At 43.2% G+C, this 71,470-nt stretch overlaps 4 protein-coding genes across 12 annotated transcripts in view; 3 read left to right on the forward strand and 1 right to left on the reverse strand.

Annotated features, from left to right (window-relative positions):
* Positions 1-12,996: 12,996 nt before the first annotated feature.
* Positions 12,997-20,969, forward strand: LOC133906922 (uncharacterized). 4 transcript variants are annotated; one of them, XR_009907874.1, is made up of 5 exons: positions 12,997-13,350; positions 13,443-13,802; positions 13,907-14,604; positions 14,693-14,750; positions 20,646-20,969. XR_009907874.1 is itself a non-coding variant. In XM_062348883.1 (4 exons), the coding sequence occupies exons 2-4, from the start codon at positions 14,272-14,274 to the stop codon at positions 20,717-20,719; spliced, it is 465 nt and encodes a 154-aa protein (XP_062204867.1). In that variant the 5' UTR covers positions 13,446-13,802; positions 13,907-14,271; the 3' UTR covers positions 20,720-20,969. The 4 variants fall into 4 exon arrangements, 2 of the variants coding, with proteins under 2 accessions (XP_062204867.1, XP_062204866.1); XR_009907875.1 differs by lacking the exon at positions 20,646-20,969 and adding an exon at positions 17,780-18,014; XM_062348883.1 differs by lacking the exon at positions 12,997-13,350 and having other exon boundaries at positions 13,446-13,802.
* An 816-nt stretch (positions 20,970-21,785) lies between these two features.
* Positions 21,786-26,463, reverse strand: LOC133907780 (putative FBD-associated F-box protein At5g56690). Of its 3 annotated transcripts, XM_062349875.1 has the most exons (6): positions 25,902-26,463; positions 25,729-25,797; positions 23,884-24,358; positions 22,931-23,794; positions 22,710-22,853; positions 21,786-22,363 (listed from the first exon to the last, which is right to left on the reverse strand). In XM_062349875.1, exons 2-6 carry the CDS (start codon positions 25,734-25,736, stop codon positions 22,046-22,048), a joined length of 1,809 nt encoding a protein of 602 aa, XP_062205859.1. In that variant the 5' UTR covers positions 25,737-25,797; positions 25,902-26,463; the 3' UTR covers positions 21,786-22,045. The 3 variants fall into 3 exon arrangements, with proteins under 3 accessions (XP_062205859.1, XP_062205861.1, XP_062205860.1); XM_062349877.1 differs by lacking the exon at positions 25,729-25,797 and having other exon boundaries at positions 26,315-26,463; XM_062349876.1 differs by lacking the exon at positions 25,729-25,797.
* Positions 26,464-52,624: 26,161 nt separating this feature from the next.
* On the forward strand, positions 52,625-58,094 carry LOC133907942 (U1 small nuclear ribonucleoprotein 70 kDa-like). 4 transcript variants are annotated; one of them, XM_062350073.1, is made up of 11 exons: positions 52,625-52,783; positions 52,873-52,987; positions 53,098-53,177; positions 53,921-53,996; positions 54,091-54,155; positions 54,262-54,324; positions 56,222-56,303; positions 56,392-56,554; positions 56,875-56,940; positions 57,032-57,709; positions 57,819-58,094. In XM_062350073.1, exons 1-10 carry the CDS (start codon positions 52,688-52,690, stop codon positions 57,699-57,701), a joined length of 1,476 nt encoding a protein of 491 aa, XP_062206057.1. In that variant the 5' UTR covers positions 52,625-52,687; the 3' UTR covers positions 57,702-57,709; positions 57,819-58,094. The 4 variants fall into 4 exon arrangements, with proteins under 4 accessions (XP_062206057.1, XP_062206056.1, XP_062206055.1 ...); XM_062350072.1 differs by having other exon boundaries at positions 56,875-56,939; positions 57,025-57,718; XM_062350071.1 differs by having other exon boundaries at positions 56,875-56,939; positions 57,025-57,709.
* A 10,418-nt stretch (positions 58,095-68,512) lies between these two features.
* LOC133907611 (brassinosteroid LRR receptor kinase BRL2-like) overlaps positions 68,513-71,470 on the forward strand; it is a 3,792-nt gene continuing 834 nt past the window's right edge. The window contains exon 1 of the mRNA XM_062349683.1: positions 68,513-71,470. This exon is cut by the window's right edge and continues 834 nt beyond it. Within this exon, the coding sequence (XP_062205667.1) occupies positions 68,805-71,470 (2,666 nt within the window). The 5' untranslated portion in view covers positions 68,513-68,804.

Genomic DNA, 71,470 nt, shown 5'->3' on the forward strand with positions numbered 1-71,470 from the left:
TACCTAAGACATCCCATAAATAGTAAAATTTATCTCCAAGAATGAGAAGTACGACTCTAGAGGATGAACGACACCTCCATATATATACGGAGCCAGGGAGCCGTATGGAGGATAAGTCGAACAAGAGTGTAGCAAACATGACCTTGAGGAAATTGTAGCGACCAATTTATAGCATGTATGTAATTTTAGTGATTAATGATAACATAGTCAATGAGACTAACATGTTTGTCAAATATATGCTTTAGTAGGTCTCATGCATGCAATACATGAAGAAATCACCATAGCTGAGACAAAGATTGATTATTGGGCAAAATCCCAAGAAAAATGTACACACCAGATGATCCGATGCTCAGAAAGAATAACACACTAGATGGTCCGGTGCTTAGTGAACTATACACTCCGGAGCATTTGACTCAGAAGGGAAGATTTAGTTCTATACACCAGATGTTCCGGTGTTGGAGTAATATGCTCACCAGAGCATTTTCTAGGAGATGTGCAAATCTTCAGAGGGAAGGTTTAAAAGCCAATGGTCTAGTACTCAGAAGGAGTACACACCGGAGGCTTCATCAGAGCATACTATAGAGATTTTTCAATGGGAAATGAGTTGTACTCACCAGATGGTCCGGTGATCAGAACGTCAACAAGTCGGAGAATTGCACAGTGAGAAGTGGCTCAGTTAAGTATACACACTGGATAGTCCGATGATAGAGTTCAAATTAACGCTGGAATATCTGATGTTCACAAATGGGTTTGAGTGGGGTTCCAACATCTTGTTTCTAATGTTGTACACACCGGATGACCCGATGTTGGTACTACTGTTGACACCAGATCATCCGATGTTCATAATCTTTTGTGATTGTTGGAGCAACAACTAGTGTGTGGGTTTGAGGCTATAAATATTCCCTGATGAGCCCATGGCTCCTTCAGACCCGTTGTCCGATACAAACACACGCACATTCCGCAGGCACACCTAGAACGCAGATCACGCACCCGTCGTCCGATACACCATGGAATCATTGTCAGGGATTAACCGTCGACAAGATGAAATAGCTTTTTTAACACATGACTCTGACTCTGATAGCGATGATGGTTTTGACAACCTTTCCCTTAGTCGCCTTTGTGGTGAAGTAATGGAGGAGGTTATGGATGATGATGATAGTCACCTTAGTGGTGACTTTAAAGTCAAACTAAGGAAAAAGACTTCTTCATCACATAAGAAGAAGAAAAAGAAACAAATAGGAGTATCAGTTAAGAAAAAATCAAATTGTTACAAATGAAGGGCATCTTTTGGAATAGTAGAGGTTGTCGAGACTTGGCTAAATTTAATTTCTTATATGATACTTCTGTTGAACATCGCTTAGATTTTATTGCTATCCTAGAGACGGTTAGAGATAATTTCTCTAATGTTGATCTTAGGCGCTTTTGTGGTGGAAAGAATTTCCTATGGAGTTGGTCACGTCCACATGGCAGATCGGGGGGAATTTTGGTGGGAGATAATTTGGACTCTTTTGATGTTGGAACTATAAAATAGGGAGATTATTATGTTAAGATCAATCTAAAAAATAGGCTAGATGGTTTCCAATGGATTTTGATCGCGGTGTATGGTGCTGCACAACAAGAGCATAAAGAAATTTTTTTAACAAAACTGGTACATGCTCGTCAACCTGTCCCGGTCGGAGTCTTTGAAGAAAGACTCTCACGACCATCCACCGTGGTCTCAGGCCAAGGTGAAGGGAATGCTCCACTCGAAAACAGAGCACCCGAGGCAACACCTTTAGAGGCAACGCCTCCCTCGGTGCCATCGGTCTCGGGCTGCCATCATGTGGTCGCCCTGCTCAATTCGGGTACGACCTGGATGGGTCAGATCTCGGACTACCTTCAGAATCAAGCAGCCCCTAACGATGATGCACAACAGAAAAGGTCTCACAGCAAGCTCGCAGATACTCCCTGGTAGAGGGACACCTCTACTGCCGAGGGAGCAACGGCCTTTTACTAAAATACATCACTCAGGAAGGGAGGAGCACAATGCTCTCTGATATCCACAAAGGCATATGTGGTACCCACGCTTCGTACCGCACCTTGGTCGGAAAAGCGTTCCGGCAAGGATTTTATTGGCCCACTGCCCTCTAGGATGCCTGCGAGCTGGTGAAACGGTGTGAGTCGTGTCAGCAGAGCCTCAGACGCTACCACGACCAGAAGGTACGAGAACGAACACTGGTTGCAAGTGACCTCGTTCTTAGGCAAATTCAGAATAAGGTATGTCAGAACAAGCTCTCCTCCAAGTGGGAAGGGCCCTACAAGGTGGTCGATGTCACCTGACCTAGTGCTGTCAAGTTGGCCATGGAGGACGACTGAGAATTACACAACTCCTGAAATATCTCCCTGTTGTGCAAGTTCTATGTGTAGGGTCGCTCGAAAACGGACATATTTCTCTATTTTTACAGGACCTTCCGGACGAGCATAGAATATGACCTATAAGTTCTAAAATTTAAAAAATCAGACTCCTTGTTTCGCAGGACTCCCAACCAGCAACGAGCTCCCGACAGGTTAATTCTCCGACCACAACATAGAGGGGTGATTGCGTCTTTCACTAAAGATAATTTTTTTTTGGTACTTACATATAGGGGTGATACTTACAAAAGGTAACTTAAAAGAGATGAAATTGGCAAGGCAATGAAAGCTGGTGTCTTTGTAATTGCAATGAGACTATTCAACATCTCTTTTTTTATTGAACCTTTGCTAAATTCGTTTGGACGAATGTCCAAATTTCTTTTGGTTTACGACCGCCAACAAATGTTGCTAATATGTTCATGTCATGGCTAAGTGGAAGTTGGAAGAATCTCAAGAAACAAATTATAGTTGGAGCAGCATCTGCCATCTGTTGGCAATTTGGTTTCACTGGAATGATATTGTTTTTGATAAAAGCACCCAAAAAAAAAAAATTCTATGCAGGTTATATATAGAAACACGTACTGTATTCGCTTTGATCACTACTCTAAAGCGAGGACAGAGAATCGATAAGGGCGGGATGTCATCGTTTGGAGACCACCTCGATAGATATTTTTGCCAAATTTAGGTGGAGGTTTAGCAATAAAATAAGTGTTTAATGTTGAGCATATCTGTTTGGTTAAATCTTCTTTCAAGTTGTGTCATGTGTTGGCTTTTAGGTAGGCGGAATTTACTTGAAAGGCATAACTTTTGTAATAAGGTTGGTCATATACATCCTTGTATGTCGAGACCGGGATATTTTTATTAGCTTAATAAAATAAACTCTTTTTTTAAAAAAATGAATTTTTTGTTATGCAATTTGTGATGATTAATTGATTAGAGACAATTTCTAGCAAATTTATACCAATTTTATTTAGCGGTAAAAGAAACCTTGGCTAGTATATGTATTTGATACAAACTCCAATCCAAATACAAACCCTACCACGGATTCGGGAGCTCAAGGAGTCCGAGACGGTACCATCCCTCTCTCCCTCATCGCCGCCATGCCATGCTCATCCTCCTCCCCTCCTCTCTCTCCTCGACCAAGGCCTAAGCACCATCCTCAGCTCCGGATATATTACTCCTAGAGGGAGCCCTCCTGTAGGACGGTGGCCACTCCAGCTGCGGCGGCGGCGCAGTCGCTCTTGCCGTCCAGAGGCTGCGGCGGCGGGGACACAAAGGCGAGTTAGAATCGATGAGACGATGAGAGAGGAGGATGACATTTCGTGGACCGGTGGAAGCACTCGTCCAGCTACGTACCCTCCTGTTCGCCAACGCCGCAACCCTCCTGTCCGTCGCTAGCCGCTAGGCATGCATGTCGCAAGGGAGCCCGTGGTCTCCCACCACCACCAGTTTTCATTTCCACAAGCAGAAAACAACCGAGATGTCACGATCCCCACCGGCCTGTACGTCTCACGCCGTGCCTTGCTGCTACCTGTGTACGGCCGCCCAATCAAACCCGTAGATCAGCCAGGAAATTAAAGGCCACGCCAGGGCTTGTCTGCTCTTCAGTCTTCACCAACTCGCCGCCTTGGAGCAGTTCGGTGCTCCTCCTCCATTGCTATGGCGGCGGGCTGAGCTCATGCTGAGGATGACCAAGGTGCTGCTCTAGCTGCAGGCGGCGGTGGACAGGAGGCACGGCATCGGCCCCGGCCGCCGCCACCCGCTCCACATGTCCGCCGCGGTCTCTGGCAGCAGATTCGTCGCCTGCCTCCTGGCCTTTGCCGCGTATGCAGTACGCCGCCGCCGCCGCCGCCGCCGCCGCCTTGTCACGGTAGTCATCCGACCAACCACACCCCGCCCACTCTGCTGCTCCACCAGCTAGTAGTCACTCGCTCTAGCCGACCCATATGCCTCCTAGCCGAATGGGCCGAGTCGGACCATATAATGGACTGAGGGGCAAAACGGCCATCTCACATGAACTGAAAGGGAAAAGAAATGAAAGCAATTAAAAATACGATAATGGCAAGAAAATCAATATTTTAGCCATTATTATTATTAGAGATAGATAGTCGAAGCCAACGATTAAAGTAGGAAATAGTCTAGTGACAAGTAAGCAAAATCATCGACGGTTCGAAAGTTGGAGAAGAATATTTCGTCAAGGTGCTTAAGTAAAGGTGGAGGAAGTTACTGGTTTCAGTGCTTTGTATTGATGATTAGATTATATTGGACACACGGTTTTGCAGGATTACCGCAGGCATGCATAGTCACCACAGGCAGGGCTGCATGCAACATGGAAATCGCGCGAAAAAGGACTAGAACATTGAATTGTCGGATGCAACTGCACGAGCACATAGTTGAAACTCCAAACAATTACCAATTTCATTATATATTATTATATGGTGGCATGGACAGCATCGTTACAAGGGTATGCTAACTCCTGGTCTAAATAATAGTATTAACTCCGAGTCGCTCAAAACCAGTATGATACTGCACGAGCCTCATTACATGTACAAGCAATAAAATTGTGGCTTTGCCAAGAAAAAGTTAATCCTATGGGCACATGTTCTTCAATTTGGCAACCAAGTATCTGGTAGCTCCGAGTGTCCTCACTGGCGAAGAGGAGGGTGAGTCGGCAGAGAAGCAGTGGAGGCTATGGTCGTGGTTAGGCTATGAGTTAAACTACTTGTACAACTAGAAACAAGAGATGTTAGGGTCAATCCTCGAAATCCAATACTCCACCACCACCACCGCTACAAGGTTGAGGTTGAGCCTTTGCCCCTCGACACCACAAGAACAAAGGTGGGTCCTACAGTGATTCAAGAGTGAATAACCAAAATGAAAAAAAAAAAATTGGTAAACAAACTACACATTCATCTAAGGTAGGTAGAACAGAAGAACCTAACGGAGATATTTGACATTTTGCCACTCATAAGAGTGGGCTTTAACATTTTGTCACTTTTGGAGCTGCAGCACTTCAAAATGTCACCACCAATGTTTGCCACTTTGTTAATTTGTCAATTTGGACATTTCTACTACTGGCCTTACACTTCAGATGAACTCTCATCCCCTTCATCTCCATCTCCGGACATTTCTCCGCCTGTGCCACCCAAAGCCACCTATATCGGTTTTTTAAAAATAGCTCTATGGCTTTATTTTTTTAAAAATAATTAAAAAGTTTTTAAAATAAAAGAGAGTATATGACCGGTACTAATTTTTGGCTATTCCACTGATAATAGGATGGTTTTTATCGAAATTCCTATAGCATTCTCGTGGTCAAATAAAGTTCAATTTAGTATCACTGTCGGTTTTTATTATAAACCAATAATGATAAGCAATCATCAATGTCGGTTTTTATTAAGAACCGGTAGTGATGCTACTTTTTTTACAAACCGGTAATGATGGGTCAGCATATAAGGCCTATTATGTAGTAGTGAAAGGTTTCTCACCCGTATCTCAACTAGAAATGGTGTGAACGGCACAAAGTACTAGTAAAGTCATTGGTAGACTCGGGTCTTGATACTTTGCTGTACTATGCCATTGTCCCTTTCAACTTGACCGTTGTTATGTGGATAAGCTACATAAGCAAAGTATATCTTAGTCCCTAACTCCTCACAGTAATCCTGGAATTCCTACATGGTGAACTAGGTATCGTTGTCTGTGATAATTCAATTGGGAACCCTAAATCGAGTCACTATATTTTTCATGATAAACTTCTTGGCAGCTCTTGTATTGATCATGTCTAATGGTTCGGCTCCGATCTATTTTGTGAATGTATCAACTGTGACCAACAGATGTGTGAAACCTCCAGGTGCTTTCGAAAAAGGCCCCAGAAGGTCCAGACCTCACGTAGTAAAAGACTAAGATAAAGGCATAGTTTGTAGTGCTTGAGCTGGTCGATGAATTTGTACGTACTTCTTGACCAATTCGCTCGCATCATGGAGGGTTGTGGGCAGGTAAAACCCTTTGTTGAAGGCTTTTTTGACTAGAGTTTGGAAGGAAGCATGAGCACCGCAGATTCCTCCATGAATTTCATCGAGTAAATTTTTACCGTGCTCTTGAGTGATATACTTCATCAAGACTTAGCACTCCATCGATACAGGGTGCCTTCCACTAGGGTGTACATTCTAGCTTTGTAGACAATTCTTTGTGAGTCGGCACCATCCTTAGGAATAACTTGATCATGAAGATAAGCTCGAATGAGATCTATCCATGAATCTTCGTATTCTAGTGACGCTATCCCATGTAACAAGTCAGGCAATTCCTCATGCACCTTCCCATATGAGTCATCAGCACCCTCATCTTTTGTGGTTGTTTGGGTCACATATGGATTTGAGAATTTTTTTTAAGAAAGCCCCAGAAGGTAGAGGAGATCAGAGTGAAGCTAATCATGCCAACATATCAGCATGATTATTTTCCATTCTCGGGACAAATTGTACTTCCACTCCGATAAAGAGTTGCTCCAACTTTCTTAGGTCTGTGAGGTATACGACCATGGTCAGATCCAAGACCTTGTATTCCTTATTGACCTGATTTGCGACAAGCTATAAATTGACTTTCAGTAGCAGTTATCAGATACCGAGCCAAGTTTCTATTCGAAGAACAACAAACAATCCTTGTATTATGCTACATTGTTTGTTGCAGCGAAATCTAATTGAAGGGCATACCGTAAAGTATCCTTTTGTTGGTGAAATTAGAAGAATTCCAGCCCATGAGCCTTGAAGTGTAAGCGAACTGTCGAAATACATGGTCCAGATTTCCTAGACCTCTGACTCCTACTTACTTTTTGGCTCTAGGGTTACCCACTCGACCAAAATGTCAACTAGAGCCTAGGATTTTACGGTTGTCTAGGGAACAAAGCAGATTTCAAACTCCCCAAGATCTAATGCCCACTTAGCAATTCTCATGACTGAATCACAATTACAAAAAACATCTCCCAATGGTAAAGTAGAAGGAACAATAATTTTATGTACTTGAAAGTAACAACGGAGTTTACGAGAGGTCATAAGGATGGTATAGAGTAATTTTTGTACATGTGGATAGCGTACCTTTGCTCCCATGTAGTACTTCGCTTGTATAGTACATCAGCCTATGTCCCTTCTCCCATTTGTCATCCTCTCTCTCCACCACAAGTACGGTGCTGACAGCCTGTGGTGTAGCCGTGACATATAATAGCAAGTCTTCTCCTATTTCTGGTGCGGTCAAAACAGGATTCACGAAGAGGTAACTTTTCATAATTTGGAAAGTTGATTCTACTTTCTACGTCCACTTGAAACCTATCATTTTTCTTTAAAAGATTAAAGAAGGGTGATCCTTTTTCACCTAACCAGGAAATAAAGCGGCTTAGAGATGCCACGTATCTAGTAAGATTTTGGACCTCTTTTACAGAACTTGAAGATCGCATGTCCTCAATGGCTTTTATTTTCTCAGGGTTCAATTCAATACCGCGACTGGATACTAAGAACCCGAGTAATTTGACTAAGACCACTTCGAATAGACACTTCTTAGGGTTAAGCATCATGAAATTCCTTATGAGGATGTCGATGATTTCTCGTGGATCATCGAGTGGATTTTCGTTCTTTTTACTCTTTACCACTATGTCATCAACACAAGCCTCTAGGTTTCCAATGATTTGTGAATCGAAAGTAACCTGAATAGTCCATTGGAAAGTAGCACCAACACTTTTCAAACGAAAAGGTATTTTTATATATCAATATACACCGGGTGGAGTAATGAAGGTATCTTTCTCTTCATCATCCTTACACATACTAATCTGGTGATTACCAAAATATGCATCTAGAAAGCAAAGCAACTCGCACCCTAAAGTCAAGTCAACCAACTAGTCAATTCGGGGTAGTGGAAAAATATCCTTGGGACAAGTTTCATTTAGGTCAATGAAGTTCATGCGCACCCTCACTTTCTATTGCCATTTTTGCCCATCACTGGGTTTGCTAACCACTCAGTATGGAAACTTCATGTATTATGTCTGCCATTAGGAATTTGCTTATCTCTTCCCCCAATAGCTTATTTACAATCTACCGCAAAGCGGCATAATTTCTATTTGATGGACTAGGCCCCAGGTTGAACTTCTAGCATATAACATCCCAATTTTTGGCATTTATAAATTTCTACAACAATTATTTTGCTAATAATTAATTTCTAAAGACAACAAATAAGTTTCATAAGCTAAATATATTTTTATTGTATTCTATAGTGTATGCCAGATTTTTCTTAGATTTTTCTAGTTGCATTTGCTAGTTAATTTGGTTTTAGTTTGCTTCCTTTCTTTTCTGGAAATCCTAAATACCTTAAACCTGAGAAAACCCCTTTGGGCCAAGACCCGTGCTCTCCTTGGATCAGACCATTCTCTTTCTCACTCTCTCTCCTTTTTCTCTCCCTGGCCCCCTCTTCTCTTCCTTCGGCTTGGGCCGAGCCCATCTCACCCCTAACATTCTCTCTCTTCTCTCTCCTACCAAAGCCCACTGCAATGCGCTCGCTCATCGCTCCTCTCACTTGGGTCAAGCCCAACTAGCCGCCCGTGAGACTCCTCTCTACCGCTGATGCACCAAGCCCACTCGTCATCTCCATCCTCCAATCACTTCCAAATCCCATTCGCCCTAGACTCATCTCCGACGAGCAATCTTAAACCCCAGCACCTTCTAGAAGATATCCGGACAAATGTGAGTGCTCCATCGAGGATTTTGCCATCTCTTCTTATCCTTCCCAACAGAATCAAACTCTATCTCCATGCCAAAGGCGTTTAAACGATGATCCAACTCGGATTCAAGCTTATCTTGCTACCGCTGCCATGACACATCAACACCGCGGCAAAGGCTCCCCCGACTATAAAAGGCACCCCTCGCCCCCAGAGCTCCACCCAGCCTTCCAAAGCCTCTCGAGCTCTCCTTGCAAGCAATGTTCTACTTGAGAGCCATTCTTCTCTAACTCCGGCGAGGGAGCACTGCCATACTCTAAACTTGTCGCCGAAGCCTCTCCACCACTGCTGAGAAGCTCCTTGGCACCGCAAGCTCGTGAGGAAGCCTCCTTGTCGACCACCCGCTGCCAGAACCCCCTCGTCGACCACCAGCTGCCAAAACCCCTCGTCGACGAACATTGAGCACTGTTGCCGTCCCTTCTAGTGAACCACTGTAGATCTTCTAGTGTGAACACCGGGTCATCATATATACAAAAAATTCTGAGCTTCTCCATTTCACTCTAAATTTTGATCTAGCTTTGATCCTCGCTTTCTTTGGGCTTACTCTGTGTTAACTAGTGCTAGACTTGATCAGTTTGAATCACAACTAAATCTCTAGCTCCAATTAGATCAAATTATTATCCTTAACCTCCTTAATAGTACGACCAAAGAAAAAAAAAAGGCCATACGACTTTAAGTGTCTTTCAACTACAAACAACACTTAAAATTTCGTGCATATTATTTGAACCATCACATGAAAACTATGGCGAGAATACCCAAGAATTATCGCCATAACCTAACTTTCAATAGTTCCTACAAAACATATGTTAATCATGATGATCACGCTGTCAATAATCAAAAAACTCGAATTAGAAGTTAGATACTTACGGTCGCACTTCTCTCGTTTGTTGGACTCGAGTCATGCCGGTTTGTTGGCTCTATCGGAACAAGTCATGGGAGGGGGGAGTTTTACATTCAAGCATATAAACAATTAGAAGCATCCCCACATAAAAAAAGGTTAGAAGCATTACTAAAAAAGAGTAGAAGCACAAACGAAGGAGGAGGAAATTCAAATAAAAACGTTTTCCCTAGGCGAAAAAGCTGGAGTATGTCAAATTCTGCTCCACCTATATAACGAGAGGGATATTTATTTATTTGCCACTCAATCCGACTGCCGTGCTCACTCTACCATTATTTAGATATGTAATTAGTTTTTAGCCATCGGTTCCACCAATTCATTTTTTCCATGCCATTTTTGACTCTTTTAATGCCTCCAATTTTCTTTCAGTTTTTTTTAATTCCATATACAGCTCTTTGGGCACCAGGGATGGACTAAATTGGCCCTACCGAGCCAAAGTGTCCCACAACACATGGTCTGGTCAAGCCAGGCTGCAGCGCTCGGTCATCTTCTTCCTTAGCGTTGTGTGTCGTTCGCCGTCTCTGGTGTTGTGCTGTCGCGACCGCCGACCAGCTTCCTCTTCCGCCACCTTGTTGCGGCGTAATATTAGGAATGTCGCATGCCACATCGAGCGCTCGCAACAGAGGGTTGTAATTTTTTGTCATGCTAATGAATGTGAAATGTTTATGCTATCATTTCAGATGCAACATGTAATGAATTTTAGTTCCGGGCATGACATATATACTGAAATGTGCATGTTGAAATGAGTATCCATGACATATATGCTTTTGCACACATATATTCCTGCAGAAAGGGAACATGTCACAAATGAACATGAGATATATGCAGAACAATCCGGTCTTACTTAGCTAATATCCAGGTTAACTTACATAATAGTAGCACCCAGAACCAGTACAGTTTTCTAGAATTTGAGCAATTCAAATGATATAACAGTAGCACCCAGGTTCAGAGTCTTCTGGGATTTGAGCATTAAAAAAAAAACATCACAGTAGCACCTAGGTTGACAGCTTCTGGGATAATATTATTGCATCATTTTTTCCCTTTCCTAGGGGTTAACTTCTTTGTTGTTGTAGTCTTTGATGGTAATCTGGATGGTCTTGAAGGGTTGCCATCTCCTGATTTGTTCCCATGACCCACATAGCCTTTCAGCAACCATCTATCTACCAGACCAGACTGTTGCATATGATACAACAAATGTGTACTTCTCCTCCAGTCTTTCCTTTAGATCCTTAGCTCCAAGATTTGGATACATCTTTAATATAGGCCCAACCTTCTCTGCAACCCATGCCTTAGATGCCACCTTGGTGTGGATTCTGCCAGTTGATACACACCTGTGACCATTCTTGTTAAGTGCAACCTGCAAGTACCATCATTTAAACATTAGTAAACTACACACTAGAAAAAATATAATCATGATAAGTTAGCAGTTAGTATCCTCACTGATTTGCCATCATGCATCAATCTTGCACAATGGCCCAAGAACAACCCTCAGCTGTACAATATCCCCTAAATCTATCCGTATCAGATTTTTCAGTACCCAACTCAAATTCCCCCTTTATAACATGCTGCCTCACAGCCATCCTAAATTCTTCCATGCTAGGATATATGATACCTTCATGCATTGGTGGGTCTTCCCTATCATAATAAACTAATGGCTCACCAGGAATCAAATCATCAACTGGTATTGCTGCACCTTCAAGGTCACCACCAATAGCACCAGGAATAGGAACAGAAGCTGAAGGAGGAGCTTTCTCAGCTGTAATCCTTTCTTTCTCGGCTCTTTCATCCTCAGTTCTTAGACCAAGCAACACATACAACTCATCTTCCTCCACCACTGGTAGTGCACTGCCTAACTCCTCTTCTGGGATTGGAGCAAGCTGCAGACTGTCCCAATCAACTAGTGGTGCAGCATCAGGTACTCCATGAGTTGAAACATCATAAGAAGCACTGGCTTGATGACTGCTTGATGTTGCTGCTGGTGGTGCTTGAGTAATCACATCTATCACAATATTATCCCTAACCAACTCACTAATCTCAGTAGTAACAAATGACTTGCTCATCTTCCTCCTAGCTTTCTCCTCCACAGTCACATACAAAGGAAGCATTCTTTCACTCAACCTTTCACTCATTGCAATCATTAGATCCATATTGTTCTGGATATCCATCACCTTAGCTTTCCCCTTCTCAATTGTACACAATATAGGTTCTTGGCAACTACCCCAATTTACCCTTTTAGCCAAGTCTCTGATCAACATCCCCCAACTATACATGTAGTAATCTACCACCCAGTCCTCATCAGTCCTTGGCATCTTAACACATGTGTCATCATCTAGTTTAGCAGTGAACTTAGCTATTCGAACGCAAACTCTAAACGTTTCATCGGGATCAATCCTAACAAAGTAGACAATACAAAACAAAACGGGAAACAAAACATCGTTGTGTTACGAGGTTTTGGCACAGGGTACACTAGGCTATTCGTGCCCCCTAACCCAATCGTCACAAAACCCAGTCTATATCTAAGAGAAAAGCGGATCAACAAGAGCTGCTTACCCATCAGGGACCTTGCTTCTATCCATGGAGCCCGCACGGGGGCTCACGCGCAGGCCGCGTCCTCACTCCACCTCGTCCCTGGTCGCCAAATCTGGAGGAGAATGCACCGTCGCCGCCCTTCTTTTCTCGTCTGTGGCTAAACGCTGGGAGCGAAGGCAACATATCCCGTTTGGATGCGACCTGGTCTTTCACGGGAGTCCTGTGAGGGTATTTTGGTCATAGCGCATGGCTTGGAAAATGGAGGCATTAAAAAAGTCGAAAATGGCGTGGAAAAACGAATTGGTGGAACCGGTGGTGAAAAACTAATTGCATATTTAAATAATGGTAGAGTGAGCACGGCAGTCGGATTGAGTGACAAATAAATAAATATCCCATAACGAGAAGGAAAAAAAAAGAGAAAATTAGAAAATAGGGAAACGAAAAAGAAAAGGCGGACTCGCCGACCACTCCGCCACCAACGCCGCGGCGGCGGCGGCGGCCGATCATTCTCGCCTACCGACGGTCACCCCTTCGCCGCCGCCGCCCTCCTCTCCGCTCCCCTCGCATCGACGCTGCTCCTCTAGCGAGTTCCTCTCGTCAGCCCGAGAGCGCGCGCCGAAGGTTTCGCTTCGCCACCGTGGATATGGCGCCCATCGCCCCGTCTTCTCCCGTCCCCGGCAAAGGCGACAATGGCTGCTCGTCGAAGCCGACGCTGGCGAGGCCGTCGCGCCGCGGACCGCCGACCGACAGCGCTGGCACGCGCGTGGACTCGTCTGCACAGGCAGGACCTCTTGCCTGGCTGGCACCCCCACAACCTGTTCAGCAAAATGCCGCACCCAAGTTTTCCAATTCTAAACTTGATTGCATCTGCAGGCGCTGCCTCCTCCATCCTCTCTGCTGTGTCTTCTTCCCGGTCTCTCAGTCATGAGGATGCGGCCTCTGCTCCCACCCGGTGCTGCGCCCTTTGCTACGAATGACATCCAGCCAGGTGCTGCCAATGCTCGGTGCCCTACTGATCCCTCTGCTGCCAATGACTGCCAACCAGGTGCTGCCAATCCTTGGCGCCCTGCTGTTCTCGTGGAGCTTTTCGCCCTTGTGTCCTTCAGAGGGAGGGCTCCACAGGTCTGTGAGGAGAGGAACCCAGCTCCACCTCTGCCAACCCCTTCCACGGCATTGAACGGCCTGCGGCAGCAATTTCTTCTTGCGATCCCTCTTATGGCTGCAATGCACAAGGTACGGAACTTGGTGGTGTGTGTACTTGGCCTTGCCACTACCCTGGCTGCGAAATTATAAAATCGAATGTCTGGAGTCTTAACCTTTCTTTTGTTTATTTGCAGATTTGTCATGTTTGGAGCCTTTTGGGATGTTGGGCGGCATTTTCTTATGTCAAAACTGCCAGCGATCGTGGTGCCAGCATATTTAGGATTTTAAGTAATAGAATTGCAGTGGGAGGCGTCACCGCGAGGCTATGCAGCTATATTGTTTGCTGGTTTGGATTTGAGGGGTGTCCATTCTCTGTTTTGCTGACTTCGTTGATCTTGTTAGCATTTTCTTTAGGCATACATGTTCAGCTCTAACAAGTGCGACAGATATTCTTAACAAAGCCAATGAGTTTCTACCGATCAATGCTACTCAGCCTCATATCCCACAGGAGAGTGCCCCTTCTACTAATGAAAGCAACGAGGCCACATCTCAAGAGACAATGGGCATTATTGTAGACAATACGGAAAGCCATGATGGTCAGCCTGCTCTCGAGCAGAAAACAGTCAGATCCATTAGTGAAGGCAATGAGGTCATATCGCGATGGAAAGAAGAGAATTCTCAATTTTCCGTGGATGTGCCTCCAGACATGTCTCCACAAACAGCCAAAACTCTCAAGCAGAACTTCAAAAAGGAGGGTGCTAGTCATCTGATTCAAGGAACTACCATCAACTCAATACTGGAGAAAGCTTTAGTTTCTGCAAAATCTGAGTTCGATATAGTTGTCAAAGAAGTTGAAGATCTTCAGCACTTTTACATCCTTCATCCTCATCAGGTTTGCAAATTTACTGAATGTGTGCTTCTAAAGTTAAGCTATTGGTTGATTTGGTATTTTTGTCGATAATTTTATTGGATATGAACAGATGGCAACACGGATCAGTAGATCGCCGCTGGGACTCTTTCAGTGTACTGACCACACAGGTGCAATGCATGCCCATTCTTCATTGCACTTACTGTAAAAGACACCAATTGCTGCTATGTTTTTTTTTTTCTTTTGAGATGCAATTGCTACTTATGTTTTTTCTTTTGAGATGCAATTGCTACTTATGTTTTTTTTTTCTTTTGAGATGCAATTGCTACCTATGTTTAGGAGCAGTTTTAAAGATTTTTTTTGTTTGTTATGTTGCTTTAGTTGATAAAATACTTGTTTCTGGCTTGCCTAACTCCATGAGGGTCATGGGTGTGGGCCTTGCTGTGGGTTACTGTACCATGTTTGATGTGACACATTGACTCATCTTTGTAGCACTAGCACACACCAGCAGCAGCAGCACTCACTTTTGCAGGACTTGTTAGCTTTAATTTGTAAGAGATAAGTTGGTTGTCTGGTTAAGTTTTTGTTGTATCTTTAGATTGATTTGCTAGTATCATCCTCAGCAATGGAGGAGGTGGCAGGGTCGTTCTTGTTAGGTGAACTCAGTAGTGGGATAGCACCATGTTTGAAGTGTATTCAGCTTTGTACATACGCATCGGTGTGTGAATGTAACGTCTCAATTTCTTAATCACGCATTTAAGTAAAATTATGCTCTTTAAGCATTATACTTCAAATTTGTGTAATGGTAATACAGAGTGCTAATGCACTTCATTAATAATTATTAGGATAAGAGAGAAAGTTGGGGGAGAAAATAATGAAAAATGCATTGGAAATATCCATTCTCTCTAATATGTGGTCCTACTCCTCACCCACTCCCTCTCTCAAGTAGGCAGTAGTCCACCTGCTCTCTCTCTCCTCTACTCACTCCCCACGTTCCCCCCTCCCGCTGCAGCAGCAGCTCCTCCTCCCTCCCCCTCTCACTCAAGCTCAAGGACTCTTTCTTTTCCTCCAAAATTCAAGCTCAAGTGAAGGATTCAATGTATGTATGTGGTACCGTTGCATTCTCTAGCTCATAATCTACTCATCCATCCAATCTATTTTCGTTTTCGCGGAGGAATCGAGTAGTTCTTGAAGTTCTTGAGTTTTTTGGAGCAAAAATGTAGTTTTGGTTGAATCTGAGATCTAGAGTCGTGTTGGTAGTTGATGAATAAGTTTTAGTACTTTTAGACTATCCCTAACATGTTCCCTTTAGGCTTGGAAAAGATCGCAACTCAAATCAACCAAAAATTCACTCGAGAACAGTTTTTCTGTATAGCTTGGATACTCCGGACTCACCTGGATACTCCGGGTTCAACAGATTTTGTCCGATGAATTGTGTTCAAAATTGATTAGGGTTTATGGTGCAATTTTGGTTTAGGATCTTTTGGATAGGGCATGTACATGTTTATATAGCACATATTTGTAAAATGTGTTAAAACACCCAAGTGAAAAAATCGTGAAGAAACCAAGTCTGTATAGCCCGGATTATCCGGACAAGCCCGGAGACTCCGGGTAGTTATGTGATCGCGTAGCCGAGAGCTCCGCTCGGAACCTCACTCGGAGTGTCCGGTATATCCCGGAGGATAGCTCGGATACTCCGGATTCACCCGGATACTCCGGGCCAGTCAAACAAATAAAAAGCAATAACAGAGCACCTCTCCCGGAGGATCACCCGGATGGTCCGAGCTCAGATACTACGAACCAGTCTGGATACTTCGGATGGCTGTTATTTTTTGTTTTTCATTTAGATCGTTTAGTATTGCGTTGAGTCTTATATCTTCTACTTCTAGCATGTTGTTAAGCATTGTGGTATGTATTGTTGCACTTTATCCATACTCATGGTATTGCATGCGTTATTCTTTTTAGAGGACATCGAGCCGGTGATCCAGGATAGTGAGGGAAACTTTGGGCAGCCACCCAAACAACAAGGCAAGCATCTATCATATTGAACCCTGTCAGTTAAAATGAATGAAGTCTAAATATTGATAAATTATGCTTATGAATAGGTTTGTATGTATATGGAGTCTATATCGAGAACAAATGGGTAGAACCTACGCCAATTGCATTCTTCTACCTCGATGACTTGTTCATCCACGTTCTTTGTAGCTTTGAGATGATGTTATGTCTAAGTACAAGATCGACTTATATGCTTAGTCATGCTTAGGTCTTTCGGTAGAAGTCGAACAACGGCGTTTTTCGTTGTTCACGAGCATAGGATTTACTTTTGTCACACAAATACATGGTTGAGGTTTTTATGGTTGGTTGAGTGGTGAGTATGAGACGAGATGTGGGTGGTGTTAGGGGTGTCATCTGCTCTCAAGGAAAGTCCGGGGGTAGTTCGGAAAGAGAACTCGGACACCGTAGGCCGTTTGCATCGTTTAAAGCCGATCGTCGGGGTAGTTGGCTTAAGCACTTACTTTACTCACTACATGCCGATCTAATAGTAAGGCGAGCTGAATACCTTCGCAGCTATGGCTTTGTGGGGCATGAACATCGACGGTGTAAGCGGACGGGCTTGTAAGTGGTACTAGTTTGCTCCGGGAGTAGTTCTAATACCGCCGCGCCGAGCGATGCATACCGCACACGGTTGGGACTGGTTGGGAAAGGTTGACACGGGTACCCCTTGTGTGCACTTTAGCGGGTGGCATAAGCCGTATGGTCCCCGATCGTGTGGGTCCAAGAGTATCCCCTGCAGGGTGTATAAACAATTCGAACTGCCGCGCTCTCGATCATGAGCATGCTATTGTTTCAGTTGCACTCGATCGTAGAGTTCTCGCTTGTGGATGATGGTTCGGATATGTGGTTTGTGGTTTGGATATGTGGGATGTGGTCGAGATGACACTTGTTATACATTGATACTATTGTGGTTACAGTTTCATATGATCAGTTGGTAGTTGCAGGGTAATTTCATATATGTTGGTTAAGTTAGTTACTCACACATATGTCTAGGTTGTTTACCGCTTTAATTAACTTAATTGCATGTTTATATTCTTGCTAACAGCTCAATACATAATCTTTGGAGTGGGGATATTATATACCCATATTGTGTAAATCTTGCGAGTACCTTCGTACTCAAGGTACTGCTCTTAAGTTGATGCAGGTACTCCGGCTGCTGAGGAAGGGGCGGTGTTCGGTTACTTTGTGCCTGCCGATTAGGGTGGCGGGCAGGAGTAGTGCATCCTACTCTGAAGCTCGAGCTTTTGGAGTGGAGCCTAAGGGCATGTGGCTCAATTCTCTTTTGTTGTTTAGTTTATTCTTTCCGCTGTGTAGATCTTTGAATAGTTAGGAGTTGAGAGGTTTTTGTCTTCTTCTAGCTCGCTTTTGTTATAAATTGATGGAATCAGTTGCATGTTTAATTTTTTTAATATAAATATTTATTACTTGCTTTTTATTAAGTTATGTTGTAATGTACTATGTTGGAGGTATGTGTTCCGATCTTTAGTCACAAAACACGTGCCGGGACTATTAGAATAGGATTCTGGTTAATCATCGAGGTTGAATTATAAATAATGATTATCCTGATGATTAATTAGAATATTTTTTGGATGATTTCTCAAAGTGAACAAGTCTCAAAGAGGGGCACCGGTTGGAGTTATGGTGGGCTGCTCTCCAGCCCATGTACTCACGTATTTTCAGTACAACTATGTCGATTCCATGTCTCAATGCAATATAAATCCACATTTGCCCCTAAAATGTCACCTGTCATAAAAGCAAGGTCGTAGTAGGGTATCCTCCAGGTTGACCACTTTTACAATGTTCTTATAATGTTAATGTGCGCTGAAAACATGGGTTGTTTTCTTCTTCAATTGGAAATTTTGATGTTTTTATTTTTTATGCTTATATGAAAACACTTGAGTAGACTGCCAGTGGAAGTTTAACCAGACAGGTCGAATGTTCACAAATTCGTCTCTACAACACCTGTTGTATAAGATACAATTTGCTGCCTATGTTTTGGGGCACTGGTAAACATTTTTGTCTCTTATGTTGGTTTAGTTGATGTGCTTCTTTAGAAGGGCCAAACCTTGTTTCTAGCTCCATTAGGACGATGGTTGTGGGCCCCACTGTGGGTTACTTTACCGTGTCTTCTTTAGCACACTGTCTTTTGTAGCACACACCAACAAAGTTACCGCTGATTTATATAAGACTAGGTATCTTTAGTTTGTTAGAGGTAAGTTGGTTTATTAGATATATCCGCTACATGCCTCATTGACGTATGCATCCACATTTGCACCTAAACTGTCACATATGAGATGGTAGGAGTGTATCCACCAGGCGCCACTTTGGCCTGATGAAAATATCATGGAAATCCTCCTCTCCTCTACAGCAGCTGCTTCTAGGATGTAAATATCATTCAATAAATTTCAACCATAGATGTTTAATCGGATGATTAGATTCTTTTGAATCAGTTATTGCTAACTCTAGAAAGCCCTTTTCTCAAAAAAAAAAAAAAAAACTCTAGAAAGCTCTCTGTTCTTGTCATAGTAGAGGATGTGCATGCCACATAGACCTTTAGTCATGAATGAATAGGCCATCCAAAAAGTTGGTCCCACAACACATTGAGGTGTGTACCTCTGAATGTAAACATGCTGCGTGTTTATCTGTTTTACTTTCACATGTGTTAGAGGTCATAAGATTCAAAAGCAACATACATATTATACTAATGTTAGACCCCCCCCAAGTTATTCGAGCCCACCTGTCATCCAAAATTAAGTTGAATTATTTAGTAATAAACGAAAATAACGCTTATGGGTTCCTCTTCAAATGTGGCATGTGGGGACTGTTAATTTCACTATTGTTGCAGATTTACAAAACAAGTTTATGTGTATACATCTTACAGGTATATGAAAGTCGTATGGTATGTAAGTTCTGAAGTTGTACTGCTCTTAGTATTTTTGGTGTTTCCCATTTATTCCTGCATCTATTTTCCATTGGCTTGAAAAAAAATCCATCCACTGTAATGTCTTTTATTGGTTTGTTAAGTTGAAGTCGATGTATCCTTTTAGCTTTACTTTACATGCATGTGTCCAGTTACTTATCAGACTCACGTATACTTGGTTCTTGGGATTGTTGCATATTACTAGAGTAATCTTTATACTTTTTAATGCACTGTGCTCTTTTTGGCATAGAACTATTTTGTGATAACATATGGTTCCTAATTTACTAGACCCATGTGGCATTGAATGATATATAGGCTTCCTTTGGATAGGTTTTTTTCTGACTTTTTCCAGAAAAAAAAAGCCAGATGCTATTCAAAGGGTTGACTTTTGGTTTCGGTTTCTGTTGACTTTTGATTGGTTGAGGAAGCGATTGTGGCTGAAATGAGCTGAGTTTAAGAAGCAGGCAGAGATGAGTTTTTTTGTCTTTTGGTGTACTGAGAAGTTAAATATTTATTGTAAAAATCAACGACCAAAATTCAACAGCCACAGCCGCTTTCTCAGGCAGAGTTTTTTTTTTTCCTTTGTAGAAGCTCTAAAGTCACAGCCTACCCAAACAGAGTCATACACTAGCTAGATGGTATTAGAAGAGGTAAAAGAGTGCCAGTATCTGTTGGTAGGCAATAATTCTATCCTACCGAGTGAACCCTCTATTCCTTTTTAACTTGCAAGACTTTTGTTGAACATAGGTTCACAGCGGACTTATTTTACTAAAACTAAATAGATGCATGTCAAATATAAGTTATCTTACTATTGAACCAATCACGCACTAAAGTGGGGATACTTACCAGTAATGATCCTTACAATACATAGTCATAAAAATATCCGATGTACTATTACGTTCACAAGGTTCATGGCATCATGAGGGCTGAAAACATGGGGTATTCTCTTCTCCAAGTTGCAAATTTCTTATACTCTTATATCCTTCTCAGTATTGTTAATTCCAGATATTCTGTTTACAGTGTCCCTTCTTTTTTTGTTAAGAAAGTTGTGAATGGCATAAATAATTTTCCCTTCTGGTGTGTGGTGCAGAAATGGTAAAGACCAATGATGAGATACTTGGAAGACGAAGAAGATTGGTGCAGAAAGAGGAAGTAGAACTGTGAACTATTCAGTGCTGACAATATATCCTCGTCAAACTAACAAACTAACTGTCTAGTGGAAGAAGAAGATTGCTGCAGAAATGAGAATATCATGCTCCTGGCAAACTGTGTATACATCTTGCTCAGTAACATCACATACCATGCTGCTGCTGACAGTATATTGCTATGAATTGTGAGATACTCCTCACTGAAAACTAGTTAGAGCATCAACGTATCTTGCAGCTGACATTTTGTCCGCGTCATAGCAAGCTAACTACTTGTAGATTTGTACATTTACACTAGCCGTTCATCTGCATGACTTGATTTCTGAACTCTGTGCGTACTTTTTATTTTTTACATAAGATTCTTTTAGGAAGAACAATTCGTGCATCTTGTTTGGCGCAAATACGGCGTGGCGTGTGACCGGTCGCCCTCCTCATATCCGGTCGATGGCCCCTTCCACTGCTGCCTCCGCCCGTGCCTGCAACGCCACCTATGGTGCCTTCGCCACTCGACTCCCATCACTGCCTCCTGCCCTCCATTCATCCATTGTGGTCTGCCGCCCTCTCCACGGCATTCCAAACCAGCAACCGACATCACCCCTGCTGGCCGTCTCACCATCTAATTGACTATCATAATTATAATAAATCATATTTGTTAGCCTTTGATCCTCATATCATTCACTCAGTTTTTTAGGTAACTTTATCACATTTGCGACTAAAAATTTATTAGCCACACTTTTTAAGGCAAACTAAATTTAGCTACTCATAGACGGGGCAAATTTAAATATGAACCAAACATGATATCTATTTAAGAATAAGATAGTATTTCATCTACTCTGAACCGATAACCGGTCAGGAGGCGCACGTTAGTTACTGCTGTGCACGACCGATGGGTTTGGCCTCCGCGGTGGCGAGGTTGCGCTAGCGGTAAGCCTTTGTCAAGGGTTTCTGCATGTTCTGCCTTCGTTGCTACAGTGGCAGGCTGCATCAGTAGCTCAGAAGCTGTGGCTGCTCAGGCCGGAGAGGCCACAACATGAACATCAGCTAGTCTCTAAAGTTACTAGAAATACATTGGATTCAGACGAAAGGAGAACCAAAAACTGCTGCCATCATCATAATTCATAACCAGATAAGCATAGGAGCATTCATATTTACAAGGGAAATTTGGTTGCTGGACACTATTATATCGTGGTTTTTGCTGCACGACATTGTCAAAAGTTTCTTACAAAGAAAACTTCAACGATGTGCTGCAAAAAGATCACGACCTCCTACAGCGAATTTGCCCTATTTACAATCATCCCTAAGAGCTATCAGAAACAGTTACTGCACATGTTGCACAATGCCACTTCTAAAATAGCAGTCTCAAAGAACATTTCGGTGAAACGTTCCCTTCAATATATTCTCGAACAATTCTGTAAGCTGCATCCATAAAGCCTGCTTCTCTCTCGATAACTATCAATGGATCTCCCCCCGTCTGTCTATCCAATGGGTCTATGGTTAAAACCTCCAACGCAGGGGTATTCTCCACAATGTGTACAAGAAATTCAATTTGGCCACTGGATGCTTTAAATCCTGTAATACACACGTCCTTGAGATGGTTGTACGTATGCCGGAATCTCCTGATAGATGCTCCTTTCATATAGTAAAAACCAAAAAGACTACTAAACTGCAAGTAACAGAAAAGTTATGATCACCAAAATTGTTATGCAAGGCTTATTAAATCAAATGAAACATTGCAAGCTGACTAACCAAGCTTTTAGTGATATATTAAATTCAAAATAAAAGCATTGCACATATTATTAGGTAGACAGCCAAGAAACCACAATGTGCTCTCACATTTCCTTTGAGCTTCAGGAAAGTAGCATTGCATCGATATGGAATGCATGAAATGACTACTGGAGTACGAAAGAGAGATCTCGTGGGTTTCATCTATAGCTTTCCCCAACTTGCTTAGGACAAAGGCTTTATTGTTGTTGTTGTTGTAAGAAAGACAGATCGGTAAGAGTCCGTACATGAACTTCTAACTTCTCAATGAAAGGAGCAGCTGCCAGAAAAGGGACCAAAGATGGGTTGTCAACGTCCATATCGTAGGACAACAGCAATTGTAAACACTTTAAATGAGAAAACTTGCACGGATTTTCCATCAGACAAGGAACCTGAAACATGACCAAACGTCATGAAGAGAAAACTGGGACAATAAATGGAAACTCAAAAGAGCCCTTAAAGAGCAAACCTCAGGTGGATTGACATAAATGTCAAAGCTCAGATTTTGCACATTTGTGAGCACATTAGCAAGTGCAGCGATAGCGTCCCCAATTGTTACTCCAGCAAAAACTATATTTGCATTTTTCAGCTCAGATACCACACTGAAGTTAATAGGCACCGCTGATCCTTTGTAAACGAATGTTCTGAGTTTCACGGCATGAAATTCCATCTTTGTTAGCCCACAGTACGCAACATTCAAGTATAGCAGGCAGGGAAGTGGACAAAGAACCTTTAGTTCACCATCCATGTTGCAATGAACAATACTCAACCACTCAAGAGCGCAGCAGTTAGACAACATATCCTGAAGATCTTTTGCAGTGACCTTGACTTTGTGCAGATCAAGCTTTCTAAGTTTCGGGAAGCCAATGAACTGTGTAGGTAGTTTGACAGATACAAAGCGAAGCTGAACATACTGTAGATGAGATATACTTCTGCTGTTAAAAAGTTGGAAAGGGAAGATGTACTGAGGATCATCGAAAGCTTTAAGACCTCTTGGTGTTAGATCAAAAGCTAGAAACTTTGTATGCGATGATGCAGCAAATCTAACCCAAGTATTGAGATGATCAACCAACAGGTTGTCAAACCCAAATTTGATCACTAGCTCTTCAACAACCCTGCCATGGCACTGCTGCAGGACTTCATTAACAGTGTTAATGAATTGTAGAGTATAGTGCTCCCTTTGTTTACCATTCATGCCCTTGCCAAACATAATAGTGCCATCAAAACTCAGTTTGGGGCAAACTGTCCACAAACATCTCCATTTACTCGATAGAACACTAGTCCTTACGACCTCCTTCAGAGGCAATTTTGACAAAATAATGCATTGCACATCCTGCAGCAAAGGAACACCAAAAAGGCACATACGTTCGATGGTTTCGTTTTGGCCTTAAAAGTAATCTGGAAAATGAAACTTCAACGTACCTCCGGGAGGTTTACAAACTGATCAATTGATATTCCCTTTTTATAGATTGGTTTGCGATAAATGTATCTTGATATGGCTCCCCAAAGCAAAACAGTCCACAGTTGAAATTGATCATTTGCTGTACCTTTTCCATAAATTAGTTTATGGATGTCGTGTGATACAGCTTTGAACATTTGAATGCTCCGCTGCAGAAACTGAGCATCTGCTATAGTCTTCACGTAGAACAGTTTGTTACTGATGTACTCTGACACAGTTCTGCAGAATAGAATGTTCCACTTTCTGAATTGATCATTCACTGTCCCCTTCTCATAGATTAGCTTACGACAAATGTATTCTGATATAGCTCTGCAAATCAGAATGCTCCACAGTTCGAATTGATAATGTTGTATTCTGCCTTGGTATTTATGTTCCGGATGGCATTGTTGCGATGCAGTTCTTCCTCCAATGAGATTCAGAACGTTGCCCATCCCAATGCTGCAATAAAGAAGGAAAAATATGTCCATTTAATCTAGCACCATGATTTATTTCCTAAAAAATGAAGTAATAATCAAGAGAAATGAAGAATAAGATATAGATGTGATTAAGAAGATTAGGTAAGAACTCAATTATTTTTGATTTGCATGTTCTCTTTCTAAGCAGGTCCCAATATTATTGCACCCAAACTGTTGAAGTATTAGCATATTGCCCACATTTCCTCATCAACTTAAACATTTGCATGGACTGGTTGGTTCGTGGTACACAATATAGACTGCGGTAAGACCTAAGGGTAAGGTTATGATTTCAGACCGCACTCTGTTTTTTTTCAGGTTTACTGCACACCTAGTGGGCAATTTTTTTAAACTCTAAAATCAACTCCCAATGTAGCATTCTCATTATGCTACATCACCTCTGAAACTGTTCATATACATTTTACTCAATTATAATGCAAATTTCAGAAACCATCCATTATTGGTCCTCTATTTGGAGTGACCACCATCTCAACACCAGTGAGCTGTAATTTGGTTAAGATGGGGTATTATCAAAATTTATGAACAGAACCTGTGGTTAAGTGCCACTAGCCAAAGTACTTTGGGTTTTTCTGTAACTATGACCATAAATATGTGGTTTATGAATTTTAGTCCTTACATATTAACTCTCAGACATTTGAGGTGCTCTGTTTTGACACCTTATAGTTTAAAGATGGATGATTGTGAAACCATATGTGTTCATGAGAAGATATGGTTTCATGGAAAAGCACATTCGTATAACACTCTTTGGGAAATATAAACAATCTAGGGGTCCTTCCAGTAGTGTTTATAGTACAATTAAACATCAACCTTACTTAGAACAAGAGTTCATATTATACGGTCATTTTCTGGAAAAGAACTGGAGCATGCCATTCTGTACGGAATGACCGATTTAGCATAGAAGAAGAACCTAATCAAGGTTCAGTTTAACATATGTTAGCTGGGAGAAGAACTAAGAAGAAGAATCTAATCGAGGTTTAGTTTAACATATGCCATATGCTAGCTGGGGGAAGAACTAAAACTGTAAAAAGGGCACAGCTTTCCTAGCGCTAGCTATTCTTCAGAATCAAGAAAAGGATCGCGGGTGCCCAGTCTGTAGGAACCCCTACAATAATTCCCTGATGAACCAGGAATGAATGTTGATTCCTTTATTGGGCACTACCCTCAAAACAATAATCAGAGAGTCAATTTATCAAGTAGTTGCGTGCCTGCCGATTAAAGATGTTCTCACAAACACATTGCTGTTCAGTGTAAGAAGGGAATGATGAGCACATAAAAAACAACACAATAGCAGCGCATGTTAGGTGAGGGGAGAAGTAAAAACTGCAGCTTTCTCACTGCCACATAGGGTGGTACCCCCACGGCGGCTATTCTCCGGAATCAAGAAAAACGCTTCACGAATTACACCTGTGAATCGGCAGCACAGACCAACATAATCCGAAATAAGCAAGCATAGTTTGGTCACGAGCTGGATCGGGCAGGGGAAGTGAGAGAAGGAGTAATCAGATTACCAAGAGCGCAGCGAATCTCAGTCCGGCGGCTCCGAGTGTCCGGCGGGCGAGGACGGCGGCGAATAAGCGAGGGGAGGACAGGGGCGCGGTCAGGCTCCGAGTCAGATACTCAGATTACGTGTACCACGAGAAAGGAGAGAGCTTGGGTTGGCCTCGGACTCCAAAATCCAAATGCAAAGGGGACTCAGGCTGAGCCCTCGCCCCTGCCCCCCTAGAACTAACCGGAAAGAACACGGGTGGCTTCTGGAGTGATTCCGAAACGAAGTGCCAATACCACAATTTTTGGAAAATCAGCAGCACCGGCACCTTGGGTAGAATTGGGAAGAAGGAAAAATCTTGGATTTTGGTCGCTCGCAGTCGCAGCAAAGGAAGGGAAGGTCCCTCGGAACAGAGCACCAAGAAGGGATACTTACGAGCCAACGGAAAAATCAAACCGAAGTCCTGATGGGGAGGGGCGGCGCAACGATCACAGATATGGGTGCCAGTCCGCAATCCGAGACTAGACACCTATCGGCATTTCAAGCGACGAGATTCTTATGACACACGTGATGTAAGCCGAGACCCTATCAGATATACAGATAAGTGCCGATAGGACATGTGTCGACAGGTCCCCTCTCTTATAGCATGGTGTTGCTAGCTGATAGGTCTTTTGGCTATTAGCAAACCAACAAGAGTGTTGATAGGTTTATAAGTATTTGGAGTATCGATACAACTCGTTTGTTTTTTTTTGAACAAATAAAAGACTGTATTTGATTCTGTTGGTAAGAGAGGCCTTGGATATATTTCACAATGCGAGATTTTTTTGGCATCAATATAACATTGCTAAAACAATAGAGGTTATTGATTCATTTATTGTGAAATAGATCAAAGGGTCTATTGAGTCAAGCAAAGATATTTTTCTATTCTCGCACACTCCACTTCACGTTGAACCTCTTCTTGACGACGAAGGATAGCCACACGTCTCCTTAGAAGCTCCTCTAGCCTCTTAAGTTCAGCCTCACGGATAGCGTGGTTCAATGTCTCGTATACGAAGATCCTCCTCTTGCCGCTTGAGTTCTTGCTAGTGGTGATGATGTCCTTCACACCTCGCACAACATGCTTCCTGCCTTTAGCATGCTTCCTTCATCCTCACGATGTACTCCTCTTTCATTTCGGCCTCAGTGATGCTGCGACCGTCGTTCTAGGGGCTAATAGTGTGGATCCATTGCTTGAAGTGGCAAGGCTGTAGTTGATACAAGTTTTGTTGGTATCATGAATTCTGATGTTTGAAAATAAGGAAAATATGAAACTTACCATGAAATCGGAGTCTAAGTCTAGGCACATTAAGTACCTCCTACAATAGGTGGCCACTTCGACGGATGTTGCAATCTTGGCCCGGTGATCACTGGAGCATAACGGATGTTATGCCACTGTGGAACTCCACATGGGGTTTCCTCTAGAAAGCCATGAGAGTGAGGTAAGTTGTGTTTACTGGAATGGTTTGATTGTAGTGACAGGGACTCATGTCGACGATTAGTAAATCGCTGATCTTACGAATACATGATGAAAGTAGAGGATACTACCTCCTGCCGAATCAAGCACCAAAAGACAAAGATTTATACAGGTACATGCCTTCCAGAGGATAATAATCCCACGTCATGTGTTTTTCTATTGATCTTCGAGACAAATTGCAAGGTGGTCGTGGCTAGCCTAGATAGGATCTAAAACTAGTTGAAGGCTCCTTGCGCATTGTCTAGTGAGTAGATTGCTTATGATTCTATCTAGATGACTATGGTTGTCTCTCCAAAGGTCGTCCCTCCTCTGCAGGGTCCCCCGCCTTCATATATAGGAGGTTGATGTGTAGCATCCTGACTCCTTTCCAAGTAGGGGATCTTGTCATCCTTAAACTTAAGGATGGACTTCCTTATTTAAGGGATATCTTGACACATGCATTAAGTTTTCGTACGTCTAGGGATTCCTTCCCTGAATACAATCGTATGCTCTGGGTATCTAGGAGACACCAGGGATTTGTACAGTAGATTTATACTACTTATAGTCAAGCCTCTATCAGTATGCAAAACGAGGTTGTGACGGATCAAGAAACTTGGCCCTACTAAGGAAGGCATCTCAGCAGGTTGCCTCTCCGAGTGATGACTCGAGGTTTCCGAGTATGATGTACATCAAATCGGGTTTCTGGTTGCCCTCGGGTCATCTAGTCAGGATATTAGTCATATTTCGAGTAGCTCCGGGAAAAGGTACCCCATCCGAGTAGGAATTCCGGGTCAGCCGAAAATATCATGTTGATTTCTCAAGATCTTGATAAGGATGGAAAAATCTAGCTCTCCGTACAGCGTGTCTTTTAAAATTTGAACTGTCATAGTAGAGATTTTGTCTGGTGGTGAAAGAATTTTTTCTCTTTTTTTTGGCACCAGATCATGATGACGTTTGGAAACCGGAGCACATTCACTAGAGATGTGCACCTGCTCTCCTGGGATTTCACATCATCTGCCCCGCATGCATCGAAAGAAATTCCGAGCATTAAATGCGATGGGACCTTGGAACAAACAATCGTGGCTCCAAGTAGTCCTTAGAACCGTCGCGGGGCTAGTCAGAGATTTATTGAGTGCCTCTATAAAAGGGATTCGGGGCGACTCATGCATCCCTTTGACTTCCCTAGTCACATGTTCTCGTGACCTCTTGCCTTTTATTCTTCCTCCTTGCACCTTCAACTGTTGTTGAATCCTTCCGAGCTTTCTTTTTCCCTCACATTCCTTGAACCTCAATGGGTTGCAAGAAGCTTGGAAAGCAATCTGCCTCCTCCACCGATGACTCTGCTATCTTGATATGGGTGACATCGAAGGTCTCGTAGGAGATGTTGGCCTCGCTAGAGCACGATGAGGTGATCCCCTCATGCACCATGGTCGCCTGCGCACCGACGAAAGGCCAAGAGATCCCTTGCCCAGACACGAACTGGGCTGTGGTGTTTGTAGATTTCTTTTGTTGTGGCTTGCAGTTCTCCCATTCCAACTTTTTCCTTCTAGTGCTCTTATTATATGGAATTGAGCTCATCCATCTCAACCCCAACTCCATCGTGATGCTTAGCATCTTTGTAAACCTGTGTGAGGTGTATTTAGGCACTTGACCCTTCGTTTGATCTTTTCCGCTACTTCTACGTATTGAAGAGGTTGTTGACAGGGTGACCTGTGGTGTCGGCTTCCGCCTCTGGGAAGGAAAGGCCACGGAATACATCGACTTTGCCACCAAGAGCTCCTGGTTAGGGTGGCACAAGAAGTGGTTCTACTACCAGCTACCCCCACCCAGAGGCATTGGCTACCAAGGGCTCACGTCGTACCCAACGTCAGTCTGGATGGACACATTGTACTGCTTTGTGACGATCTGGATCTAATCTCTGAGATGTCAGAGTTGAAAGCGTGGGGCTTGACAACGTGGGATGTCGCTGATGACTTCACCAGGTGATGGTTGAGTCCCTTACGCTCGAGGGTGTTAACCACCTGGCAATACACGACCGGGGATGACCTAGCCCAAGAAGGTGAGATAGGTACTTGTTATTCCATGTAGTTTTAGTACTCGGGGGAGTAGGAAGTCCTTTGTTTTCTAACGATTACTCCTTAATGTAGATCTTTCTATGGAGGAGGGAGCTCAGAGGACAAGATTCCTCTTCGAGATAGCTCCCAGGGAGTTCCGCATACACATCCTGGTGCCCATCGTTCAGATGGAGGCTGAGGCCAAGGCAGAAATCTTGTCGATAAGTTTCATTAGAGTTCTGCTTCTATTTCCCCTTGTAGCCCTGACTTAAAACAGAGGTCCACGCGTATGACACAGTGCTTAGACCGAGGGAAACAGACCCGGAGGCTGAGACCGTGGGAGTATGGGATGAGGATGATGATCAAGTAGAGGTCATTGAGACATTAGGCTCGAGTGGGGGCGGAGGTATATTGAACGCACTACCAGCCTTGGATCGCACTGATGATAACGTGCCGAAGGATCTCGTGGGTGCCACTGGTGGTGACCAACCGGGGAGCGGCATGGTCACCTTTGCCGGTGCCTGCATATTCAACTCCCGCGCCCATGTCCCCAAGGCCTTCTCCTCAGGTACGTCTGCCCTAACCCTTCTGGTTTCCTTCCCGTAGAGATTCAACTCACGCAGAGCCAAGGATAGGTGAGGGCCAGGACTGTGGGAAGCAATCGTCGGTGAGGGGACCTCAGCTGGTGGAGCCTTGGTCCTGACAAATATCATGACCGGCGAGGCTGTCCCCCGAGTCGAGGTGACCAAGCTGGCTTTGAGCCTCACCACAATTAATGAGCAACACAACCTTAAGCTCAAGAAGAGGAGGTATGTGCATCTACTTTGGTTATCTTCCCGTATTTAGGAGCATGTCTGACCTATTACTTATAGACTGGTTAAGGCGAACTCATCACCACCTTCGCCGGGACCCATCCCTGAGAACTTGGGTACCCTCAACCTGGAGGACGACATCTTTAGCCTGGGAAAGGTCTTATCGATGGAAGGGCAGGTGGACGATACCGTCAAGCCCCTGACTCCTTTAGTTGGAGGGATTGGGGAGCCAGGAGTCTCAACGATGCCAAACCTCGAAGCCCCACTACTCAGGTTGTCGCCCCAAGTGCCTTGGCAGGAGGTCGTCCAGGGGGTGCGATCCGAGGGAGGCCATGACCCGGTGATCTTTCTGTAGCCCCTTCTCGAGGTACGTCACAACCTACAAAGTAGTTAGTAGCAACTCGTTCCTCTTGCATGAGCTAACCTACAGGTATGCAGCCTGCCACGTTAGGGATGGGCACCCTTCATTAGGAAATCCAACAACTGAAAGAGCGGGTGGCTGAGCAGGAGGCTAAGAAGGTCTAGCAATTAACCGAGCTAGAGGCCAAAAAGTCCCAACAACTTCTCATGACTCAAGGTAGGTGATCCGTCTCTAAGACTTGTTACGTTTGCATTGTGTATCTTTTTGACAAGTCGTCTGTCTTGGTTGTAGAGCTGTCTGAGGCCCAAGATGCCCTGGCCCAAGCGGGATTCCAGATGACCTCCGTCCGGTAGACCCTCACCTCCACATTGAACCTGTTCCACACCGCTTTGAGCGGGCTGGGATGACAAATTAATCCCTGGGAGGAGGACAACATCACCGGCGTCTCTAGCCGGGTGGTGGAGCTGGCTGGGGTCTTCGACGACTTGCGGCCTGCAATCACCAAGAACACCACCCGCCAAGTCCAGAACGGCGTGCAGGAGGTGGTCACCCAAGTGCTGATGATCCTTAAGGCTCACTTCCCAAAGGTGGACGTCAATGTCCTTCAAGTTGAGTTCCCAGCGGAGACCGAAGGGGAGGCTGCTTAGTTGGTAGAGGCGGTGGAGGGTGCAGCCAAGGACTATGTAGACGGGATGACCTTCTTGGCATCCCCTTAGTATTTTTTTCTTATTTTTTTGTCACTTGTGCTTAGGAACAAAGTTAGCCTTTTGTTAGTGAACAAGTATTATCTAAAATGCTTGTATGTGTTAAGACTTTTTGGGGACTTGATATCGAGCAGATAGTACTACTCACCTCTTCCTCCGACTAAGGTAGGAGAACTTCATTACTACTCGTAGAGCTTAGTCAGTCAACCTTAGGTCCAACGTGAGTGGGAGGCGTCGTGGCCCCCGGGCACTCGTAGACGTGATAAGGAACCTTGTCGCATCCTGTGAGGTCGTAACTTAGAAAACCATCCCTTCGAGAAGGAAGCTGCTTTTGCACACGCGTGACACGTTGTCCCTGGCTCTTAGTATATTGTACCCATCCAGCTCCCGACTAGCTATCTGGGAATGAATCTCGGATAGGCAGTCAAGAAGATAACTACTGACCAACTACTCAGAACTAGCCAGCTAGGATAGGAAAATAAATACTCATACTAACCCTTTGGTCGCAGAAACTTCTGTTACCTAACATCGATCTTGCTTCACTCTTGCCCAAGCATATCCAGTGCGCGTGCTTTGTAGAGGTACCTGAATAGTAGCTTACCACCAGTGTTCCTATCTCATGGGTGTCGAACATTGAGTTGTGAAGAAGAGAGAATGGCACAAGGAAATTCATGCAACTTTACTGGCAATATGATCTTTATTAATATGAACATACTCTTAGTACTTACACTAGAATTTTCGAAGCTGGTCGATATTCCAAGAATTATTGAGGAACCTTTCATCCTCCATTGCTAACCTAAATAACCTAGGGTGAGTATACTTGACCACCGTGTATGGATCCTCCCAATTTGGGGATAGCTTGTTGCGGTTACTTTAGTTCTGAACAAGTCATAGAATCAGTTCCCTAGGCTCGAGGGTTCTTATTCAGACGTGCTGGTCATAGTAGCACCGGAGGGATTGTTGATAATTTGCTGATCGTATCAGCACTTGAGTCCTCTTTTCTTCGATGTTGAGGTTGTCATCTCTTTTGAGGGTTTCATCCTTGTCGGTGAACAAATCGACACGGGGAGATTTCATCTTTAGTTCACAGGGAAGCGTGGCTTCGGTCATGTAGACTAGGAAGAAATGTGTTTCACCCGTCACCATATTGGTTGTTGTCCAAAGTGCCAAGAGTACGTTAGGCAACTCCTACGCCTAGGCTTTGGAGTGAACGGATAAGCGGTTGAAGACGTCGGTCTTGATCCCTTGCAGCACGAGGCCGTTGGCCCACTCCACTTGTTCATTGCTCTATGGATGAGCGACTGACACGAAGCAGACCTTGGTACCTAGCTTCTCGCAATACTCAATGAACGCCGCACTCATGAACTGGGGTAAAGGGCATATAACTACGCACATGAGTAATACAAACACGACATCATTTAGAGGGCCGTCTTTCGTCATCAGTAGAGCAGCCTGTAAGGAAAAATTCAAACTCTATCTTAATGCTATATTCTCAAAGGTGCAAAATTGTTAAGACATGCTTGAATTTTGCAAACCTAACATAGAGGACTGTGAAGGAATGATTTGCTCCAATGTTTAACCTCTGCTTCAAGAGAATCAAGTTATTTCCTTTTCATCGCAATATGAGATTTTACAAATCGCAGCTACTACTAGACTCTAGCCACCTGTTGGAGTTTCAAAACCATTTTATCACCTCTAAACATGATATCAGTACATAGAATCTAAAATTATTTTTGGAGAACAATCTCTAAAGATACATGTTCTTGTACATCAATGACTACATATGGGCTTGTGTGCACCTCTTTTAGAAGTATTGCAAGGTCATCTGCACTAGAGACCATCTTTTTTATCACACTGCAAGCAACATGATGCTTAGAAGGTTTCTTCATATCTAATCCTTTGACTCTCATCTTATCAAAACCAACAGACTCATCCATAATATCTTCATTTCCATTTTCTTGTGGATCCATTAGCTGCAAAAGAAAAGGACTAGAGGCTAACAATTGGCGCTTCAATCTGATGGATTCGCTCATTGTCCTTCTAGCTATTGTTGCCATCATGAGTACTAATGTTTTTGCCGACGACAATGTCAACAGAATCATCAGAAGCATCAATGACACGAATTTCATTGTTGGTATTTACTTATTCTATTTCTGCTTGGCCAGTGCCTAGTGTTTCAAGATTAGCACCATTATGTGTAACCCATTATCTTGGTTTTGATTAATTACAGCATGGATATCATTCATCTCACTACTGTAGTGATGAAGAAGATGGAAGAAACGTCTAAGGAATGTTCTAAATCGACTGATTATTCAGCAACTCGAAGAATGTATCCATCTTCCCCTCCATACTCAGAAATGCATGGAGTTCACAGCCCATCTTGTTGATTCTTATCATTACAACCCCAACTTTGTAATTCTTGCAGCACGGCGGCCAGTTGCAGCACCGGCGATAGAAAATGGTGTAGGTCAATGAACCCATAGCATCATTGAAAAATGAAAATAAAAGGAATCATGGCATGATTTTTAATACTAAATGGGGAAAACAAAGTGAGTTGAATTCAGAATCTGTCCCTCCTACATCATTGTCTGTAAGGAGAGACTTCATATTGAGTCACATCATTAACAAACTCTTGGTTTTTTGTTGGTTAGTGATACTAATTACTAAGTTTAAATGGATTTAGTCAATGTATATAATGACTGATGTGAAGACAAAGCATAGTTTCCCCGTTGAAACCCACTTTTTTCATTGGATTAAACTTCTTTCTCACTGCCCTAGATTATCCAATCTCCTATTTTTCATTCTATAGTCTAATCCATGGCCTTAACTTAATCACACCCTCAAATTCACTCATTAAATCACCGCAACAAGCCAAGGGGCAAGAAACAAAAAAAGAAAAAGAAAAATCTCTTGCCTCCCTCCTTGCCCACCTGCCGCAGACCAGCGCTTTCCACCAAACCGAGTCACCTGCCACCCCAAGCCAACCATTCCTTGCTTCTACGCCTCATCCTCCGACTACCGTTGAGCCCCCTCCTCCAATATACCCACCCTCCATATAAATTTATTGAAAATTTAATCATTTGAAAATACTTTTCATGAAAAATCTAGTAATACTATTTTTATGTGATATATCTTAATATTTATATATATATTAGTGGTGAAAAGTTTCTAAACTTTAATTAAGTGCATTCTTAAACAACATATGTATGTGAAGGGAGGGTGTATATACAAGAATAACATGGGCTCCAATCCTCGTACATTCCTAGTTGCTTCTATTTGTTTTGGATGATATCACCCAGGGTTCAATTTTCGACGGTAACCGGTCGAAATTCACGGTTACCGAGCTTACCACTCCGGTACGGTTTAAGAAACCGAACGGTAACCAAATTTGAATTCAAAAAATTTGAAAAAAAGATTTAAAAAATCCCAAAAAAACTAGAGACAATTATAAGACCTTTTGCGTTTTTCAAAAATAATGTCGTTTGCATCATATTCTATAGGGAGGAAGTGAAAAAATGAAAAAAGTTGAAACATGCGGCTCAGTTATTAACTCATGTTAAGGAAAAGCTTAACATGTAAACACATATTTTTCTTGTGTAGGAAGTATCTTAAGAGGATCTTAAAATTTATTTCACTTCATCTAGAGTTTTATTAATTTCTCCATGATTTTTACAAAGTTCACAAGCATAAAGTGAATATGTTAAGAAACAACACTATAATTAACTTTTTCATGTCTACCATTATTTTCCCTACATAAAGAATAGTATAAATAAACTAATAAAAGTTTCACTAATTTTGGAGGTGTGATGGATCAGTTATGAATTAATCTAGTCGCAACACATTTACATAATCCTTTATGTTACAATAACTAATTCATGAGTTAATGTATTTTTGAAAGACATAGAATCATGTAAGAAGACTAACAAAATTAGTTTCATGATTTTTGAATTAGCAAAGAGTAAAATATACATTTAACTTGGTTTAACAAATATATTTTCTCATAGAAATTTTTTAACTTTTATGAGTATAAATACTTTTATCATGTAGATCATGTTACAAGGAAACTAACAAATTTTGTTTCACTTGATTTGAAGCTCAGATGAATTAGTTATTGATCTTACAAGATTGAGCCAATTTTTGGGTTTTTTATTGAATTTCACTGAAAATTGAGAAAACTACTCGATAAATCGAGAAAACCGAGCAGTTACCGACAAAACCAAGCGGTTACCGACAATGCGGAAAATTCGAGAAAATCGCTCAATAAATCGAGAAAATCACTCGGTAACCGATCCGATTCGACCGGTTATCGAACGGAGAATCTAGCATTTTTTGTCCAAATTTCAAATTTTAGAAAATGAATTTTATGCGAATTTCAGCCGAAATTTGAGCAGTTATCGTGATAACCGCGCATTTTCAGTTATCGCTGGGGAGCGGTTACCATTTCAAAAACGATAAGTAAAACCCTGATATCACCTTGGATTGAGTTGTTTCCTATGTCCTCCAATTAGTAGAAGTATGATATGAAGTCCTAGTAACAAACCTCCCCAGGTATTAATAGGAATATAAAATTAGGATGTTATTCATCTTTTTCCACATTATCATTCTCCACTATCCTCATCTTACCAAAAATATATATCTAGACTGTTGTTAACAAAAGATCAATGCATACTTAAATCCTCTAGAATATTCTTAAGTTTTTAAAGAAATAGAGGCATTCACAAATTCAAAAATAACTGAAGAGCTAGATTCTTTTTTCCGGTTGCAAGGATGATGCATGTGCACGCACGCACACACCACATATGCACACACACCACCGAATGTGCTCACTATCACACGCCTACAGATAAATCCACTAACACTCGTGTGTGTAAATTGTAGGAATCAAAATTTGAACCCTGACGAATGGAGTTGTATAGTCACGCTTCCACCCCTTTTCTTTAGGCATGCAGGCTCCATTGTCAAAAGTGCTACTAATATTCTAAACAAGGTCAATGAATTTTATGCAAATCAATGGTGTCCGGCCTAGTCTCCTATAGGAAAATGTATTTTCTATCAATGAAAGAAATGGCGTCACCTCTCGAAATATAATCCATTCCTTTATAGACAATAGTGAGTCATGGAAGCCAGCCTGGTATCCAACATAAAGTTGTCTGTTCCATTTGTGAAGGCAGTGTTGTCATATCTCTCAAGGGAGTGCTCAAAGTTCTGTGGATGTGCCTCCAAACATGGCTGTGCGCATTGCTATAGCTCTCAAGGAGAACTTAAGAGATGAAGGTGCTAACCAAGAGCTACCATCCATCAATTATATAGGAGCCTTTACTTTCTACAAAATCTGGGCTCGATAGTGCTGCCAAAGGAAATTCAAAATCTTTAACTCTTAGTTTATCTATATTCACTAGCTCAGAATAGATTATTACAAACAAATTTTAAACACTATTACAGAAGTTATAGGTTCTGTCTCTACAAAAGTGTTTGTGATATCAACCTTGTTACAGACAGTTACAACTCTATCTGTAATAGAGATACATACAGATGAATTTTCTATAAAACCTTCTATGAGTAATAAGGGCTACAGAAAGATTTTGTTGAAACCCATCTGTATAAAGTGATACAAACGTAGTTTTTTTTTAAACCGTATGTGTGACTCTTTCCACCCTATAAGCAATTTTTCTTCCTGATTGCCCTCATGATATGGCATACACGCTTCATAGTTCACAAATTAAACATCATAATAGGCATTATTTACATATCACACATTAACATATTATTCAGAACATCGATCACATATTATTCAGAACTTCAACACGTGCATTTACATAGCACAAAGATTAAGAATATCACACAGATGCACATCACACATTGTTCAAATACATAAGCCTAGCTAGCTATACACAATCCCTATCTATACATCATTGACATCGTCTTCTTAAAGGATGTGATGCTTGACATCATTGACAATGTCGTCTTCCAGAACAATGAAATGATCGACATCATTGGTCAATGCTGTCTTCGAGAAAGATGAAATGATTTACATCATCTCAACCTCCTGTGTTTCAGCACAACATCAACCCAAGCATCATCTTCTATGAGCATCTCACTATTATCCAGATCAGACTCCATCCTGACTATCTCATGCATGAGCCATAACCAAACTACATTGTTGCCAAACCGCTAGCTATAGTTAAGCAAGAAATGCGCGTTTAGACTAGTCTTGCAGTTCACCAAAATATTTCTATTGTGACGAAAAATAACAGGCAAATTTTCATCTACAAGAACAAAATGGAGAACGCGATTCACAACAAAAATAGGGTCTGTGGAGGGGCCCTTCACAATAGCGAAGAACACGAAGTCCACACGACGAATTCGACAAGCATTCGCGCCATGGAAGCAGGCATAGGGACAACCCTCTCCTGCCAGCGCCTGATAGCAGTGAACTAAGCTATTGCAAATTTGCGATGAAAATACCACATTACTCTCAATTACACTTGTCAAAGCAAACCCTAGGAATCCTAACAAAACTACGATGGACATATATACATTACTCACCTTAGTGCGGGGGGATTCACTCCCAAATATCACTCCTCCGATGCGGAAACAATCCTAGCTCACAGAATGGGCTCTTAGATGGCAACAAGGAGAGCGAGAAAGATGAACTACCCATCGCTTTATATTCAGTGAGCAGGTTGTGTCTGTGGGAAGCAAGAGAGCAAGGGGAGACATGCAGGTTGTGTGTGGAGGAAGCCAAATGCGAGGGGAGATGAGCAGGTTGTGTGTGGGAAGCAAGAGAGCAAGGGGAGACAAACAGGTTGTGTGTGTGGGAAGCCAAAAGGGAGGGGAGATGATCGGGTTGCATGTGTGGGAAGCCAAAGAGCGAGGGGAGACGAGCGATCAAATTTAAAATGGTTCCCAGATCTTTAACTACAAATGGGTGTACAGAAAAGTTATCTGTATCTATCATATAGATATAGACGAATCTTATAATAAACTGTCTGTGACAATATCATAGATGGGTTTTTCTAAACACCGTCTATGTCTGTACGATAGAAACATACGTATTTGTAAAAATTGTCTGTCAAACAGCGGTCTTGTTACAAACACGTTTGTCTTAGCAACTGTCTGAGAATATTTTACCAGTGATAGATTCTAAGAAACCGTCTGTGACACACCATCCATTTTCATTGATTCTATGATAGTGATGGTATTTATTTCCAACCACTTGTTCAGTACCAAAATGTACCCACCCTTACTATTCATATATAAATTTAGTAAAGGGAGCTTCAGACCTGGTCGGTCGACGTTGCTAAAGGGAACCACTCTAGTCTTTCCTTATGGACACATTTGCGATGACATGGAGCTATATTTTATTTTTTTGGTGTACATTAAATTAGGTAAATTGACCTTGTGTGGTAGTTACTTAAACTTAAGCTAAGATCTGGTTATTTTTACGATTTTTCTGAATAAATAGCTCCTTTATGCATGATGCTATGTGATCCATTTATAATAATGGAAAGTAAATTCTGGGTCCCAACAATTTCTAGCTTAGGGCGTGTACCGTGGGGTGATGTCAGCTTCTATAAGAGATGCCATGTTGGATTTCGGGCGATGTGGATGGAAAAGGAGAGAGAAATGATATCCAGTATTTAACAGACGGTCTATTAGATAGCTTGCTACTGTCTAAAGCATTGTATAAACGGTTATTGGTGTTAAGACTATAACTTTGCACGTAAGACTTACAGACAACTTTTATAGACAATATATTGAGTTGTTTTCATTACATGCCATTAGGTCGTTGTGACCATTAACTGCCGCTTCGTCGAAGTTCTTCTTTGTGATGTCACCCATCCTTGTTTATATATGAGCAAATTATAATGAGCAAGTTTATTTGAGACATAAAAAATTCTTAATCAAGATATAGCAATTTAACATGAACTTAAATTGGAGGCCAATTGAACACATAGGATGATAGGAAAGCTAGTTAACGATTTGATGAATTCATATGTTTGATTTTGTACATGTTAACACCGTGCAGCTCCTATGGTTGAGTGTGTTGAGATACCACTTTTTTAGGTTGCAACCATGGGCAGCTCACATTATTTTGTTTATAAAATATGAAATCTTGCATTTGTCAAAATACATCCGCCTTTATATTTATAAGGTGGTTAGTTGGTTATCCGCACATTGATGCTATATAGTTTTATTCTTGTTTGTTGGTTCTACAAAATCCTATCCTGCATTCATCACAAATTACATCCGCACTCCTATTTACAAGAAGGTGGCTACTTGATACCTACACATGGTTATAAATGACATTACAAACCAAGTAGAGCTACCATGACGAGCTCATCCAATGCCAGGCCTTTGTCTCTGCCGCGGTACTAGACTAAGGTCTTATTCGGATACAAGCCACGCATTGCCAAACGTGATGTTCCTGGGCTCCGGGCTCTGCTGACTCCCGGTGATCAATCATGTATCGTGCCTTGCTCCGCATTGTTGTCATCGATCATGCTAAAGCTCAGCTCAAGTTCACACTATATCTGAATAGATTTTTTGGGACGGATGATAACTCTTATTAGTGATGGGTAATTTAGCATGAGCCACAAATAAAACAATCTCCTTAGTTAAATAATGGGTTAAACAAATATGCATTAGTTTCAGCAGCTATACAAGCAAATATGCATTAGTCACTCGACGAAAGAATCGTTGTTCTATTAAATAACAAATCCCAACAATCTCCATCTCTTCTGATTACTTCAGCATTTCCCTGTGAGCCTGCATGATCACAGAAGAATTGTTGTTCACATCTCATGGTGCTAACCGGAGTATAGAGATCAGGACATGCGAGTTTCAGAGATTGTAGTTTCAGACATGAGAAGCTTTACTACCTTGCTGCACCGGCTCAGCTGGACGCGCAGGTCAGCTTGCGAGGGGGAAGCTGGCGATGACGCCTCGTCTGCACGCAAAAAGAACAATGCAGTTCTCTTGTTTCAATCACAATGCAACACACTGAATGATAAATACGTGCAGTGCAGTGCAGCTATTCTGAAAGTCACTGGGCTGGCCTCTTTTTACTGACCTTTAGCTTTGACTTCAAGGATTCGATAGCAGCCCGTGCACTGCTGCTGTTTGCAGCTTGCTGAAGCAAAGCATTAGAAAGCAAGGTTTCAGAGAACAACCTATGTACATACAAAAACTTGCCATGGCAGAGAAGCTCATTTTTGGATGAAAAGGATTGGATACCTTCCCAAGGACCCAGTCAGCAGAGTCGAAATAGGCGCGCTCATGATCCTGCAGAAGAAACGACCAAATAGAGGAAGCAGAAATTGATCAGATTTCATAAAACTGACACCAGCAGGCCAATTCGTTGATGTGCTGCAACTGCAAGAATTGATCGAACAAGTACTTACCTTTCCTGCGCGAATTTTGGTGACAGAGAACTCAAGCTGCTGCTTGAAGGGGCTCCGCCGCCGTGGCGACGTGGAGGGGCTCAGCGGTGACTTGGAGGGGCTCGGCGCCACCGCAGACCGAGCTCTCCCCATCCGCATATATAGCAGCCTCCGCGCTCCCTTCAAACCAAGCCTGAACTGCCAGTGTACCTGGCGTCGTCGCCAACCACCGCCTCCCTACTACCCCTCCAGCCTTCCCTCTTCTCTGCCATCCAGCTGTGTTTCCCTCCACCTTCGTCACTAGGCCGCTGCACCGCCTTGACCCGTGCATCACGCCACCTCCGGCTTCCCTCCACCATTGGTCGAAGCACTACACTGCCCCACGCCCATTGGTCATCGATCCGCACTTGTCTGGAGCGGATCTAGACTGTGGTCGCCGGATCCGAACCAACACCGCCACATCACGCTGCTGCGAGAGCCCGCTGCCGCCCCCTCCGCGAGAGCTCACCGTGGCCGCGCTTCCCCTTAACACCGCACGAGTCCTGAACTCCCTATTGACCTCAGTCGAGTCGGATTGGCTCGCCGTCAGCACCATTGAACCGCGCCACCACCCCTCATTCTCTTCACCGTCGCCGCCGCCGCCCTCTCACCTGCTGCCCCTCCCCCCCCCCCCCCCTCTTTGTGCCTCTGTGCCGACTCCTTTTATCTGCCGCTGGCGGGGAAACCTTAAACCCTAAAGTCGCGCACACCTTCGTGGGCCGGCTCCAAAGGCTAGTGCGGCCTATGCCTAGGTTGCCTCTGCGCGCACCCGTACATTAGTGATGGGTGTTTTTTTAACACCCATTACTAATGAACTTCACAGTAGTGACGGGTAGTTTTATTACCCATCACTAATGACTATTCATTAGTGATGGCTTGTCAATTGACCCATCACAGTTGTTATTAGTGACAGGTGATTTTCTCACCCATCACTAATAACCTGTCATTAGTGACGGATGTGATATAGGTCCCATCCTGGTGTCACTAATGTTGGTTTCTTACGTAGTGTGAGTACCAATAAAACTAGGAGATGTCATCCCACTTGGCTACCATAAAAGGGTAAATCGCAGCCTTACTTTGTGAGAACCTTGGTGAGCCATGTGTAGGCATGGCAATGGGGTGGGTCGGGTGCAACAAGAACACACCTAACCTGAAACCTGAACCAAAAAACCATATTCATCCCTGAAACACCTAATGTGCAAAAAATAGCCTCCAGCCTCGAACCCGGCGGAGACCCAAAACCCGACGGGGACCCTGCAGGTGGGAGCGACACGGTGGCCTATGGCGGCGACTAGACGTCGCGGCGGGCGGGCGTGGGTGGCGGCTCGACCAAGCGACGGGCGGAAGCGACGACTGATGGCGGGAGCGGAGGCAGGTGCGGGTGACGTGGTGGGAGCAGTGGCACGCGGCGGTTCGATCGAGAGATGGGCAGGAGCGAAGGCAGGCGCATGCGGCATTACGGGAGCGGTGGCACGTGACAGCTTGGTCAAGTAGCGGGTGAGCTAGGATTAGGTGGGGCGTGGGGTTGACCGATGGGCTGACAGTTGGGCTGTTACCAGGTGCCCATGAGCGAAAATGCCCCCGCGCCCGACCCGAACAATTATCGGGTCCCTGACCCGACCCCCATGAGGAAAATTTCCACCCGCCTCTGCCCCCACCCCCGTCGGGTCTAAATCCTACGGGACCCGCCTCGCCCCGTTGCTAGCCTTAGCCATGTGAATGAATTTGTTGGAGAGAAGGAGGGCGTTGTTGGGGTAAATATTTTGTTAGAAGTAAATTTATTTATTGGTTGAGGAGATTGTATTTTTCTCTTGATTTCTTTTGTTAAAGCATTTATAGAGGTGATTAGGTGAAACTAATCACTGGCTAGATATGAACGTATATTGTTGATCTTATATCGTATCTTATATTTTTCATCAGAGTCGGAGGCAGACATGGATGGTGTCAAATGCAGATACAGATGTGGATAAGTCTCGGTCACGAATACGGATCGAGTATGCGACGAATCAGATGCGGACAATATTGGTCATGAATATTTCTTTGTATATTGAGTAAAAACAGCAACCATATATATCACAAATGTTATTATTTTTTTACCATTCCACGTATTTAAAGCTCAATATGTCTAACAAGTAAATCAACAATATACTCTTATGAATGAGTTATGTTAGAGTAAAATCGAAGAAGTTACGAGTGCCTAATATGTTGTTTGAAATTTCTATTAATTATTTAGACATATCAACTACTTTAAATAAAAAGTATCTACTATAACTTATAGATCTCATCGAGAGTTATAATTTTTATATTAAAATCGTCTCTATCTAACTTCATATGAAAAGGTTACAAGCTCTAAAAGATAGGTTGAAATGGTCACCGGATAGTCTTCGAACATATCTAATTTTATTCTTAGATATCTGATATCCGACAAATACCTAGCTCTCTACAATCTAATATGATATTCAACACAATTATCCGACTTCAATATACGGAAAATTCTAGATCCAAATTTTCGCTTTAAAATACTATCCAAACCTGTTCGGGTAGGCGAGTGGGAAATAACCGACCTATTTTCACCCCTATAGCAAGCTCTTGCCCTTTTCTATCTGTGACACTAACATGTGGGCCGCCTAGGCGTTCCCTGTGTTCCCGCCATTCGGTGGAATTAGGCGCATGATTTGGGTTCCTTCAAGGCGTCGCCCATAGCCGCCTAGGCGTCCTCTCCTTGCTAGTCGCCCATGGTGGACGACTTGGTCGCTGGATGAGGATCCTCTGACTTCACCGATCGGTGAAGTCAGATGACCTGTGGACCATTGGATTCATTTATTAAGGCATTTCATAGTCCATTAGTACTACTGCCACATAGATCCATTCCACAGTAACTAGGGGCAACTTTGGTCGCTACCCCTCCATGGATTCATTTATTAGGGCATTCCACAATCCATTAGTACTACCGCCACACAGATCCATTACACAATAACTAGGGAGTCTACTGGCCACTTGGGAAGGGGCAAGAGCGAACCCTAGCTTCCGCCACCTCCGAGTCAACCAGCCGCCGGCTTCTCTAGGTTAGCATCCCCCCCCCCCCCTCTCTCTCTCTCTCTCTCTCTCTCTCAATTTTGCTCCATTCAGCTGATTTTTCTCTAGGCAACATCATATAGGTGAGATCTCGGCTGCTATTAGTAATGTACCAATCACCCTGTATCTGTGTCCTTCCTTCTTGTGCCTTTATCTCACTGTTTTAGAAAGTAAACTCATTCCCCTTTAATCTGCGCAAGATTTACTCTTTGTGGGTATGGATTTTCTTAGCAAGAAAACTTGTTTCTGTGTGCACAAGATTAAATCTTTACATTGATTTCTAGCAAGCAAGCACATTTCTCTTTAATTTGCACTAGATTAATTTTTACACTAATTTTTATCAAGCAAGGTCACTACTTTGTGAGTCAGATTAACTCTATGCTGTATTTGCACTAGTAAAAATGTCGAACTAAGAACCACACCAACCCTGTACGCAAGATGAAGTCTACATATATATGTGTATTTAGCAAATAAACTCATTTCTCAGTGCAAATGACTTACTCTATTTATGGATGGATGCTTTTTAGGAACTTTGTCTTTTTAAGAAAACACCGGTGGGGGTTACCCACCTGAATTTTTCTCATAGGCACAATACCCACACAACTCATTAAGAGCTAGATCAGTAGTTGATTACATTTTACCAACTAAAGTAATTTCTCTGAGCAGAAGATTTACTCTACTTATGGATGGATGCTTTTTAGCAACTAAATGATTTTCTCTGTTCACAAGATTTACTCTACATATGGAGCACTTACCCAATTTTTGTTCATCTCTTGCACCAGCTAGCTAAAAGGAAAAATGTTGGACCAAGAACCACCAACCAAGGCCTCCACTCATTGCTTTCGAGCTACACCTGTCAAGAGGAAGAAACCATGAATGATACAAACTACACTGGATATGTTCCTAAAGACGCTCGAGGAGGTTGTTCGGGAAAGGCACGCTCCTGGATTTGTTGAGGCCGATGTTGAGCTGTTGGAGAAGAAAAAGAAATAGCATGTGAAGCTGACCAAGCTTTGGGCCAATTTCTTGCATGAGAACGGCCTGCCTCTCAGTGTTATCAACTACAGGATTTTTGAGCTCATGGTCAAGGCCATTGCACAGTATGGACCTGACTTTGTAAGTCCTAGCTAAGAAGAGTTGAGGTGGCCTCTCTTTGAGAAGTAGATGAAGTGGGTGGCTGAACTGAGGGAGAAACATGAGAGGGCCTGGGAGCGGCATAGCTGCATGCTCATAGTGGATTCCTAGACCAATTATTGGAGGAATCTTCACTTACTCAGTTTCATGGTCGGTAATGTGGAGGGGATTTTCTTCTTGGGCTTTGCTGATGCCTCATATCTATCTGATGATGAAGATTTGGCAGACTTGATAGAGGACAAGATCGAGGGCATTGGTAGGAATAAAGTTGTTTAGGTTGTCAATGAAATTGTCTTGTTAACCACATTTTGGAATGGAGTAGAAGATTGCATAAAAGCATCAGAACCACTTCTTGTTCTATTGATGATAGTCTATGGTGTTGAGAGGCCAGTAATACTGGAGGTTTTTGCAGGTCTAGATCTTGCTAAGAAGAAAATCAGTGACTCTTTTGCAAGAAATCCTTCAATACTCAAGAATGTAATGGATATCATTGAGCAACATTGGGAAAACCAAATGGAGCAAAAACTATATGGAGCTGCATTGTTTCTGAATCAAAGAAACCGATCATGCATATGCTTCCAGACTACGGGTGATGTTCAACGATGTGATTGAGAAAATGATTGCTGATGATGACAATTTAATTGCCAAGGTAAGTGACCTAGCTGATCAATATGAGAGCGTTGGATGTAGCTTTGGAAAGAATTTACCAACCCTGCAATGGAAGAGAAAAAGTCCATGTAAGTAAACTTCTATCTGTATTCAATTTCAACCTTTCCATGCCTTTTAAGCTTTTTTAAAATTGGTATGACTTCTATCTCTATCCAACTTCAAGTTTTCTTTTCCTTGTAAGCTTTTATAAAATTGGTGGTCTTACATTTTAGATGATTGGTGGAGTGCCTATGGTGGGTGTGCTAGAGAGCTCCAAAACTTGCATGGTGTATCATTGGTCTTTTTTGCTTAGCGTCTGGCTATGATCGCAATTGGGCTATGTTTGAGTGTGTAAGTAACCAAGTACCATCATAAACACAAGTATATGATGCTTTATCCCAGTAGGAAGAGCAGTTTATTTGCAACCTTTGTTTTTGTCTGTACTTTTTAAATCAATACCACATATATAAACCAGTCAGAGTGCAAGAGATTAGAGGATTATGCTTACATTCCATACAGCCGAATGATGGCAGATAGGTCTGAAAGGAAGCGTTTAGAAGGAAGCAATTTTGACCCATTGATCCTAGAAGACTGTGAGTTTGAATATGATTGGGTTGGCATCAGTGTTACCGGGACACGGGTGCGGGTGTCCGATTCGGCAAACTCTAGAAAATATAATTCGAGGATTCTTCTAATATATATCATTATTTAATTTTAAAAATAAAAAAATAGAGAAAAGATAAGATGGAAATAAAAGAAAAAAAGAAAATAGGGCTACACCAAACCAGCCCATCCAGCCCACTTTCTTTCTCTAACCCTCCTCCCACCATCCACCTCCTCTCCCCACCAATCCACCACATGTCGCCCCCGCTGCCTCCCTACCAGTCATCACCTCCTCGTCCCTGCTACCTCTGCCTCCTCTCTCCAGTCGCCTCAGCCTCTCCTCCCCTACTACCGCTCCTCCGCCTCTCCTCCCCCTTCGCCGCCTCCTCCTCCTCCTCTCCCTTGCTCCAGCAGCCATCGCCCTCTCCTCCCCCTCACCCTAACAGCCACCACCCTCTCCCCCAGCCCCAACCGCAGCCGTCGCTACCTCCTCCCCCTCGCCCCCGCCATCGTCGTCTCCTTCTCCTCCTCCTCTCCTCATGCTTGGACATGGCCACGGCATGTTAGATACTTGTTGATGCAGCAAAGACATTTCAGACTCGTGAGTCCAGGTAACATTGGTTGGCATGTATGCTGAACTTTATAATAGGGATGACCTTGCATGGCAACTTATTGAAGAAGTCACCTATGGATCATATACACTTGAGGACCATTATTGTCTTAGGAGATCCCACTGTGAGATGATGAATTCTGAACATGAAAATTCCACATCAATGTTAGCTGATGAGACAGATTCAGACACTGAAGAAGGCAATGAATCTTTTGTGGTTAATGATGGAGATATTGAAGATGATTATGGCCAGTAGGATCCGCCCACTCCTAGTGATGAGAGTGTTGGACCAAGTGGCAATGAGGACCATATGCTCGATCCTTTTGACTTGGTTGATTTTCTAAAAGACCTTTGACTTGGATGATGATAGTTGGTACTAATAGGATTTCACGTTAGTATGATGTCTAATTAGCTTTGAGAACTCTATTATTATGGTAGTGTGTTGCTTTTGGTGGATGATTGCCGGTTATGTTGCCCTTGAGAAACCTTGCTTAATTGTAATGCTATTGTGGTACTACTATGCTACTTAGTTTTGCGTTAGGTCTGCCTGATTGTTTCCTAGGTTCTCTCTTTCACTGATATCTTTCATTTGTTTGATGAAATTGTCAATCAAGTCAACCTTGTTTTTAGTATAGCTCCTATAAGCATTTCTTTGTTTCCGCATTAAGCGATGCCATTTTTTCAGCATACTATATGCCCATTGGTTACAACCAAAGAAGAAAATAGTAGCTGATACAGGCTCACTTTGAATTGGAGTTTCAGTCATTTGTCGGTTTGTAACTTCTTGCGTTCTCCCCGTTTCAGTTGCCGTTGTCTCCACTTGTAAATCTCTTAGCAAACTAGCTCTTAGGTTCATCCGAAAGGCTCTCCCAGGTGCTACTCCTGGATGTTAGATTGTTGAACTCTTGTCAAAATTTACGCAGATCTCTTATGTAATACCGAGAAAAAGAATGGAAAGTGTTGAAGTTGACTAAACTCGCAAGGCTATTCCTTTTCATTGTTATCGTTCATTTGTTTCATGAAATTGTCAAACTGAGACATCTTTGTTTATAGCATAGCACCTGTAAGCATTTCTTCGTTTCTACAACCTTGAAACAGAGTTTTGTTGGTGGGCAAGTTGTGACTTATTTTGCATGATTCTTTGCTGTTTCAGCTGTCGTGGTTGTCTATGCATGTAATTAAATCTCTTAGCAAATAACTATCAGGTTTGTCCCCGAGGACCTCCTAGGTGTTGGTCGTCAATGTCAGATTGTAAAACCCTTCTCAAAATTTAAGAAACCTCTTCGGTAAATTTGAAAGAAGGAAAAAACAGTGGGACAAGGATATGTTGCATTTCACATCCTAATGGCCAATTTTAAGTTAGGGAATTCGTTGGTGACCAGGGGTTTTGTGCGCCCCTATTAGCAAAAATGCAATAATCCAACATGTTGCAATGTTGCAAAATAATTTCATAAAAAAATCATGTAGGTAGTATGCATAAAGTTAAGTAAATCTAAAAAAACTTAATTTCAAATTCATCTTTGATATGAAGATTAAAAAAAGACAAGTGGTACTGTTAGCACATAATGAACAATGCTAGATTGATTGCTTGTCTATTTTGTTCCTTGATATCTAGGATGAATTTGAAGTTGAATTTTATATATTTACTCAAATTCATGAGTACTGCAAACTAAGCAGCAGCTCGGTTGGTTTGTAACTCCAGTAGAGGGGATGGCCACTCGGGCTCGAACCCAAGGCGCACCAATTTATAAGTACCTCTCTGAGAAATTAGCTACAGTGAGTTTCTAGTTAGGGCTTGGTACTCCCCTACCTTGAAATTAAAAATACCCATAAAAGTCCCTCCTTATGGTCCAAGAAAAACTTCATGAGTATTACATACATGATCTTTTGACAATTTTTTAATTATTGCAACATATTGAATTCTCTAATGGGGACGTCGGAACTCCTGGACACAAAATACACTCTAGCTAGTTAACATGGTGCAAATTTGAGATTTTGTTGCAACTATGAGCAGCTCATATGATTGATTTTTCTTTTCGATTACAAGGATGATGGAAACACTCACACCACACACTCACACGCCCTCAAGTGCGCCTTCTATCAGGTGACCACAAATAATAGTGAAAATTTTGAGTTTACAATGGAACCATGGCCAAACTCACCTTTTTTTTCCCACGGTTTAGAAATTTGTTCTTGTTAATTGGTTATACAGACAACCCATATTGGTAAAGAATACATCTATACTTTTATTTATAATAAGGTGGCTGCCCACATTGTTATATATGAGAAAAATGTAATAACATTACCCACTAAGTTGAGCTCCTGTGGCCAAGCTATGCTCTTGCCATGCCTTTGTCTCTGCTGTAGTGCCAATCACTAAGATTTACTCTATTCATGGATGGATACTTCTTAGCAACCAGATTAATTTTTCTATGCACAAGATTTAATCTATTTTATAGATGGATGCATCTTAGCAACTAGATTAATCTATTTGTACTCACAAGATTTAATCTATTTGTAGATGAATGCTTTCTAGATACTAAATTCATTGATTTGCCTTGCACAAGATTTACTCAATGGAGTACTGACCCAAAGTTCATCTCTTGTGCCAGCTACAAGGAAAAATGTTAGACAAAAAATCACCAACCTGCCAAGAGGAAGAAGCTGTGGATGGTACAAACCACGCTGGACATGTTTCGAAAGACGCTCGAGGAGGTTGTTAAAGAAAGGCACGTGCCCAGATTTTACAGAGCCAGATGTTGCATTGTTAGAGAAGCAAAAGAAACAGCAAGCTAACGGCCTACCGCCCAGCGTCATAGACAATAGAAACTTTGAGGGGTCATATGCTTGAGGTCCTTGCACAATGTGGATCTAGTCAAAAGGAGTTGAGCGGGCCTCTCTTTGAGAAGGAGATGAACTGGGTGGCTGAATTAAGGGAGAAGCATGAGAGGGCCTGAGAGTGGCATTGTTGCACGTTTATGGTGGATTCATGGAACCATCTAGTTATTTAGAAAGATTAGATAGTATTTAAAGATTAGATTAGATTAGATTTGTTAGGAGTCATTTAGAAGGTAAGATTAGATTTGTTATCAATTAGAGATAAAATTTTATTTGATTAGTCGTGACCTGCCTATATAAAAGGGCAAACAACACATCATTGGAATGAAGCAAAGAAGAATTAATCTAAGTTTCCCCAATATTTTAAGTTTCCTCAATCTATAGTCAAATCTCTACCCTAGTATTTATCCCCCCTAATGATTTTAGGATCATAACATCTAGTATCAAAGACTTTGGTCTTGTGCATCAAGATGCACGCAAAGATTGAAGAGCAACTTGCGGCCATCACAGAGCAACTCGCTCAACTGATGGCAACATTCACGAACAAGGATCGTGCCATTGTGTCTTTCCATGAGCAACTCATCGAGATGCGTGAGCGTGTGGTAAACCTAGAGAAGCGATGTCAACCCGCTATGGTGGTGTTGTCCCTGCCAGTAAAGAGTATTGCAGCGTTGCCTCAACCTTCTGTGGTTGTGGCAGAGGCGCTCGTGTCCCAACATCGTCATTGCTATTGTTGCACCTTTGTCCGGCACGAACATTGTTGCCTCTTCAAGTGGCCTCGGCGTGGTAGCTTTGAAGACTGACGTCCTATGACGACGGTGCTACTGCGTGGAGAAGCGGACTCGTTTGCTCTACTTGTGATGGATGTGGTGTTGCACTGGGTGGTAATATCCACGAAGGGTGGTAGGAAGGTTAGGGTCATGTGCTAATCCCTGAACCGTGCCACCGTCGTGTTGTCCCGATTTGCAGTGGTGCTATCTGTGGGTGCCATGGCTATGCCCAATGTGGCTGCAACAGCATGAGAAACAACATCTTTATCCCTTCCTCAACCAAGAGAGCAGCCAATGCTCCTCTTCCAGATGGTGGAGTTGTTGTCCCATCCTCAAGATGGGGATAAGGCACTGCTCTTTTCGGAGGATCAAGCGCAAGCATTGTGGAAGGGATCGGGGCGTTGTCGTCGAGCTTTTTCATCAACAAAGGGCCTCCTTGGACTTCAACCATGGTATCCACCCTAGCTTGAGGACGAGCTGTGTCAAAGGAGGGGGGGGGGGGAGTTGTCACATGCAAGTCATAGTTAGTTATTTGAAAAATTAGATATCATTTAAAGATAATATTAGATCAGATTTGTTAGGGGTAAGATTAGATTTATTATCAATTAGAGATAGAATTTAGTTTGGTTTGTTAGAGTCATGACGTGCCTATATTAAGGGGCCATCGACACATCATTAGAATGAAGTAAAATAATAATTAATCTAAGTCTTCCTAATATTTTAAGTTCTCTAATTTATAGTTCAATCTTTCTCTCCTAGCAGCCGACACCGTTCGACTACCATTCGGTGGTGTTTATCCTCCCTAATGTTCCTCGGATCATACCATATTATCCTAGGATCATATCAGACTGATGAGCTAGATTCAGGGGATGAAGAAGATGATCCCTTTGTGATCCATCGTTAGTTATTTGGAAATATTTAGAGATCATTTAAAGAGAGTGATGATGATTATGGCCAGTACCATTTTCCCCCTTCCCTTCAGAAGTATCATACGGATGGTGATTCAGAGTCGGCGGATGATATCTGGTGATGCTTCTAGTAGCTGCTGGTGGAACGGTGTAATGCTAAGACCTTGGTACTTGACCTTGAGAACTTTGGCAATATTGTTGTGGTCCTACATATGGGTCCTACATATGTACACATGTATATACACTGATAGCTACTGTTTATATGGATACTACATATGTCTACATGTATATACACTTATACAGATATGGCTACATATATGTATATATATTTATACATACACGTGTATATATGTATATATGTATCCATATATTTACATATATAATATATATTTTTGGGAAATTTCAGAAAAATAGCGAAAGGTATAACGTATTACTGTCGTCTACATATTAAAATTATGTGTATGCATAATAATAATATTTTTTCCCTATAATGAAATGAATATGTTTAATATTAATAAATTTATAAATAAATATTTAGATGCTCAAAATTGAGGAACCTAATTTTTTAATCTTCTTTTGTCATATTCTATGAAAAAAAACAGACGCGACATAAGCGCGCCAATCTGCTAGTGTTGTCCAAATTTGCTGCCTTACAAGAATGTCTAATTGGTTACTGATTGTTGCCTGGGCACATGCTAGAACAATGTTCAATCGCTGTTGCGATGAAATCTTAAAATCTACCAGCCTCCGTTTGTCTTCATCAAGAGGTCACCGTAAAAATCCTGTCTCCCTCTCTCCTTCCAATTCTGTGCAGGAATCAGCCCCATGGTCTTTTATTTCTTGAGATCAATCAGCCCCGTGGCTGTGCCATGCAATCCTCCTTTTCTGCATTGTCAGGAAGAAAGTACGCAGACTGATGCTGCCTCTTCTCTCTCCGCATTGTTTGTGACTCGTAAATCGTACGCCGTCTTGCAGTGCATGCTCGTCGATTATTCTTGTGCCTCTGTAATCTTTTATTTTTGTTGTTGTTGAAATGTTGTTTTTTTATCTTTCTTTCTTTTGGAATGATGACTGCAAGTGCAAGTAAACCATTGAGACCAATGCCTCTGCTTTCAGAGTTTGCTAAAACAAAAGGCAGCCGTCGGATGTCATCGAATCGGTCCAAGCCGTCGGATCTCCTGACAACAAAGTCACGGCTGGTGGGTCCATCTGGCCAGTGACGGTCGCAGCAGGGGTCGGACGCTGACGCGTGGGCCCCGCACTTGGTCTTGACCTAGCTATAGGCTCCTCTCCTCCCCTTGGCCGTCTCCACCTCAACAAGGGAAGGGTGCCTCTCCCTCTCGACATCGCCTCTCTCTCTCTCCCGCCGCCGCCGAGATGAGCGACTACGGCCACGGCGCGCCGCGGGGGCCCAATCAGGATTCCCGCCCCAGGGGCCAGGGCCAGCGCCCCAACGTCCAGCAGCTCAAGCTCGTAAGCTAGCGTTCCTTCCCTCTCCCCGCTAAACCCTAACCCTAGCTATGTCGTCTGATTCGTTTCCGATCCGAGCTTTGGTATCGCAGATGGGGCAGATCCACCCGACGGGGCTCACGCCGAACCTGCTCAAGCTCTTCGAGCCGCGACCGCCGCTCGAGTACAAGCCGCCGCTCGAGAAGCGCAAGTGCCCAGCGTACACTGGTGAGTGCGGGTATTCGGGATTTTTCTTTCTTTTGGTTTGCGAGTAGATGTTTCGAAGGGCACGCTGGCTGACCGACTGATGGATGTTGTGGCTGCTGATTTGGTTGCAGGGATGGCACAATTTGTGTCGCACTTCGCCGAGCCCGGGGACCCGGAGTACTCCCCGCCGGTGCCCAAGTGCGAGACAAGGGTACGCTCCTTTGGTTACTGCTCTTGGAATTTGTGCTGAAATTTTTGTTTCCATGTGCCTGTCTTCAGCGTTGGGGTATCCTTATTCGGTGTGCTTAAGTGCCCTGGCCTCCTATACTGCTGTGTATGCTAAAGATATGGTTGCAACTATGTTAGTAGGATTTCCTCTAAATCGGGTGTTACAATTAGGTTTCTAAGGTGGTGTACTTGGTATTTAGTGCAACTGAAATAGTGGTTGTTTCGTTTTGTTTGAAAAAGAATTTATCTGGTTAACATAGATGCTGGAAAACCATACCTAACGAATTGTTGCTGAAAGTGCATATCTGTTCCTTGAACTTTGCAAATCTGTCCTTTAAAACAATTTCATACAAAACCTGCATGTATCAAGCACATGACTTTTAGGGTGTTATAGATATGACCCATAATTGCTTGCGCTACAAGAGTATGCACAACTTGAGTAGTTTCCAGTGGATTAATTATACTTGAAACTGTTTGAGCGATGTTATCATGTCTTCCACTTTGCAAAGCCATTGTTGCCCTTCTTTCAACCGAGTAACTCCTGGCCCTAAATTATTCTACAGATAAAACAAATATTCTGCACTAATTCTGGCCCTGTTAATCGTACATTGAGTATGCAGCTAGTGTTTTCAGGATTAATAACTGCTTTGTTGGTGCATATTTTATCGTCATTGTATCCATTTGCCATTCTATCTCATACTTCAGTACTATATGTTCTCTATACAGTCTGAAAAGAAGGCTAGGATTCGCATGAATAAGCTTGAGCAAGGTGCAGCTAAGGTTGCTGAAGAAATTCAGAAATGTAAGTTCCTTTTTGAGCCACACTGCTGCTCCCTTCCTTTTAGATGATGGATATATTAACATAATTATTCTGATTTTACTTTGTTTCTATGTAGATGACCCGCAAAGTGACCCCAATGCCACTGGAGATCCGTACAAAACACTCTTTGTTGCAAGACTTGTAAGTTGTTTTTCTGCACCATTTAGGCGTTCATGATTCACATGGAAATAAGATAGTTGGTAAGTTATTTTGTAACTTAATGTATTGTCTTAACCATCTTGTGCAGAATTATGAGACGCCTGAGCATAAGATTAAACGGGAGTTTGAAGCTTATGGTCCTATTAAAAGGGTAAGTACATGTGGTAAATTCCAGTGCAGGTCAAGTTATTGCACTTTGGTAAGGTTTTTCAATTATTTTAATTGGCAAACCATCATCATTGGTGAAAACTCGAATGAAAAAAAAAACTTGCATCACAACTAGTGTATAGATTCTCGCGAGTTCCTCTAACTAGGCCTATCTTGACATGAGTGTTTCTTATCAGTATCCCGTTGCCCCACAAACACAGAACTCAGGGCTTCCCACAACAAGGATTTATAAAAGTTGCAGTTCATGTATTAGTTGTTTTCTGAAATTTGCTTGCAAGTGTTCTATTTTTCAAAGAAAAATCTGGCAACACTTTTTGTGCGTTTTCTGTCATTCTTTGGTAAACGCTGAGACTTTAGTTGAATTCTACCTTGTGAAGCTGACAATATGTTTATCTGTTTCATCTGTGGGAGCACATACTTACTGTTTGCTCTTAAATACTTCCCCTGATCTTTTTTATCCGATGCTATCAATTTTTCAATTTTATTTTCTGAGATTTGACTTTGATCATTACTTTCTTTAATTTCCTGTTACTAGAAATAAATTAAATTATAATATATTGAAAGTACTTTTACCAACAAGTCTTCTCGACAGTTTTAATCACATTGATGTCAAAGTTTTGAGAGATTGACCGTAGGTACTAAAATATTAAATAAGCAAAGAATGGAGGGAGTGACTTGTTAGTTCGTTTGTGTTAAATAAAGGAAATATCAACTATCTCTGAAAATATCTGATCATCCTTTGAACTTGTATATATATGCCTCTGTTTGGAAGGTTCACACAATCTTTCTTTGTAAGCCATCGTTAAACCTTCTGGGAATTAGATGGGACCGATGCACTTAGTGGTGGAGTAATGTAGTGTTCAGGCATAAATATATTCTGCTGTTAGTTCATTTTCTCGTTTGCTCTGAATCTTTGGTAAGCCAGCATAATTTGTGCATGGTTGGTACAACCAATTAAAGGCATGAAGAGTTTTTAAAACAAATATGCACAAACAGGTAACTACGGTTGCACCTATGTGCAGCCTAGATGTTCTGTCTTCTTGTATAAGTCTTTCTTGTCGAGAAATATTTATGTGGAAGAGAGCAAACACCTTGCTTCTGCCAAAGGCAGCTCAAGGTAGAGTTGTTTTCCCATTCCACAAAATTGCATCTACCATATTGATTAAATGGGGCAGACAAGCTTGAAGAACCCTGACAATTACACGAGTAAGCATATATCACTTTATATTTTTTTAAAAGCAGCTTATCTGCAGGCAGGTATTTCTACAGTCTGGGCTTAATCGGGTAGGTCCGCTGGTGAGTATAGTGTTTATAGTTGCTTTCAATGGGCTATTAAAGCTTGTGCTGCTTCCAAGTTCTGCTTCTTGTGGAGGACAACAATGCAATATGCTAATGGCATCTCTCAACTCCTAGAGTTGAAGATTCATCCAATTTGTGTGTAAGGGGGTATACATCACTCACTTGTGTTTATCACCTTAATTTCTGTAATGTCTGTTGCTATCTTTTCGTCTTGATCCCGAAGGTTGAACAAAATATGCGCAATGGAGAGGGTAACTTGGTATAGTATTTAGTATTCCGTATACCCTTTTCCTTTAGTAAGTTCCCTGGTAAGGGGAAATGCAATGTTTTTCCCAACAAAATGCCAAGTGGCCAGACATTGCTTTTTCCTCCAACTGTGTTGATCTGTGCTGGATTTCACTCCTCGTGTGGAAGCTCTACATATGCAAGGTTAGCACGGCTGTTTTAGGCTTTATGCCTCTGTCGTGCAACATAGAATATACTAAAAATAAACAAACCTAGAGGATTTTTGAAATACATCATCTTCTCAAGTTCAGAGGGCTTTTTGAAAATTTCTTAATTACTATCTTTAATCTTGGCAGGTGCGGCTTGTAACTGACAAGGAGACTAGTAAACCTAGAGGATATGCATTCATCGAATTTATGCACACTCGGGACATGAAAAGTAAATTTCTTCTGGCAAATGTCCCACGTAGGCTTGTTTGATTCTCCTAACATCTTACATTCTCTCTGCTAATTTGGGTTTTCACCAGATGCTTACAAGCAGGCAGATGGGAGAAAAGTGGATGGCAAGAGGGTAGTAGTTGATGTGGAGCGTGGTAGAACTGTTCCAAATTGGCATCCCAGGAGATTGGGTGGTGGACTTGGATCAAGCAGGATTGGTGGTGAGAATGCTGACAAGAAGGATTCCGCTAGGTACTTTCAATTTTTCTCACTTGATCATTTGTACAATGTTGTTGGCTTTTTATCTTTAATGAGGCATTGGTTTAGTTGATCACTAGTGCTTATATGTTACTGGACATATTTTTTTATTCTGTATTTCTCTGTTCCTTTTTGTCTTTTGTGCTTTTCTTTAGTACTGATGAAAAGGGGATTTCATATCATGCGATGCATTCACATCTCAATGTTTGACACGGAATGTTGTGTTTTTGGGGTACTGTTGTGATTTTTGTTTTAATGATGGGACTAGGATATCTGGTTATTATTGTCTTACAGTTGCAGTTTCTGATTATCAGGGAGCAACAGCTTGCTGTGCGTCCCATATCAGAGGAGCCTAGGAGGGATGATCGTCGTGCTGATAGGTAAGCCATGTCAATTAAATTAGATGGTTGCATTGGTATCTTATTTTGGTGCTCATGTTATGCATCTTTGTCAAATTACTTTTGGCTTCAGGGATCGGGAGAAGTCTCGTGAAAGTGTACGTGAAAGAGATCGTGATGAGAGAACCCGTGAACGCTCACACGACCGTACACGTGATCGTGATTCAAGAGAAGAGAAGCACCACCATAGAGATCGTGATCGGCCTCGGGACAGGGAGCGAGGAAAGGACCGGGAAAGAGACCATGGGCGTGACCGCGACCGTGATCGTCGTGACAAAGATAGGGACAGGGATCGTGGTCGGGACTATGATAGAGAGAAGGACCGTGATCGTTCTCATGATCGCCATCGTGAGAGGGGCAAGGACCGTGACAAAGATTATGAGCGCGCCAGTCGTGAACGGGACCGTGGTCACGTGCATGATAGGGAAGCTGACTATGCCAATGGTGGGCCAAAACATGACAAAAGTTTGTTACATTATGGGCAGGATTATGGCTATAGCCAATATGAGCAACACAAAGGTCACGACCCCTATGGTTATGATCAAGATGGACGTGGGCATGAAAGTGAGCGCTCAAAGCGGCATGAGCGTGAGTACTATCGTGTTGACTCGTACGGTAAGATGGAAACCAACTATCAGGGGCAACCAAACAATGCTGAACCTGATGGCCCTGAGGAAGGGGAGGCATACGAGGAAGGTGCCTACCAGTATCAGCAAGCAGGTGAACGCATGAATGAAACTTGAGGGCGGCAGTAAGATTTGTAAACCCACAGCTTTATTTGTTTTTAGTATAGTGGTTTTCTTTTTGTAAATGCTAATGATGATTTTACTCTGTTGATGCTTTCTATATTTTAATTTCAGCTGCTTAGTGCTTGTTGAGGATGCATGTCGGCGGAAGGATGCAGAAGCATGTCTACTTGTTGAGTCATGCTTGGGCTCTGGTGTTTGCGTGAGATATGGATTTTTTTTACGCCTGTGACTGTCTGTTCTTTTCTGGAATAAGATGTTTGTGTAATCAGATTGCGGGGGGAGCAGTACTGTTGCCCTCGCCCTATTTTCTGTTGAAGTTTTGTATGGCAAACGTGTAAACTATTTTGTTTCGTTTTAACAAAATTGGACATAGCATATTTACAGTGATGTGGTAATGGAGTGATGGAGTAGAGGAAGCCAGATATGAAGCACAGTGTTACATGCTGGCTTCCAAGCATTATTCATTCAAATATAAGGGCGCTTGGATTTGCCAGGCGGGACACATCGGCAACTCACGCAGCAGATATTGTAGTGCTTGAGGCAAGGCTCCAATTCTGCGTACGTATGTGGTCTTGGAATCGAGGAGCAGGTTGGTTTTCCTTGGGAAAGAAAATAGTACTATGGCAGACAGCTATATATACACCTCACAGAAATGTGCCCTACTCTTGCCTTTTTGCTTCCCAATCTTGGGTTCGAGAGGGGACCCTATTGCTATTAGGGCACACCTGACGTCGCTAGATGATATTAATAGTGTTGAATATATAACTAGATGATATTAATAGTGTTGAATATATAACTGTAAGATATATACGTATAAAAGTATACCAAACAAGATATACTATGCATATATATATATATCAACTTTGGATACTATAAAATCAAATTTACAATACTGATACACCTAGAAAATGTGTACTAGGAAGGTCTCAATTGATTGTCTAATTCGAGAATAACTAGTATCTAAGTTGAATTTATCTACTTTGTCATGGTATATAAGATGAATGATTTCCTATCGACTACGACTGAATAAGATACAGAGAGAAGCATATGCAACTCGACACAAGTACCAAGACCATAGGAAATACTCATGACATCATCCTTAGTTTAGCTTATATCTAATATATTCCTTGTAATAGGTCTAGACATATTGCTTATACTCAGAGAGAATATATACATATAACCATCCATACAGGACGTAAGATATTACTCTAACTGAATGCCCGAATCGGTCTAAATCGCGTTTCTTGATTCGTGTTTAATCCTTAATCTCGAAGGTACCTCGGTCCATTACGGATATATTGTCAAGAACTAATTTTCGACAGTTGGCGCGATAGATAGGGATCTTCTTCTATTTTTCAGGATTGATAATGTCTCGAGTTCACATCCGCGCTGGTTTCTCTAACGACGGTTTCTACAACCACTTTGAGTTGGCGGAAGCCATCTACTCATCACCTCTTGCCGGATCTGTATCCTCTTCGGAGCTATGGTTTTCCACTGGGACAATCAAGGTGGACTGATCTGCACTGGTATTCTCGAGTCCAGCCTATTGGATGCATACTGTGAGGTGAGACATCTTGATTGGGATCCCAAGGAGCCTAATGTTCTCCAGTGTATGGACACCGACAACGAGGACGAGGATCAGGAGAGTGGCAACAACAACTCGGTCGACAGCTAGAGGCACCGAACAGATTGATTCGTGTTCATGGCTTGAGGAGTCAGAACACCACTTGATGACCCTATGGCGGTAGATCAAGACACCGCAAAGAACAATGGCGCTAGGATTCCCACAGACCCAGCAGCGATAGCCGCCACCCACGATACTGGCATCGTAGGAGATATACCACTAGGAACGTCTGTGGCTGGTGCCCAGTTAGCTCCTAATATTACTGATCATCGACAAACCGCAAGAGGTCAGGTGCCCTCTGGTCTTCAACGACGACTTTAGGTGGGTACCCCTCCACTAGCACAGGTCCCAAGATCAAAGAACGAATCGTCTCAGGACAACTGTCACGAGGCTTCATCGACTTAGCCATAGCCAAGCCTCGGTAGTGGTGTCTTCAGTACTCCAGAGGCCAACGTCCAGGACGCTCGGTGAATCCTTTAACCCTGATGCTCAATGAAGTGAAGATTTTACTCGATGTGGCTCAGATCCAGGCTGCTTGAGTAAACAACCCAAGCAGTTCTAGGCACCCGAGTCGGCAAGGCACCCGTTCGAGGAGCCACAGATGCAGAAATCCCCAAGTCGAGGAATTGCATATGGGAAGCTCGGACAGTTAGGGTCGAGCGTAGTCTTGCAGGCTAGGCTATAACTGCCTTATTCATAGGCACATAAACTAGGAAGACCTGAGAAACCGCATCCCTCATGATCCGCATAATCTACGGAGAGTGATAGACAACCATTGCGAGGAACGCTGTGAAGACGACCGACGCTATACTGAGGGTAGATCTCTAGGACAAGGCGATTGACGTGACTCCTTTGTTCAAAGGAACAAGCGTGACAGTCCTCCTCCTCCGCCTCCTGAAGAGTTTGATGGGGGTTGCAAAGCCTTCACGCCTAAGCTTCGGTCGATACGGTGGCCCGAGAAGTTCAAAGCGGGTCCGATCCAAAAATATGACAGAAAGCTCAATCCCAATGAGTGATTGCAGATCTATACCACTGTTATTCAAGCGGTGGGCGGTGATAACAAGGTGATGGCCAACTATCTGCTAACCACGCTAGATGGGCCAATACAGTCCTGGTTGTTGAACTTGCCTCCTAACTCGATCCAATCATGGGCCGAGCTGAAGGCTAAGTTCATCGCCAACTTCCAGGGCACGTTCGAGAGCTCAGGAATGGAGAACGATCTTCATCAACTGAACTAAGGCAAAGATGAATCTCTTCGAGACTTCATCCGGAGGTTCAGCGATAGGCGCAACGCGATCTCAGACATCTCCGATGAGTCAATCATCATCTCCTTTAAACGAGACGTCAAGAATACAGATCTGGTTGGCAAGTTAGCTACTAGAAGGATCCAAAAGGTCAAAGAGCTCTTGAAGTTGGCTGACGAGTCTGCAAAGTGTGCTGAAGCTCAGGCACATGCCAAAAACCCTCACCATGGCAAGGACAATCTAGAGTCCTCGAAGAACAAGGGGAAGAAGAATAAATTAGGTGACAAACGCAAAGATCTAGACATGACTATAGCTGCGATCGATAGCAGCAAGTCGCACAACACCGAGGATAACAAAGGCCTGAGCCAAGGTGGTGGAAAGTGATGTCCCATCCATTGGACCAACCAACATGACTTCGATGAATGCCACGCCATTAAAAAGAAGGTCGATAATAACCTGAAGGCCGTTGTTGCTGAGTATCATAGCAAACAAGCCAAGCTGGATGCTAAAGACGATGAACCTGAATTTTGCAGGGCCGATTAAAGCTTGGCACATATCTTCGGAGGATCTTCCACGTACGAGTCCAAGAGACAGTACAAAGCGGTCGAGATAGAGGTTAACCTGGCTCTAATAGTACTCGATACCTCAAGTGGTTAGAGGTCCCGATCACCTTCAACCAAGTTGACCACCCAGCTATGGTTCCATACCCTGGTCCATACTCGGTCGTGGTCTAGCCTACTATCCTTAACATCAAGATACATCGAACATTGGTTGATGGGGGTAGTTCACTTAATCTCATCTTTGCCAAGATGTTAGATAAGATGGAAATTTCAAGGTCGGAGCTCAAGGCAGGGTCAGAGCCTTTTCATGGTATAACCCCAAATTCATCCAATATACCCCTTGGCCAGATCGAACTGCCAGTCATGTTCAGACAGCCTGACAACTTTCGTATAGAGTAGTTAATCTTTGATGTCGCAGACTTTGAGATGGATTACAATGTGATTCTAGACCGCCCAATGCTAGGCAAGTTCATGGCCGTGGTGCACTATGCGTATCAAACACTCAAGATCCCAGACCCCAAAAGGGTCATAATTGTCAAAGGGGATCAGCATGCAGCGGTCAAATGCAATAAGCATAGTTTGGATATGGTCGAGCACTTATACCGAACAAAAACTACTTCAAAAGATGTGGAGTCTAAGCACCAGAAGCATCAAGCCGTTGTTGGGGTTGAGGATTCTAAGTTTGTAAGTCTTACTGGCACTTCCAAGTCCAACGAGGCCGCCAAAGGAGATAGATTACAACGATGGTGCCAAGGACAAAAAGATTGATGGTGGTGTCAAGACAATACCCCTCAACCCATCTAAATCAACCAAGATGGTCAAGATAAGGGTTGACCTTAATCCCAAATAGGAACTCGAGCTCATCACTTTCCTTCGGGTGACCCAAGATGTGTTTGCATGGCAATCATCCGATATGCTCGGGATCCTTAGGGAGGTGATTGAGCATAGACTAGCTTTGAAACCCGATGCCAAACCTGTGGTGCAGAAACATCGAAGGTTTGCAGAGGATAGGAAGCAAGCTATCCAGGAGGAGGTCGGCAAACTCTGAAAAGCGAGCTTTATTCGAGAGGTTTATCATCCTATGTGACTCGCAGATCCCGTCCTCGTGAAGAAACCCAATGGCAAGTGGAGAATATGTGTTGACTTTATCGACCTCAACAAAGCCTGTTCCAAGGATCCTTTTCCCCTTCTTCGCATCAACCAGATTGTTGACTCTACTGCGGGTTGTACCTTGCTGTGTTTTCTAGATGCCTATTCGAGGTATCGCCAAATTAGCATGAGGGTAGAGGATGAGGAAAAAATTGCTTTTGTTACTCCCTTCGGTGTATTTTGTTATGTAAAGATGCCTTTCGGTTTAAAGAATACTTGTGCTACTTATCAACGGTGTATTCAAAACTGCTTGTAGCCCTAGATCGGGCGCAATATTTAAGCTTATACCGATGATATTGTAGTCAAGTCTAGAACTGAAGACGCGTTGATTAACGACCTCAAGGAGACATTCGACAACCTCAGGAACTATCGTTGATTATACGATGCTTCACATTGTAAGACCTTTCAAACTAGACGTTCATTAATTATTACCACTAATTCTCTAATATAACTAACTTCTTATCTATAGACACTTGGTGCAAGAAACGAGGAAGAAGGAACCCTTAGGATTCCTTGACCCCCAAATGATGATGATTTCGATGATGCAACAAGGTGAGGAATCCGTTGTGAGATATGTGGCTAGGGCAATGAGCCACTTTTTGAGGAAGGACTACCTGATGGCCGCCTACAACATGGGTGGTCATTGATCTTACTGGTCATTGCCCCCCTCCCCCCCAAGTGAGACTTGGTCTAGTACCTCGATTCATCAAGACCACTAGTAGGACCTGACGGCTAGTGGGGAGAATGTGACTATACTTTGGTCAAAGGAATCCTCGATAAGTAAGTTCCTCATGACTTATGTTACATATTAAAAGTTTCAATTTTTTTCCAAATGTTGACTAATAGATCCTTCTTTGCATGTAGGGCTTTCGACATGTGTAATCGGCCTACTCCAAAGTACGATCCGAAGGTGCCTCACATACTGACACATAAGACTACCTTCATGGTAAATACTAGCAAACATATTTGCAAATACTCTACTACTACCATTTTTTCTATCTAACTGACTGTTTATTCTTTCTAGTGCGACCAACAACCACCGGTCAACACCTGCGGCTTCGACGTTGCACGTCACATGCTGCTAGATATTGTAGAAAAGGATATGAAATCCCCAAAATGTAAGATAATTGCATAGTTTTTTCATAACTGCCTTCATTCATTACTAATATCCAATGATAAAATGATTTTCTCATGCTAATTGCATACTTTTTTCATTATTGTTTTCATTCAGCAGGAATTCAACTTAGCGGACAGCAACATCAGGAGTCTGCACTCTTCAACATTCAAGGACGGATCGCCTCGTTCATAATGACCGAAGTTGTCTCTTTGCGAGTTTTAGTGTAAGGAGGCGGCATATTGACTTATGTAATTTTTGATTGTTGTAATTTGTAGTTCCATTCTTGATGTGAACTTGCGTTGTTGTATGTTTTGATTATGTATATGTGGATATCTCGTGCATGACTTTGGTCCCTACAATGTGGATATCTTGAAATGCATGGTGATTATGGCATAAATGTGTCTGTATTTGTATTACCTTGTTTGCAGGAGAAAACGGTTGCCAAATCATGACATTGCTTCATGATGCAGCCATAAAACAGGTAAAACCCTTTGGGGATGAGCACATTAGTGACAGGTGAAAACGTCACACGTCACTAAAGAGATCATCAGTGACGAGTTGTAATTTCATGTGTCACTGATGACTTGATCATTAGTGATGAGTACATTTACCACCATCACTAATGACCAAGTCCTAGTGACAGGGTGATGTTACCACCCCTCACTAATGACCGAGTCATCAGTGACACGTGATATTATCACCCATCACTAAACTCAATTATTAGTGATGGGTAGTAAATAATAACCACCATTGGTGATGGGCAACAGGCTTGCTCAGGCCATAGGCACTACTTTAAGAAACTAGTAAAGGAGACACCACATTAGTGACGGATGATGAGTTACAACTGTGATCCGTCACTGGTGACCGTTATTAGTGACAGATTGGCACTCGTCACTAATGGGTCATCATTAGTAATGTGTTCGGAGTGATAGGTATGAGACCCGTCACTAATGACGATTATCGTCCGTTACTAATGTGTTGTTCTGGTATAATGAATATGAATCGACAATGATAGTATTATTATATGTTCATATTGTAAACCAATAGTGATACTCAAATATCAATATCGGTTCTTAATTTTTGAATAGACAATCAGTGTCAATTTATATTATAAATCGACAATGATATTTTATTATTGTCAATTTTTGCTGAACAGATAGTGATAGATAGTCCTCTATTGATGTTAATGTAGTAGTGAGAGTTCCAGACTATTGTTTTTTTACACAAAATGATGAAGATTTAGACACAAATCAGGATCCCCTAATTAAACATACTCCTATGCCTCGCATCGTGCAACATGGAATGATGTCGAGACATGTGCACCTTCAACCTTTTCGGGGAACAGATCAATTTTGTCAGAGCTCCAACAGATGGCCAAATTAAGCATGCACATTGGATCATGAGCCAGTGATCTTTGCGGAGACCAAAACATGGGAGTGTCTATATAATACTGGGTGTTTTAGGGGCTCCCAACACCCAATTTTTCAGTCATCCAACTTTGAGATATGCTATTGAAATTAGATCTAACTTTGTACTAACCAAAAAATTAGGTGATATAGGGGTTCTAACAAATGAATTTTTATTACACCATCGCTAGTCGAAAATTACACAACAAAAAATTATCTCATGTGTAAAGTAACTGTAATTCCAATATAAACTAACAGTAACTAAAGTTTTAACAAAAATTCAGATGTTACCAGGTCTTAAAACACATGAATTTTTCTTACCCCATATATACTTTATCCTTAAAGCGTAAATTTGAGGCACCCAATTTAGGTGTTAGAGCTCTCTAAGGTTCTGTGTGTTTTAACTGTGGATTGTGAAAAATATTTTGTAATTATAGATTGTAAAAAGCTGAATTATGAAATCTGGATTGTAAAAGCTGAATTGTATAATCTGCAGAAGCTGGTGAAAGACATGTTGCTGAATTATTACAATCTAGAAGCTAGATTATACAACCCAACTTTTACAATCCAATCTATTTGTTTTAGCTTGTATATTATGATCACAATATGCAAACTAAAACAAACATACCTAAAATATTCAGGTGAGAGTTATTAGCAATTCCCAAAAATGTTTTACATGTTACAAAAGATAAATGATCTCAACTTGTATCAAGGCCATCAAGCTATCACACTTTCGGTGATCATGTCCTTGGAAGTAAATTTCAGTGTACAGTGAAGGATGTCAAGTTACTTTGCATCAAAGCTCGTTGTTGGCCGAAGCAATTATTAAGGCATCCGCTGTCACAAGTTACAACACTAGATATTAGGTCAAAAATGGTGTCTCGAGGGCGCCGTAACTAAGGTTAATGTTGCACCTTTTGAGATGCCAACCTAGCTAGCTAAAAAGTTGAATGAAACTAGGAGGAACAAACCTTGAGGATTGCGTTGTTTGACCAAAGCTACCTAGCAAGGTAAAGCAAATGCTTCCTTTTCGCTTTCGGTAATATACAGAGTAGTAATGCACTTAGATCCATCCAAGAAATCATGGAGAGTAGCATTGGCAATGACAACGCATGGTGAACAAAGTGCTCTGCATTCAAATGGTTTTATTTATATATAACACTCATTGCATCAGTGTCATTGGTAATCAGGGTTTACCACTCTTGGTAAGTGTAATTTTCCGGTGGTGCCAGTAAAACTGGTTACCAGAAATTCCTTTTTTTTTTCAGGAACTTAGTGAACCAAAATCTGAAGCAAATTTTGAAATCTGGAATGGAAACCGGATAGGAAAAATGGAAGTTGATTGAAATTTCCAAGATTTACGAAATTTGACCCAAATCTTATATGATCGGTTCGTTTTTATAACCGGGACCCGTCGGTAAACTACTAAAAGTACGAAAGAATGGAGAGATTACAGTAAAGCATTGATCTGCACATGCCAGGATTGATGAATTTAAAGGTACTTTAGCAGTCGGAAAGGGTAGCATCTCAGCAGTAAACTAGTCATGAAAATCAAGGGCATCTTGTTGTGGTTGATCTTCACGAGAGGATGAACGCATCATGCATGCAGAGAAGGGCGCCGGCCATCATGAACGTTCCATTGGCCAGCTTCCTGTCGATATTTTGCTAGCTCATTGTTTTTGCTGTTATATCTTCATCTTTGCTGTTATGAAATCTTCGATCTGATTCTTTTTACATGGGTGCATCCCTGATTTCATTCCGCCAACGGGCTGAATATTGTCGCGCTTCAAATTTCACTTGGGACGGAATTCTAAGAGCAATAGGGAAGGAGAAGAACTGCGCATCTTTACAATAAGATACAACTGACCAGGCCAATTCATACAAACAAGCCACCATTCAATGGATATCATACTGTAGCAACTCGTTCTAAGCTCGCTACAGTTAGTCTTTAAGGATTCGGATCCTAGTTCTCCTTATGTGACATGACTTTAATATGTTATTGCTTTCTTGCTTATTAGTAAGTGCGTGGAGAGCTCCAATAATGGCTTATGATAACACATGTCATCCAAGAAGCATCACAAAAAAGGCCATGCATATAGTTTAATTAGCGGATGCTCGTATTTGATAAACTAGGCCTCTTCGTGCGCTCAAGTTGCTGGTTTGCTTAAGTGCGTGACAGGCAAGATCCTGATGGGTACTTCCAATTTCTACCGGGCTCAATATAGGCCCTGTAGAAACTACACTTTTAAGAATCAGTTTAGCAAAAATACACTTTTTATTAACATATATATATATATATGTTAATATATATATATATATATATATCGAAAAACAAACACATGTGTTTCACGGCTAAGCATACGTTGGATCGTGCGCCGATCGGCGGTGACGAGCGACAGATGAGGACCGACCGGGGGACCTCTGCGCAGCCACCCGATATGCCAAACGTCAACAAACCGAGCAGATGGGGCATTGCAACTTCAAACATATACTCGATGTTCAGATATATAGGTAGGAATAGTGTTTACAATTTGTATGCTTCACGGCTATCCACAATTGATAAAGTCGATTATTTTACTTCACGGCTATCCACAATTGAAAAACACACACACACACATATACATATATGTGTGTTTTACTTTGACGTCACCGGTCCGGACATCCAAATCGTTACAAAGTTTGCAATACCAACACTAATGCTTGTGGTGATAATTATGACTACACGTGCGACGCAAAAGCATGGAAATGACTCGGAGCACTCGGGGAGACAAGAATCATATTTTAGCGTCATTTGGGATATGACAATATGATATGCAGGTCCTCGTGGATTATGATAGCATCTTCACACTCTATATGTAAACTAAACATAACCATCATCCTCCACCATGCATATAAGCATGTAGGTGCATCACTAAACTGATTTGAAGGTGATATTAGAGGAGCACAGGGGTGAATTATTACCACCAATATAATGCCAGTAGGAGGAGAGGCAATTGAGTTGATACTCCCCTTTTGTTGTCTGTGGTGTGGACCATTGAATTAGAGTACATCCTTTTTCACTTTGCCCTTCCTTTATCCCTTCCTCATCCACACACATGATTATTCCCTCTGGTTGTGGTTGATCCCAAAGCAAAGCAACCTTGGCAATCGCAAAGTATATTTGCAAAGCCTTTCCAAGAAATCTTTTTTTTTTTACATCACATGTAAAATATCACAAGTATTTCGACACAGATCTCCGCACTCATCTTCCTTTATTTGGAAAAAAATACATGCAATTTGTTTTTGGAAAGACACAGTATTTGACTGTACCTAAAATTGGAATGTGTTTCGCAGAAAAAGTACTTGGAATACATACATATATGCTGATGTATAAAATGATCAATTATAAGGTTTTAGTATCGTTAATTTTCTTAGTGGCAATTGAGGATTTAGAAACCTATAAATTCCAAATGTCAAAGTCTAATTATGATAAGATATTGCCAGAGCTGAAAGGGGCCTAGTCGTTCTGAACCTCTAGAAAGCTTTCAACATCATTTTGGGCCCTGAATTTTGTTCAGAAATCGCCATTGCAACAAAAGAGTACACCTGATCTGTAGTGATGTAGTATATACAACTAATTTTGTGCCAGCATCACACATCAAAGAGACATGCTACCACTATATAAGCAAGTGTGCAGCAGCAACAGAAAAATGCAACTAGAAGGGATATGTTTCCTTGACCAAATTAAAGCCTCTAAGACACACAGTCTCACTATCTCAGAAGGCCTCAGCTCTGAAAGCCTACTCACAAATACAAGTACTGAAAAAGCTAATGCATCCTTGATTGGTGATTCTACTACTACTATAATCCCGACGAAAGCCATCTTTATCTCCCAAAATAAACAATTGCACCATCTTTCTTTCTCTCTCCCCTTTTCCCTCCACCATGCACCATTGATGCTGCTAACCACAGACCAAACTCATTCCCTGATCTCCTCTCCATTGTCTCCATTGCTGCCATGCCAATGGACATGCTCAACCTGATCCTGCTCCTCCTCTCATCAATCTACGCGGCGTTGGTGTCTACGCCGGTGGCGGCAGCCGGGACCGACGCGCAGGCACTTCTCTGGTTCAAGGCGTCCGTCCAGAAAGATCCTAGAGGAGTCCTGTCATCATGGCAGCCGAGTGACAGTGACAACGCATGCAGCTGGTACGGCGTGTCGTGCAACGGCGACGGGAGGGTGACGCGGCTGGACCTAGCGTGCTGCAGCCTTGCCGGGCGCGCGTCGCTGCCCTCGCTGTCCGCCGTCGACGCGCTGTGCCACCTCAACCTGTCCGGCAACAGCGAGCTCCGCGCGGCGGCCGCCGACCTGCTCAGCCTCCCGCGCGCGCTGCAGACGCTTGATCTCTCCTACGGCGGCGTCGTCGGCAGCCTCCCCGGGGACCTGCTCACGCGCTACCCCAACCTCACCGACGTCAGCCTCGCGCGGAACAACCTCACGGGCGCGTTCCCGGAGACGCTCCTTGCTGGCGCGCCGAGCATCCGGTCGTTCGACGTGTCGGGCAACAACCTGTCCGGGGACATCTCCGGGATGTCGTTTGCCGGGACGCTGACACTGCTCGACCTGTCCGATAACCTTTTCGGCGGCGCGATCCCGCCCGCGCTGTCGGGGTGCGCGGGCCTCAGGACGCTCAACCTGTCGTACAACGGCCTCTCCGGAACGATACCGAAGTCGGTGGCCGGCATCGCGGGTCTCGAGGTGCTCGACGTCTCGTCGAACCACCTCACCGGCGTAATCCCTGACAGCATCGGGAACGCGTGCGGGTCGCTGAAGGTTCTCAAAGTGTCGAGCAACAACGTTTCTGGACCGATCCCGGAGTCCCTGTCGTGGTGCCGCGCGCTCCGGCTGCTGGACGCCGCCAACAACAAGCTGTCAGGCGCCATCCCGGCCGCGGTGTTCGGCAACCTGACGTCGCTCGAGGGCCTGATCCTCAACAACAACTTCATCTCAGGGCCACTCCCGAGCACGATCTCCTCATGCGTGAACCTCAGGGTCGCGGACCTCAGCAGCAACAAGATCTCCGGCCCGCTGCCGGCGGAGCTCTGCTCTCCCGGCGCGGCGCTGGAGGAGCTACGGATGCCGGACAACCTCCTCACCGGCACCATCCCGCCGGGGCTGTCCAACTGCTCGTGGCTGAGGGTGATCGACTTCAGCATCAACTACCTCCGCGGCCCGATCCCGCCGCAGCTCGGCCGGCTGCGCGGCCTCGAGCAGCTGGTGATGTGGTTCAACAGCCTGGAGGGCCGGATCCCGGCAGAGCTGGGGCAATGCTGGCGCCTCCGCACGCTGATCCTGAACAACAACTTCATAGGTGGCGACATTCCGGTCGAGTTGTTCAACTGCACCGGCCTCGAGTGGGTGGCGCTGACGAGCAACCGGTTCACCGGCACGATCAGGCCGGAGTTCGGGCGTCTGACCCGGCTCGCCGTTCTGCAGCTGGCGAACAACAGCCTGGAGGGCGTCATCCCCAAGGAGCTCGGCAACTGCAGCAGCCTGATGTGGCTGGACCTCAATAGCAACCGGCTGACCGGCGAGATCCCGCGACGGCTCGGCCGGCAGCTCGGGTCGACACCCCTGAGCGGGATCCTGTCTGGCAACACGCTGGCGTTCGTGCGCAACGTCGGGAACTCGTGCAAAGGCGTCGGCGGGCTGCTGGAGTTCGCCGGCATCCGGCCGGTGCGGCTGCTGCAGGTGCCAACGCTCAAGAGCTGCGACTTCACGCGGCTCTACTCCGGCGCGGCGGTCAGCGGGTGGACGCGGTACCAGACGCTGGAGTACCTCGACCTCTCGTACAACGCGCTCTCCGGCAGCATCCCCCAGGAGTTCGGCGACATGGTGGTGCTCCAGGTGCTGGACCTGGCGCGGAACAACCTCACCGGCGAGATCCCAGCGTCGCTCGGGCGGCTGCGCAACCTCGGCGTGTTCGACGTGTCGCACAACGGCCTGACCGGCGGCATCCCGTACTCCTTCTCCAATCTCTCGTTCCTGGTGCAGATCGACGTGTCCGACAATAACCTCACCGGCGAAATCCCGCAGCTCGGGCAGCTTAGCACGCTGCCGGCGAGCCAGTACGCGGGCAACCCGGGCCTCTGCGGCATGCCGCTGCTGCCGTGCGGGCCACCTCCGAGGGCGACCGCGTCCGTCTTGGCGGAGCCCGACAGTAGCCGTTCTGACAAGCGCACCTTGGGGACCGTGATCCTGGTCGTTCTGGTCGCTGCCGGTCTGGCGTGCGCTCTATCGGCGGCGTGCGTGGTGGCGGCGCGCGCGCGTCGGAAGGAGGCGCTGATGCTGAGCAACCTGCAGGACGGGACACGCACGGCGACGACGTGGAAGCTGGGCAAGGTGGAGAAGGAGGCCCTGAGCATCAACGTGGCTACGTTCCAGCGTCAGCTCCGGCGCCTCACCTTCACGCAGCTGATCGAGGCGACGAACGGGTTCTCCGCCGGCAGCCTGATCGGCTCCGGTGGTTTCGGCGAGGTGTTCAAGGCGACGCTGAAGGACGGCTCCTGCGTCGCCATCAAGAAGCTGATCCACCTGAGCTACCAGGGCGACCGCGAGTTCACGGCGGAGATGGAGACGCTGGGCAAGATCAAGCACAAGAACCTTGTCCCCCTGCTCGGCTA

This window comes from Phragmites australis, chromosome 24 (assembly GCF_958298935.1).
Source record: "Phragmites australis chromosome 24, lpPhrAust1.1, whole genome shotgun sequence".
NCBI classification, from domain to species: Eukaryota; Viridiplantae; Streptophyta; class Magnoliopsida; order Poales; family Poaceae; genus Phragmites; species Phragmites australis.

What these genes read in the sequence shown, in the direction of transcription:
- LOC133906922 (XM_062348882.1), top strand. Translation starts at nt 14,272, where the DNA reads ATGGGCATTATTGTAGACAATACGGAAAGCCATGATGGTCAGCCTGCT. An exon ending in ACATCCTTCATCCTCATCAG is followed by an intron (nt 14,605 to 14,692) that starts GTTTGCAAATTT and finishes GGATATGAACAG; the next exon opens with ATGGCAACACGGATCAGTAG. An exon ending in TCAGTGTACTGACCACACAG is followed by an intron (nt 14,751 to 16,545) that starts GTGCAATGCATG and finishes TATTCTTTTTAG; the next exon opens with AGGACATCGAGCCGGTGATC.
- LOC133907780 (XM_062349875.1), bottom strand. An exon ending in TTTATGTCAATCCACCTGAG is followed by an intron (nt 22,854 to 22,930) that starts GTTTGCTCTTTA and finishes GTCATGTTTCAG; the next exon opens with GTTCCTTGTCTGATGGAAAA. An exon ending in TTGAGAAGTTAGAAGTTCAT is followed by an intron (nt 22,364 to 22,709) that starts GTACGGACTCTT and finishes TGTTACTTGCAG; the next exon opens with TTTAGTAGTCTTTTTGGTTT.
- LOC133907942 (XM_062350072.1), top strand. Translation starts at nt 52,688, where the DNA reads ATGAGCGACTACGGCCACGGCGCGCCGCGGGGGCCCAATCAGGATTCC. An exon ending in CTTATGGTCCTATTAAAAGG is followed by an intron (nt 54,325 to 56,221) that starts GTAAGTACATGT and finishes TAATCTTGGCAG; the next exon opens with GTGCGGCTTGTAACTGACAA. An exon ending in GGATGATCGTCGTGCTGATA is followed by an intron (nt 56,940 to 57,024) that starts GGTAAGCCATGT and finishes AAATTACTTTTG; the next exon opens with GCTTCAGGGATCGGGAGAAG.